Source organism: Podarcis bocagei (assembly GCF_964188305.1).
Source record: "Podarcis bocagei genome assembly, chromosome: 15".
Taxonomy (NCBI): Eukaryota; Metazoa; Chordata; class Lepidosauria; order Squamata; family Lacertidae; genus Podarcis; species Podarcis bocagei.
The window spans coordinates 5,233,492-5,305,580 of record NC_138141.1 but is presented as its reverse complement, the minus strand read 5'-3'; the positions used below and the strand labels follow the sequence as shown (position 1 = coordinate 5,305,580).

General features: G+C 42.8%; 2 long non-coding RNA genes across 4 annotated transcripts in view; both read right to left on the bottom strand.

Annotated features, from left to right (window-relative positions):
- The window catches only part of LOC308574266, a 2,253-nt gene extending 1,191 nt beyond the window's left edge, over window positions 1-1,062 (bottom strand). The window contains exon 1 of the long non-coding RNA XR_014002417.1: window positions 717-1,062. This is a non-coding gene — a long non-coding RNA (uncharacterized lncRNA). The remainder of the gene's footprint in view (window positions 1-716) is intronic.
- A 20,002-nt stretch (window positions 1,063-21,064) lies between these two features.
- Window positions 21,065-47,477, bottom strand: LOC308574259. Of its 3 annotated transcripts, none has more exons than XR_014002398.1 (4): window positions 47,326-47,477; window positions 45,317-45,370; window positions 41,755-41,880; window positions 21,065-22,195 (listed from the first exon to the last, which is right to left on the bottom strand). It is a non-coding gene; the product is annotated as an uncharacterized lncRNA (long non-coding RNA). The 3 variants fall into 3 exon arrangements; XR_014002399.1 differs by having other exon boundaries at window positions 21,065-22,191; XR_014002400.1 differs by lacking the exon at window positions 21,065-22,195 and adding an exon at window positions 38,046-39,705.
- Window positions 47,478-72,089: the final 24,612 nt, after the last annotated feature.

Here is a 72,089-nt window from a genome sequence, read left to right as displayed (position 1 = left end):
CAAAGATTGGATACAAAATGTGGAAATAAACACCCCCGCTGCCAGTTCCAAAGGCATGAGAGAGCACGATTTGAAATAAACCAGGGGTCAGCAACCTTTTTTAGCTGTGGGCCGGTCCACCATCGCTCAGACCATGTGGTTGGCTGGAGTATATTTTGAAAAAGAAGAAAAAATGAACAAATTCCTATGCACAGAAATAACCCAGAGATGCATTTTAAATAAAAGGACACATTATACTCATGTAAAAACACGCTGATTCCCGGACTGTCCGCAGTCTGGATTGAGAAGGCAATTGGGCCGCATCCAGCCCCCAGGCCTTAGGTTGCCTACCCCTGGTTAAGGTCATATTGAATCCCTTCAGGCATTCAAAGATGGCGATCATATTATCAGTTGGAGAGTTGACAGGGTTTTTTGTTTTGTTGGACCCACTTTTTCTGTTGAATTGATATTACCATGCTCCATTTGGGAGGGTTTTGCTTGTGATGCAATTTTAATGGTTTTGTCTTTTTTCATAATTACGTGTTTTATTCCTTTAACACTTATGGTGGGACCTTATAATGAAGACTGGGCAAGAAATCTTATAGGTAGATGGATCAATAGTCAGTCTAGCAAAACCAAATGTGTGTTTGAATGGGGAACATGATGGATAAGAGCAATCCAAACTATAGGAAGCTGCTGTAATATATGACGGGGTAAATGATGCTGCTGTAACTTACCTCTGTTTCAAACTCCATTGAGGAATGGGGCTACCGCTGGCCAGGCCAACTTGAGCCTGACGGAGAGAAAAGAACCATTACACCACTCATTTTGTGAGTGTATCTTCCACTGGGTTACCAGGTCATGTGCCTGAGCTGAGCAGAGTTTGGAATAGGGGCAAGTTCCCCCCTCCCCATTTCCATCTTCACTTTCCCAGAGCACCTCTTTTGGGGGACTTACCCAAGCCTTGGCTGACCCAGGACAGAGGACTGACACCAGTGTCTCTCCAGCTGAGCAGAGATGAGGGACCTCTGTTGCTCAACCACAGGTGCACCTTTTCCAAACTGCTCATCTTGGCAGTTCTCGGGTTTGGAATGCTCCCTTAGTTTTTATTTGCATTAATTTATTAGAAAAAAATTAATTCCACTATTAATTGCAAGTGCTTCCAGGCGGTGATACAATAAACTTTGGTAATAAACTTAGCTTGCATTCTCCATATTCTTCCAACCCCTTTCCGAGGACTGGTAGAATGTGTAAAGTGGGAAGCCTCACACTGCTCCCGTACGTGATATGTGGCTTTCTACCTGTTGAACAAGTACCCTAATGATATCCCCAGGAGCCAGAATGTGAGTTAGTGAGGCCCATGCCTTTATATATGATGGCAGAGCTGGGAGTACAAGCAAATGAGTCAAGTGTAGTGAAGCATATTTCTCATTAAATAGAGCAACTGGAAACAAAGCTCATGGAAAGGTGAGCTCATTTATCAAATCACATGTGGATGACACAGGCGCTATGTTTTATTACCTCCAGGGCTCGAGGTAATATCAAACAGTTTTTGCTGGGTAATGCCAAGGATTCATAATGTTGTTTTTGGAGGCGCTTCATATATTGCGCTGAATGGGTGCATCATTGCCAGTTGGTTTGCTCTAGGAAAAACAAAAGCAAAAATGAGCTTCAGGGGAAGCTCAGTGTTAGAACACATAGCTTGCATGCAAAAGGAAATGGTCCAGACCTTGGCATCTCTAGGTAGAGCTAGGAAAGACTTCTGCTGAAACCATGGAAAGTCACCAACAATCCATGCATGTCAGGGATGCAGAGCTTGTAGTCCTCCGTATGTTGTTGGGCTACAACTCCCACCATTCCTGACCATTGGCGATGCTGGCTGGAGTTCAAGATTATTGTAAGGGCCACTGTTTTTCTTCCATGGTATAGACAGGAAGCAAAATCTCTTCCTGTGACCCCATTGCTGCTGACTTACTTGCTTCTTCCTCTTGCTCCTGACTTACTTGCAAAAGTGCTTCTTGTCTCCTTGGCACAGTACTCTTCCTAGAATATCTTAGTGCTTCTTCCTCTTTCCTGAGCATCAAGACCATCTAGCAATGGTGCCATGCTAGAGGGAGAAGAATTGCCTTTGTTAATAAGTTGGTGCATTTCTTCCCCATTGCAGCATTGTGTTGTGATGAGTGGTGTCTCTTGTTCTTCAGAGATTGTTGCCCGAAGAACAGAGGCAGCATCACAACACCGCAACAGGAGAGGAAATGCTGTCTTTCTAAGGAGCAACAAACAACATTTCCTCTCCTCCAAATCACAATGGGAAGGAAGGAGACCACTGTTTCTGTAGTTGATAGAGAATATGAATTGTGTGTGTATCTGTGTGTGTGTGTGCTGTATGTAGAATAACAGAATTGTAGAGTTGGAAGAGACCTCAAAGGTCATCTAGTTCAACTGTCTGCAGGGCAGGAATCACATCTAAAGAATCCCTGACAGATGGCCAGATGGAAGTTTAAAAACCTTCAGTTTGTGGGTTGTGTGTTCTGTATGGCAAATATGTATGTGTGATGCATATCTGTGTGTGGTCTATATGTGTGAATGCATGGTGAGTATGCTGCGTGGTCCATATGTGTGGTCTGTATGTAGCTTTGTATGCTGTGTTTCTGGCGAGTGTATATGTGTGCTTTGGCCGTAGCTGGTGTGTGGCCCTGAGAGAGTTGGTGGACTGTGAACATGGCCCAAAATTGTAACCACTGGTGATGCAGACAACATTAAGCTATATATACCAATGGCCTCGTTTGTTATGTGGCAGCTTCCAATTCATTTGTTTTTTGAAGTTGATTTTCAGCTTGTTGAGCACTGTCAGAGACCTCATCAGCCATGTCTGAAGTCTCATTACTTAATTTTTCAAAAGCTACTTCAAAATGGTGATGTATGAGAAAAGATCAGAATGAAAACAGCCCATATTAGTAAAAATGTGTGAGAGTGCATGCTTAGAATCCTTGTGCTGCAGAGGCCAGTTCAGCAATTATTGGAAGCCTGGGGCTGTATCCAATTAAGCTATACTCAGAGTACACTTATTAAAATGAAGGAATCTAAGATAGCCATATCCATTAACTTCAGTGAGTCTGCTCTGAGTAGGATTAGCATTGGATACAACCCTTGGAGTCTTCTCTCTGCTGAGACACCCAAAAAACACAATAATGAATCCTGAACAATTGTGTGGAAGCCATTGCATGTAAATCTCTATGTGCAAATGCTTTCCCTGTACGCCTGTGAATTGTTGATTAGATACAGGCTGCTGGGCAGGTTTCTGATGGTATCTAGCATGCAAGGACACGTCGCAGCGTAATAGTTTAACCTGAAGGGTTAAAAAGAGCAGAAGCATTACTTTTGAAATTCAAAAGTCTCTATTTTTGTTGAGAAGAGAGAAGCAGAGCCATTGTCCACAAGAATATCAAGCCACGGCAGTAATATGTGGTTGAATAAAACTTTCTTTTTGAACTGTTTATTTTCTTCATCTAAAAGAGTTAAAAAAGAAAGAAAGAAAATGTGTGCCATTTGAATAGTAAATATGTTTGGGGGTTTAGATGTTCAAGGGGTGTGTGTGTGTGTGTTTTCAAGTAATCAGTACAATGCAGGCTTAAGGTGAGCAAATATTTTGCTCCTATTGTTTTATGTTTGCTGCTGACTTTATTTCAGAAGACTTAAGAAGTCCTCACTTTGCAGCTTGGCGGGTTCTGATTGTATCCAGTAGTGAGGCTCAAAGAGGCTTTATATAATTCAGGAGCAGGGCAGAGAAAAGAGGAAAAAACCCAACTGCCATGTGAATAAAATGTCAAAGTATCTCTTCTCACGAAGCTATCGGTGTGCTGGTCTTGAACACGTAAGCTCGGCTGGATAGAGAGTAAATGATTTTTTACAGATAATGTGCTTTTATGATCTAACAAAGGAAGAAGAATTGCCTCTGAAGAAAAATGTCCTTTTTGTCTTCCTTTTGTGCCCTTGAAGGGTTTTCTCTCTTTTTTTCCTGGAATCCATCAGAGGATAAAGAACTGGGTGTCAAACAGGAGAGGGAGGGAGGGGATAAGAGTAAGAATACTAAAAATATAAAAGGGACCAACTGGCCTTCTAGAAAATCCCTTCTACAGCATCAGGCCTGGGAGGTGGCTCTCAACTGCTGCTGTTGTGTGGAAGTCCAAAGCACTACCGTCCCTTCTTGTCATGTGTGATTCTATAGAATAAAACTATTTATTTTTTGGCTTCCCCTCTGGCTTCTCCCAAGAGAACTTAATTCATTCCGGAGGTCCGTTCTTAACCCAAAACTGTTCTTAACCTGAGGTATGCTTTTGCTAATGGGGCCTCTTGCTGCTACTGCGATTTCCGTTCTCATCCTGGGGCAAAGTTTGCAACCTGCGGTACTATTTCTGGGCTAGCGGAGTCTGTAACCTGAAGCATATGTAACCTGAAGGGTCTGTAACCCCAGGGTACCACTGTACATAGGAATGCAATACTGCAAAAAGAAGAATTACCAAGGGTGATATGTGTATTGTGCTTTTAAACCGGGGCAGGCAAACAAAGGCCCGGGGGCCGGATCCGGCCCAATCGCCTTCTGAATCTGGCCAGCGGACAGTCCGGGAATCAGCGTGTTTTTACATGAGCAGAATGTGTCCTTTTATTTAAAATGCATCTCTGGGTTATTTGTGGGACCTGCCTAGTGTTTTTACATGAGTAGAATGTGTGCCTGTATTTAAAATGCATCTCTGGGTCATTTATGGGGCATAGGAATGTGTTCCTTTCCCCCCCAAAAATATAGTCTGCCCCCCCCCAAGGTCTGAGGGACAGTGGACCGGCCCCCGGCTGAAAAAGGTTGCTGACCCCTGGCATAGGCTGTTTTATTTAATAGCTATGGTTGAAAGCCATTGTACATATTAGGGGTGGAAAGGTGGCAAAGCTGAGATAGTAGAATTCTGGACAGTACGTCTTCAAAACTACAGGTATACTTGGTCAGCATATGTTTTGAATGCAAGCCCCAAGCGTTGGGGGAAAGTAGCTCGGCTTAATTTCTGAGCCAGTCACCCCCTCTCAGTCTTAGTCTACATCGTGATAGGAATGCTCACATTTGCTGCTGTCCGCTCCTTGGCTGACGGGTTAGGACGTAATGACAAAAGGGCTCTGTTGTTGCATGTTCCTCAAGGAGGTTAGATTGGTCTCAGCTAGGGCCAGGGCCTTTTCAGCACTGGCCCCGACGTGGTGAAACGCTCTGTCACAAGAGACTAGGGCCCTGCGGGACATCTTTCCACAGGGCCTGCAAGACAGAGCTGTTCTGCCTGGCCTTTGGTTTGGACTTGGTCTGACCCTTTTGTTTCCCTCCCCTTATGGTCTTGATTTATCAGCTATTCTAAAACAAGGCTGCATTTTAAATTGCATTTTTTTTCTCTCCCCCCCCCTTTCCCCCATTATGTTTTTACTGTGATTTTATTAGTGTTAGCCGCCCTGAGCCCGGCTCTGGCCGGGGAGGGCGGGGTATAAATTAAATATTGTTGTTTGTTGTAAAAGTATGTGCTTCTGAAATATTTTGGCACAGGCGCACCAAGTTCCACCCAATGTGGGGGGGGGCGTTGCACAAGCATGTGACATGCGTGTGATGCACACATGTGATATCGCATGCATTGGGGGGAGGCTGCAAGGCCTAGGGAGGCCCACCACCATCATGGGAAGGCCTGGGGAGGCCGGCTTCCACTGCAGGAAAGTCCACAATCCGTTCTATCATCATTTTTAAAAGAGATTAATAATTTTGGCACCCCTCAAGTCTGCTGGGATCTCCTCTCTCTCCCAGATTTTTCTGATGAGCTTGTGAAGTTGTTGTGTAAGTTCAGTTCCTCCCACTTTGAAGACTTTGTTGTTTTTCATTGGGTCAATAGCTGCACACAACTCTCCCAGATTTGGAGATACGGCATGCTCATCTCTATAATTTGTTTTTTGCAGAATTTGTGAGAGGACTGCATTTATGAAGCCACCCCATAACACGAGTTCTTTGGGTAGGTCATAAGAGAAATATAAATATATTTATCCCACATCAAAACACAACAACAAATGTATTCTTAAAACAAGAAACTGAAACATTATTAAATCACAAAAAGCCCATCCCAGTATAAAACTGAGAGGCCCTTGCAGTAAAAGTTATTTAAAAGGCCTTCATAAATAGAAAGGTCATTATTATTATTACATTTACCCCAAACTCCAAGCGGTTAGAGACTTCAGCATAGAGCTCAGGTTTAGTTTCCTTTATTACTTTCTCATTCCTTTATTACTTTTAGCTTTCTGTTCCTTTCATCGCTTTGCCCTTGCTTCTGCTTTGTGTTGCTTTTTTCTTGTCCTCTACTCTGGGTTAATGAGCACTCACACTTTATATGTGGGCGCCCTTTGCAGGATTGCGTGCGGGGCTACAGTTCCCAGGGAACTTAATAGTAGAAGGGGGCTGGCTTCTTTCTCAGTGTTAATTTTTGGAGGTTCACACCCAGCCTCAGTAATCAAGTTTCTTGCTGGGAGGTGGGGCCAGCCCCATTTATAATAAGGGGTGGAGCCGACAATAGCCAGACGGTCAGCTCTGGAGATTCACCCTCCCTACCCTCCCTTTGTTTAATGTTTCTTGTTGCAGGTTAACTTTTTCTTCCTGATTAGTGGGTGCTACTACGGTGACTTTGCCTTCTTTCTCTCTTTTTTGTTTTTATTTTTGTTTAGTTTGCTTTCTATTGTAAAGTACTGTACTATGAAAAGTGTTAACAAAATCTTTCTTTTTTAAAAAATAGCTGCAAGCCACATGATGCCAAAGCACATTCTGCACTCATTCATATGGCAGATGTGAAGGCAATAGCTAGGTAGGCACTGGAACACACAATGACAAAGCATTGGTCCATGTAGCTCAGTTCTGTCTACACTGGGGCGGCAGTAATTCCACAGGGTTTTCCAGCCCTACATGGAGAGAGCAGAGATTGATCAGGGACTATTTGTATGCTACAAATATGCTACACATTCGCACTACTACTGAGCTACATCGCTCGTGTGCTTTTGAAAAGAGAAACACCACATCTCAATTTCTTTTCCTTGGTGTTTTCTTCCCACGTCTTTGTGGCAAAAGGATGGACCACCGGGAAGCTCTTGCACATCTTTTGAGACGGGGAATAGTCAGTGTGCTTTAAGTAACAAGTGGCATTTCTTTCATGTATGCCATTCAGATTGTCAAGAACATTCATGCACAAAATATACAGTAAAGATCTTAGAAGTATTCCCATTTCCCCCTCCCCTTTGAAAGTTCATTGTGCTCTGGGAGAAGGGGGTGTTTAGGCATTATTATTTGAGAATTGGCACCTGTGTGCTCCATCTTAATATGCATTTCTCATTTTAATCAAACCTCTGTAAACATCAACCCCTTGAAAATAATAATCAGCATCAAAAGATGCATTGGCAGGCACATACAAGATGAATCAAAATGCTTTTCTTTCTCCAATGCTAATCTTTTCCTAATTAGTCTCTATTAATATTATGCTGCATACAGCACTGCTCTTTTGTGTGTGTGTGTGTGTGTCTTAACTACCTTGTCAGTAACAAAAAAATCAAATTGCAAATGAATGAGATCTGTGTACAGCCTAATAATTTAAGCCTCCAATTTCAATCTCACTGTGTGTGTTTTTTCTCTCCCTCTAGTCCTTGCAATTATTTGAGAACTAGGCAGATTTCTGTCTTGCCTTGTCTGTCCTTCTGGAGGAGGGGTATAATGTGATGGTTGAGATTGGACATTTTGTTATGGTGAGCCAAAATCCTGAGAAACAGTTGGAGAATTTCTCTTCTCCTGGACATATTTGGTGAAATGGGACACAGCAATTTCTCTGCTAACAAGTAGGGTGTGCAAATTTGAGAGGCCGTTTGTGCACAGGTCTAGTTAATTCTGCTTGACACAAATTACTTTTGTTCATGGAAGTGCAGAGTGGTGTGGGGAGAAAGCTCCACAGGATTCAGCAAAGGAACTTCAAATTCTGTGGGAGAGTCCATTTGAAGTGGAACCTGTTACTGTCTCTAAGGCAAATTAGGTGCCACCATGCAGAATAGGCACCGCAAACAGGCAGTCTAGGATGTGCTATGATTCTGTAGGAGGGGAGAAAACAGACTAGCACTGATGCCTCATCACCCTCCCGAAATTGGAAGGTCGCTGTGCGAAGTGAGGAGCCTTGTCGGGGCTGATGAGAACAAGAATGAGGCAAGGGAGCTAGCATCCCCTTTACCTCTGCCTTCCTTTCCAGTTTTTTTTTTTTTTTAATTTTAAAACCTTTATTTTTATTCCAACAACTTAAAAACACATATACATCGTTCACTAAAACAACATCATCAAAGAAGGTAAAAAAAAGAAAAAGAAAATTAAATAGATCCAAAATCAAATTCCATATTGTTCAGGTACTAAGTCCTTATACACATCTGTTACATTGTTAGACTTCCCACCACCACAACGTGAGCTGTAATTCAGTAATATATTCGGCAGTGTCTTTTGTTAACCAATATTACTACCTCACAGTTTTTATATTATACCTACTGTGATTTTGATATTTCCTAAAATCGTCTCCATGTATGAGAGGAATTTGTTCCAATCGTTAATAAATTTGGTGTTTTTCTGTTGCCTGATTTTCAGTGTCATTATTGCTAAATCAATATACTCAATTAGTTTGGTTTGCCATTCTCTGATTGTTGGGACGTTGGGTGTTTTCCAATTCTGTGCCAACAGTATCCTAGCGGATACTGTTGCGTACTGAAATAGGGTTTGGTCGTCTTTCTTGATTTCATCCCCGACCATTCCCAAAAGGAATGCCTCGGGCTTTTTAGGGAAGGTATACTTTAGAATCTTTTTTAATTCATCATAAACTGAGGCCCAGAATTTCTTTACCACCTCACAGGTCCACCACATATGATGGAAGTCTCCCTCCTTCTTCTTACATTTCCAACAGGTCTTGTCTCCGGTTTTATACATTTTAGCTAATTTTGTTGGTGTGATGTACCAACGGTACATCATCTTTTCCATATTTTCTCGGAGACCGACACAGGCTGAGAATTTCATATCCTTATTCCATAGTTTTGTCCATCTTTCGTATTCTAGGGGGTATCCTAAGTCTATGGCCCATTTAATCATAACCTCTTTGACCTCCTCATCCATAGTGTCCCAGTCTAGTAGTTGGTTGTACATTTTGGTTAAGAGTTTTGACTTCCCTTCTATTATTTCTAGTTGGAACTTAGATTTATTCTTGCTCATTCCGACTTTTTTGTGCTCATTCCATAGGGCATTGATTTGGTGGAATTGAAACCATCCCGTTAATTTATCTTTTAACTCTTCGTAGGGCCTGATTTCCCATCCTTTATCAGACTTTCTCAGAAGATCAGCGTATGTCCACCTTTTGCCTTCCATGTTTAATTTCTTAATTGCTAGGATATCAATGGGTGATAGCCACCATGGGGTGTCCTTTTCTACCAATCTCTTACATCTATTCCATACTTCCAGCAGCGCCCCTCTTATAATGTGGTTGGAGAATCCTGCATGCACTCTCCCTTTATCCTGCCATAAGTATGCATGCCACCCAAACCTAGCATCAAAGCCCTCCAAATCCAATAGGTCGGTGTTATCTAGGGTTATCCATTCTTTAGTCCAACAGAGACACGAGGCCTCGTAATACAGTTGTAAATTCGGGACCGCAAACCCTCCTCTATCTCTTCTGTCGGTGAGCAGTTTATATTTAATTCTGGCCCTTTTGCCCTGCCAGATAAACCTAGACAAGGTTCTCTGCCATTCCTTAAACATTGTTGTGCCCCTTACTACTGGAATATTTTGGAATAGAAATATCATTTTTGGGAGAATATTCATTTTGATAGCAGCCATTCTCCCTTCCCAGGAGAGTTGCAGTCTGCTCCAACTATCTAGATCTTTTTTGCACTCTCTCCAAGTTCTATTATAATTGTCTTCCACCAGATTTATATTTTTTGTGGAGACCCAAATACCCAAGTATTTAACCTTTTTCGACGTCTTTATCCCAGATTCGACCTCAATTTTGTTTTTTGATTGTTCATCTACATTTTTTATCAGCATCTTTGTTTTAGCTTTGTTTAGTTTGAACCCAGATGACCTTCCAAATTCCTCCATTAATTCGATAACTGTGTTTATCCCTTTTGTGGGGTCTTCTATTGAAATTACTAGATCGTCGGCGTAAGCCTTTACTTTATATTCTTTTTTACCAATTTTGATCCCTCTTATTTCTGGTGTTTCTCTTATTTTCTTCAGTATAACTTCCAGGACTATAACAAATAATAGAGGTGACAGAGGGCACCCCTGCCTTGTGCCTTTTGTAATCTTAAACGAATTCGTCAAGTTACTATTAATAATTAGTCTTGCTCTTTGGTCTGAGTAGATTGCCCTTATGCCTTCTAGGAATGGCCCACTTATTCCTACCTTCTCCATACATTTTATGAGAAAGTGCCAAGATACATTATCAAAGGCCTTTTCGGCATCTATAAAAATTAAAGCAGCAGGGATATCAATCCTGAGATCCAGATATTCAATTATATTAACTACATGTCTTACGTTATCCTTTATCTGCCTGCCAGGCAGGAATCCGGCTTGATCTTTATGGATCGCTCTATTCAAATATCTCTTTAGTCTATTCGCCATTATTCCTGCAAAGATCTTGTAATCATTATTAAGCAGTGAAATTGGTCTGTAGTTTTTTACATCAAGTATATCTGAATCTGCTTTAGGTATTACTGTGATATAGGCCTCTCTCCATGAATCAGGCATTTCCCCTCCTTGCAAGATGTTATTAATTACATTACTAAGTATCGGGGCCAAATATTCCTCTAAGGTTTTATAGTACTTTTGAGAGAGGCCATCTGGGCCTGGAGCCTTCCCGGGTTTCATTTTTTTGATAGCTTCTCTGACCTCTTCCACCGTTATTGGTTCATTTAGAAGTGCCTTTTCCTCCTCTAACAGCTGTTCCCCTCCATTCCTTTCCAAATATCTTTCTATCTCATTTATGTCTTCATTCTCCTTTTTTCTGTACAAGGTTTCATAGTACTGGAGGAACTTTTGATTTATCTCACTGGGGTCTTCTATTGTTTGGTCTTCCCATTTAATTTTGTTAATCACCCTTTGTTTTTCCCTTTTTCTCAGTTGCCACGCTAGCAGCTTACCTGTCTTATTTGCCGACTCAAAGTACTTTTGTTTCATCGTTTTTATTCCCCATTCTATCTCTTGATTTAACAGTGTTGCGTATTGGGTTTGTAATAGTTTGCAGACGTGTTTGGTTCTCTCATCCCCAGGATTTATTATTAATTTCCCCTCTGCTTCTTTTAATTGTTTGACTATTTCTTCCTTCTTTGCTTCCCTCAGGTTTTTTCTATATTTATTCTGTTGAATCAGGAAGCCTCTGAGTAGTGCCTTACTTGCCTCCCAGACCACTTCAATTTTAGTTCCTTTATTCAAATTTAGGTCAAAATACTCTTTCAAGATATTCTTTGCCTTACCAATGGTCTCATCTTGCTCCAGCAAGTAATCGTTCATTCTCCATCTATATAGTCCTATAGGTTTGCACTTTATTTCCAAAAAAATTGGGTTGTGGTCCGAGAGGGTTCTAGGTTCTATTTCGCATTTCACCGATCTTATCGAGAGCTCTCTAGAGACCCAGATCTGGTCTATTCTACCCCAGCTCTGGTGTACCCCTGAGAAATGCGTGAACTGTTTTCCTGTTGGGTTTTTGAACCTCCAGATGTCAATCAGATCTAAATTTTCTTGGAGATCGTGGAAGGTTTTTGGGAGCTTCCCCTGCTTCCCTTTCCTTCTTTTTTCGCTTCTATCTATCCCGGGTTCAGGGACTCCATTCAAATCTCCCAGTAAGATTAATTTATCATTTTCTAATTCTAGTAGTATTTGTTCCAATTTTTTAAAAAACTCAGTTTTATTTGTATTGGGAGCATAAACTGATACTACGTTAATTTTTTCCCCTTGGTGGGTGATTTGGATCCCTAAGATCCTTTCCTCCTCATCCTTACAGATTATTTTGGGTTCCAATTTTTCTTTAACATAAGTCACCAACCCTCTTTTTTTATTCACCTCTGAGTTAATAAACTCCAGTCCCAGCCTTTTATTCACCAATATATGTTTGTGTTTTTTAGCTACATAGGTCTCTTGGCAACACATCACGTCACATTTTTTATTCCTCAAGACTTTCTCTATTTTATTCCTTTTTAGTTTCTCATTTAGCCCGTTAACATTCCAAGTTAGAAAGGTTAATGACATTATTAAAATAAAATATCAAGTTTATATCTGACTTTCAGTTACTTGTTTCTTCCTCCTCCTCTGTTTCCTCCTCTTCCACCACGCCTTCCTCCCCCTCCATCTCCCCATCTCCCCCTCCCTCCCCCCCTCGCAACCTCGGTTTCCCCCCACCCCCGCCTCCCCCATCTCCAACTTCCTGCCTCTCTGCTGTTCTATCCTCCTTTTTACCAAGCTCCCTCTCATATCTCCTCAGAAATTTTTCCACCTCTAATGGGCTAGTCAGCTTAAATCTCTTGTCTTTGAAGAAAAAGGCAATTCCTTCGGGGAATTCCCATCTAAATTGAATATTATTCCTTCTCAAGACTCCTGTTATGTGTCTATATCCCTCCCTCTTACGTAACAGTCTGACTGGTATCTCTTTAAGGACAATTATTGGTCTACCGCCTATTATTAATTTTTTATGATAGCTCGTTTTGAGTATCAGATTCCTCATTCCCATTGAGTTAAACACTACTAAGCAGTCTCCAAGGGGCTTCTTAGTCTTGTTCTGGTATGTTCTCATTTTAATTCTAAAGGCGTTTTCTATCGTATATGCGACCTCCTCTTCTTTCACCTCTAACCACTTAGCCAATTCCTTAATTATTTTCTCCTTAATATTCTCTTTCATCTCTTCCTCTATACCTCTGAATTTTAAATGCATTTGCCTCTGTCGCATTTCCGTCATTGCAATATTGTCCCAGATCTGCTCCTGCGTCTTATTTACTTCTCGTATCTCCTCCTTTACTTTTTCTGTCTCCCTTTTCTGTTCTCTCATATCTTTCTGTATTTTTTTATTGGATTCCTCAAAAGTCTTTGCTTTGACCGCTAACTCTTGAACTTTATTCGAGAGCTCCCCTATTGCTCCCTCTATTCTCCTATCTATCCTCTCTTGCATTTCCTCTAATTTATTCTCTATGTTGTTTTCATTCTGTTTAAGCTCCTCCTTAATTTTTAACCACAGAAAATCTAAGTCTTTAATTTCTTCCTGTCTAGATACTTTCCTTTCGCCTGGAGTCCCCCCTCCCCTTTCCCCGTTCTTCCCTTGCATTTTGCTCCTGGTTACCAGTTATGCTTATGCTTTTTGGAGCTAGTTCTCTCCCTTTAAGGGCTCACAATCTCCTTATTACCGCTCCGTTAGTCCTTTCCAAGTAATTGTACCAGATGTGTGGTCCAAAGCAACCACTCTGTACCAGTCCACTTTCCGTTCTCTCTGCCCAGGGTGTTGGGGGTATCACCCCTTATAGTTAAATTATAATCAGTCTTAAATTAGGTAGCGCTGAGGTCAAGACCAGGGTGAGATTCCGAAGCTTTCCGAGTGGGGGGAACAGTTCTGGTCTGTAGTTTGAGTTCGTTGTCCTAATTAATGTTTCCGACTATATTGAGGGGCTTTTTCCAATCTCTTTCCATTTAACGTATTGTCAGAAAAAGTCGTATTAAATACCAGTCCACTTATCAGATTATTCAGGGGATAATTGGTTACTTGATTGTTAGCTGAGGGAGGGGGGGAGGGAGAGGGGGGCGGTTGGGTGCGTAGCTGTATAGAATTTACAGATTAAGTGTAAAAAGCAGGTGGGGGGGCTTGACTGTAACTATAAAGAGACAAAACCAAGCGGTGAGTAAGTGGGGGGGGAGAGCGGAGGGTGGGGGGGGAAGGGTGAGCACCAAATAGTAAACAGTAGACAATATACAGTAAAAGTAAACAATAAGCAATAGACAATAAGTAACTTAAACCACTAAAACCTAGGGCAGGTAGGCTAATTTGCTACAAATACTTATCTGTCTTTAACGTCTTTCATAAAGCGCTCTGCTATATTGTCACCGCCAAGGAGTCTTATAAGTCCTTAATAAAAAGTCATTACAAATTCCCTAAAGCGTGTCCGCAGAAAACAATCTTAATAGCGTCTTCTCTCTGTTCCATCTATGTTCCTCCTGTCCTCTCAGGGTCTTTCCCAACAGCGTTTGCTGCTGTATGGGCTTAATAGGCTACACTTGAGAGTCACGGGAAACTTAAATAGAAGTCCTTGGCGATAACCCAACATAAAAGCAGACGTAGGCCCGTGCCAAATTCCCAACAAATAGATATCCAGCTCAGACAAACAGTTTTAAATCCATTTGTATATAAGAATTCTTTTAGTTTGGCCGAAAATATCCCTCCTCGTTCCGCACGCACACAGTTCGGTCGTTCCGAGTTACTCCCCTTTCTTAACTGCCCGCGATTCCAAAACCTGCGCCATTTTCGCTCTGTGTCGGGTGGAGTCCATACCTAAAATCTGTTACAACCCGGACTCACCCATCTATAGTCGTTATCTTTGGCGTTATCCCAAATCCATTCACGGTGGGGATTCCTTTTTTAAGCCTTTAGAGGTTCGTCGCCTTTCTCGGTGGAAGCTTGAGGCATCGTAGCTCGGAGGCGAGGCTCTCCCTTGTTACGCACACAACCCCATTCTGCGCTCCCTCTCCACAAAGGGAGGGGAGGCCACAGAGGTGAAGCGTCGCTCCTGCGCTGCCGGGAAACCTTCCCCCAGGGGTACCCCCCCTGGGCTTTAGCTTTTTGAGGGGCGCAGTTAAAGGAACATTGGGAGAGGATTTCTAGTTGCTCTGTTCTAACACTGGGAAGAGAATTGCAATGTTCCCACCTGAACAAGCAATCTTTTCACCCTTGAACTACAGCAGCTTTGCGATGCTTGGGGAGTGTGGGGGGTGGGGTGGGGAGTTCCAATGCACAACCCCCACCCCACCCCCCACACACTACAATCCTGGTCTCTCTAGCTATACATGTAAGACTTTACCAGTTTATTTCAGGTGGTCACGCTTCTGCTTTCTGACAGTTCCTTTGTTTTCCCCAGCCATTTGTTGGGGGGATATGAGCTGACCTTTGATCTCAATAGAAATGTTTGCTTCACTTGGTGAAGAGTACTTGCAAGGCTCTGTAGCCTGTCAAAGACATGTCAGCAAATTGTACACTAAGATGGTTGCTCCTCTGCAAGCAATAATAATAATTTTCTTTTTTTAAAAAAAAAAGTTTTCTGAGGGTTAAAATGCTTCTTGGAAGAGAATGCTCTGTACTTGGATCAGAGCAACACTGGACATTATAGTATCCTGATCCATCACAGGCAGGTGATAGTGACGCACAGGGGAGGTCAATAGTTCCTGGCAGTCAGAAAAGAAAAGCAGGCAGAATCTGCTAATTAGATAGGGACCTAGGTATGGATTTCAGTACCACAATTCATGATCCTGCAGTTGAGGCAGAATATAGGGTTTCAGTGGCACCCCAGAGCAACTGGAATATCTTTATATCCTGGGCTAGGCATTCATTGACTGGAAGCTTCATGTCCTGAATGCTGCATCTAGGAAGTTAAAGGACTTCTTCTGCAGTCACTGGCTTCTTCTGGGCCTCAATGTTTCAAGCTGAGGGGGCTCCTGATCCTTTGAGGAGTTTGTAGACCAATAATCAAAGTCTGGCAGCAAAGGTGTTTCCTTTGTGCTCAGGGGAGAAGATGTGGGCTCCTGTGCCTACAGCTCTACATAAAGTCATAATGGGGTGGATACATCTCCTCCTCAGGGATGCCATCTCTGGAATAATCTGCCTCCAAGAATTCATGGTCTGGAGCCTTGGCATCTAATCTCAAGTTTCAAAAGCATCACTCCTCTGATCACCTATGGTAGTCAGAGGGAAGGTGGTTGTTTTAATCCAATGCCATGGTCTTCCCAGCTGGCCTATGTTTCAAACAGGATGCAGTATTAGATAGCCCCTTGTTTTGATCCAGCAGGGCACTTCTGATGTTCTTGTGTAGTGCTGGTTTCCTCATGGAGTACGTATTTCCCTGACATGTGTAGTGCAATGCTATGCATTTTTGCTCAGATGTAATCCTATTCCCAGGTAATTGTGGATAGGATTGCAATTTCAGCCAGCTAATTTATTAACCTTGGACTAAGTCCAGCTGAAATGCATGAGACTGACATCCATCAAGACATTTCACGGGCTGAGGCAAAGGACAAGATGACACCCCCTTTCATTTATTTCTCTGCTGTTTATATTGCTAGACACCTTAAAAAGCAAATTCTCTAGGTATAAACACAGCTCTGCTCGCCAATGCCTTGCCACCATCCCTTACTCCTGCGCCCACCAGCCATTTACTCTTGAGAAGGCTGTCTCATTCTGCCTAATAGTGGGAATGGCCCTGCATCCTAGTATCCATCCATGGAATTAATCTATTTCTTCTCTTCTGCTTACTGGTCTCCTTTCTTATCTTTCTCCCAATACTATTTGACTGCTATTGCATTAGGATCTACTCCAGTATCATTGAACTTTGGTATCTGAGGGTTACTTTTTTTTGTTCAAAAAACCATGGTTTGACTTCAAATGCCCACAAGGGTTTGCTTATTCTCTCTACAGTACTGGCTTTTTTTTCTTTTTCTTTTTTTTAAGGAGCAAGAGAGAGAATTGTTTCAAAGTGAAAGCTTTGTTTATTCAGTGCAAGTGGAATGGCTGCAAATGGTGCCCTTTTTGCTTTTGATAAACACAGAGGTTTATCAAACACAAAGCAAGATGTAACTGCAGTATGACTCATGCCTTTCAGCCATTTCACATTTTACATCCTTGATGTTACCATTTTTCTTGTCACTCTCATGCAAAGAATACAGGAAAAGAAATGCTAAGTGTCCTTGCTTTGCATTTCTCAAGTGCCTTTCAGCCATAGATCTGGAAGCATTTCTTATGACTTAAGAAAAAGAGCCTTATCATAGTCCCTTGATATATTCCCTGTGTGCATGGGCGTAACCAGGATTTTTGTTAGGGGGTCAGGACTTGGGGGGCAGGACTTTTGGTAGGGGGGCAGAATTGAAGTGGCCAGTTCCTTAAGTATTTCTATTGTTTTACTTGATCTGGGGGGCACTCCAGCTCAGCCCTTGGCTACACTCATGCCTGTGTGGGAGACATACAGATTCAGACAGGGGAGGTTTAGAGCCTTTTCTGGAGTCCTAAAACAAGTCGTTAACACTTCCAAGTAGATCTGGGCCATATTTTTGTGGAGTTCAGTTCTCAGCTTGACATTTGCACATTCTATTGTGCAAAACATCACACACACACACACATACACACACACCAAACATACAAACACACTCCATGTTTTGGGCATTAATGACAGCTCTGATAAAGAAATGCAGAAGTTCCCAAATGCTGTTTTTTAAGACTCAACCAAATTGCAATACAGGTCGGGACACAGGTCAGGAAAACACTCAAGCCTTGGAAACAAAGGAATTATGCAGTTTTTGGTCTTGTCTGTTGAAGTTTCAGTATGCAAACAGCCTGTCTGAGGAAGCCATGTACTGTATTCCTCATGTGTTCAAAGCATGCCTGTCTTCCTTGTTCTAATGTAGGAACTGGAACCTTTTTCAGACTGAAGACCCCGTTCCCTTGTGGACATCCTTCTAGGGACTACATGCAAGTGATGGGCAGATCAATAGATGCACATGTTAGCTTTTTGCAGTTGGCTAGTTTTCACTCACATCCTTCTCTGTCTTATATCCAGGCAAGCAAGAGGCATTCCAGAGCTTAAAGATGCATTCCATCCACTTCTAGTGTGTTTCTGTGTTTCATGACTCAGCTCCTAGTTCCTGGCTCAGCCATATAGGTATTCAATGAGACCCATCAGACACACCCACACAAGATGTGAAATGGAGCCATAAGCAGACTTTTAACACATACTATTCAGTAGTACTGTGCACCAACTTTAGGCAAATCCCAGATACCAAACTCATTCAGGTCAGTCCAGAATTTACCCAGAGTGGGCTGTGGCAGACCCAGTTTGCCTCATGGCAGTTTACCCACAGCAATCAAGAGTTACAAAAAAGGGAGGTGGTCACAGAAGCATATGAGGGGTGAGAACCAGAAGCAACTAGTTGGTGATGAGAAGGGATTGAACACATAGGGCTGTGCAAGTCCTCTAATTCAGTTTGAAACCTGGATCTGGCCCAGATTGTGTCAGGTCTGGTGCTAATCGTCTGAGGTCATGTCAGTCTCGATCCAAAGCATTAAGTTGGGTGCCTGTGTGCACAGCCCTACTGTCAGCTCTATGTATGAAAGGTCTCAGATAATTTCCATAATGTCTGAGTCGCTGAGAATTTGGCTCTCTATAGGTACCAACGCTGAACTAGATCAGCTCCCATGAGGACACAGATTTTAGTGCTCAGGCAAATGTATCTGATGATAAGCTGCTTCTCTCCTCTCCTCTTTTCTTTTCCAGAAAGAAGTTTCTCGTTATCACTGAGAGGGATGAGCACAAGAACAGCCCAGCTAGGTCTGACCAAAAACCTGTCTAGTCTAGCACCGTGTTCTCACAATTGCCAACTCAGCTGCATATGGGAAGCACACAAGCACAACCTGCGTGCAATATAGTCATGCCTCGGGTTACAGATGCTTCAGGTTGCATGTTTTCGGGTTGCGCACCGTGCCAAACTCGGAAGTACCGGAATGGGTTACTTCTGGGTTTCAGCACTCGCGCATGCGCAAAACCACTAAATCACACTTTGTGCATGCTCAGAAGCACTGAATCGCAACCCATGCATGTACAGATGCGGCGCTGCAGGTTGCGAATGCTGCGGGTTGCGAGTGTGCCTCCTGCACGGATCATGTTCACAACCCGAGCATCCACTGAAGTGCCTTCCTGCTTGCAGGTAGTATAGCTTGGATGTACTACAGCCATCATGATCCTTGATAGCCTCATCCTTCATGAATTAGTCTAATCCCCTTTTAAAGGTGTGGTGGTGGCCAACTTGTGAAAACATGAAATAACTGGTGAATTCTGATTATCATTTGCCAACTGGAAGCATAATATATGATTTTTTAAAAAAATAAAAAACCCCAAAATAGCATGTGAGTTCATTGCATTCTTGGTGAAGTTGTTGTGAATTTGGATGCTTGAACACAGGGCTTTTTTCCCAGCCAGGTGGGTGCCATTGCCATTCTAAGAGAATGTGGGAGGCGTTCGTGGTGAGTTCTGGCACCTCTTTTTCTAGAAAAAATAGCACTGCTTGAACTACATGTAAGTAAAGTCCCCAGCAATGCCTTTCATTTCAAACAGTGCTGTAAATCCATTTATTTTGTGTAACTGATTCCAAGGAGAATAGTGTCATCTTGAAGTATTGTGAAGAGCCTGTGAAACATGTCTCATCTGTAGCAGTTTGCTTGTCAGCTGAGAATGAAATAATAATTCCTCACCATCAGACACCATACAGTTAAAGCTAGAAAGATTGATTAGGTTGTTGTCCCGTCCGTCCCCCCCCCCCCGAGTTTTAAGTCCCTAGATTATTTTTGTTAACAACAAAGAAAGTTTGAAGTCACTTGTCTTTGTCTTAATTACTTATACTATTAGTCTGCAGTTAGAATAGTTACTTAGGTAGTGTCACCTCTTCCCAATTGTGGACATAGTGTTAGGTTTTACGTTTTATCTACAACTGTATCCTCTCTCAATCAATCCTTTCCATTTATACTTCAGCACCTGGGGTATTATCATCCTTTCATTGCTGCCTTTCTACCTACCTAGGTTTATCATAATTCCCTCATTGCTGATTGTGTGCTGAGGCTATAGTAGTCACTCACTGCACTGCCTTTACCAAATCACAATTTTCACTTGCTTAAATTTGCAGTTCTGTGCTGTGAGATTGTCATAGTTTAGTCCAATATGTTAGGAGGAAAAACATTGTGAAACTTCTCAAACGCCTCTTTTCCCAAAGTGTCTAAAGTTGAGGTCAGGGGACAAATGACCCTCCTCCCCCCCCCCGAAAGGCCCTGCTTCTAACAAACCCGATGGAGATTGCATTCAGCCCATCTAACAGAACGTTCTAGCGAAGAAGTTGCCCTTCTAACTGCACGGGAATTGATGATCTGTAAGGAAATCCCACCAGCTGGGAGAACATTTCATTGCATGCATCCTTCCCACACAATCAGCACCCCACTGCTGCTCACAGCAAAGTTCCTGTTCTGTGAAGGGAAAATTCGCATTTAGCCCAACTTACATGGGTCGTTTTAGGTACAACTTCCTAACCCCATAGAAAGTACTTGTGGATCAGTGCTTCCAACACAGCAGGGTAATATTAAAAGAGCATCTAATTCATCTCAATTAGTAGCTGATCTGATGAACACCCTCTAGAGCAACAAAAACAAGTCTCAAACTAGATGTAATGTTATCCATATCTTTGAAATTGTGTTTGGGAGTATTGAATTTTTTTCCTTTATCATTTTTTTATTATTCTCCTCTGGCTTTAAAATCTCACAGCAGCCTCATGTACTCTTTCCCCAATTTTGATTGGGCCCGCAGGGCTGGGGAGGGTTTTAAAACTCTTTTTGCTAGTCCACTTTCCTGTTGAAAGTTATCCAGCCATAGCTGTCAACGTTTCCCTTTTTTTAAGGGAAATTCCCTTATTCCAAATGGGATTCCTCGCAAAAAAAAGGAAAAAGTTGACAGCTATGTGTTCAGCCCAAAAAGTAGCGAGCCCTCAAGGCTGTGATTTGCTGCTGTGATGGATAGCAGAGCCAGACTAGAGTGAGGCAGTCCTGCAAAAATTCCAGCAGAGTGGCTACAAAGTCAGCTAGCTATGGAGGAAGGAGGAGCAGCAATTTGGGAGGGAGAATAAAAGGGAGAGGGTTGGATAGGGCTTGCTTTGAGATGTTAGACAGGGTTCAGGTTAAGGGATAGGGCTTGATTTGAGATAGGAGACAGGAAGTAGGATAATAATAATAATAATAATAATAATAATAATAATAATAATTTATTTATTTATACCCTGCCCATCTGGCTGGGTTTCCCCAGCCACTCTGGGCGGCTTCCAACAAGATATTAAAACACAATAGTCCTTCAGATATTAAAAGCTTCCCTAAACAGGGCTGCCTTCAGATGTCTCCTAAAAGTCTGGTACAGTGGACGCTCGGGTTACGAACGTGATCTGTGTGGGATGCGATTTAGCGCTTCTGCGCATGCGCGACCACCGAAACCCGGAAGTAACCCATTCCGATACTTCCAGGTTTTGGCAGTCCGTAACCTGAAAAAACGCAACCTGAAGCGCCTGTAACCCGAGGTACGACTGTAATTGTTTTTTCCTTTGACATCTGATGGGAGGGCGTTCCACTGGGCGGGTGCCACTACCAAGAAGGCCCTCTGCCTGGTTCCTTGTAACCTCGCAGGGAGGGAACCGCCAGAAGCCCCTCGGCGTTGGACCTCAGTGTTTGTCTGAGAGAGTTGTTTAGAATTTGAGTGGAACATCTGTTCTAAGGAGAATATAGCTATAGGAAGGAGCCTCATAGCTTAGGTATTAAGACTTGAGGGTTGAGGGTCTGGGGAAGGTATACAGACAGGACTTTCCTGGAGGGCTGAGTCTGAGCCGGGAGAGGTAGGAGCTGTGGGAAGACAGACTCCCTGGATCTCGTACTAGCCAGGAGGGGAGAGTTCTTCCAAGAGAAGACGACTCCCAAACCAGTAACAAGGGGTGAGGTGATCCCCTGGGTGTGTTATACCAATTGGGATACCTCAGGAGTGGGATTGTTAAGAGAGGGGGGAACAGGCGGAAAGTGCCCCTCACTCATGAACCAAAGAGTTAAACTGTGAAGGAAAATTAATGAAAGAGAATTAACGAAACAACAACAGTGGAGAATAAAAATCCTCCAGCCATAACAGACTGGTTGAGAAAAATCTGATAGCAAAAATCTGATAGCAAGTAGTAGTCGAGCAGACAAATTTATTGCAAGTTGGGCTTTATTTCTCCAACCCTGGAATGAAAACGTAACATTATTTATTTATTTATTTATTTATTCTCTCTAGTGTATGTTTTTCTTCTTACAAAGATGTACTCCTTGCTGTCTGCCTCTTGTAACGTTTCTCTGCCTGCCTGGGACAAAAATTGAAAACTTAATAAATATTATATACAAAAATAAATAAAATAAAATAAAATAAATACTCACTGACCTGCCTTTCAAATAAGTGGAAATGAAGCAGCTAGTTGCCATGGTGAAATTATGATGACACTGTCACTCTGTAGTGGCAGTGCTGAAGTCATAAGTCAGATTCAAGGGGGAATTTCCCCCCCAAGGCTCAGCCTATCAGTTAACAGTGACCTAAGATTTTCCAGTAAAACATGAAATGGTGCACACACTACATTTTGCAACCTGGCGAGGCTGCAGCTGGTGGATGGCTGTCAGAAGAGTTTGCGTTCAGGCTAGTTGATGCCGTGAGGCTACGCTGGCTGAGATGGATGCAAACTGGTTTGGAAGCCTTGTTTGTTAACAGGCAGCCAAACAGAGAGAAATCTGGGAGGACGCTGTGGGATGGTGGCCATCCCACTCACCTGTTTGCCTTTGCCTTACAGGGATGTCCAGAGCCGGTGAGGTTTTTCCCAAGTCCAGCCTTCAAAGTCATGAAAAGAACCGCAAGACATCCCTATTTACATCAGAGAAATGAACTTGAAATACTGGCAGTGAGCAATGGACAAGGCCGTGGCCAGACCTGAGAGAAGGAGCTTTGAAGGGAGACTGCAGGCAGACATCTGCTGCATTGCAAGTGATGGGGCAGTGGGGAGAGAGAAGAAAAAGAGGGAGGAAACATTAGGCCATTGGAAGTGCTATGAAGACGCTTTGAACAGGAATGACTTCCCCTCAGGGATTCTGGGAACTGTAGGTGGTTAAGGGGACAGAGAGTTGTTAGGCGGGTTAGGGTTAGGGTTGGGAGTAGGGTAGGGGTAGGGTTAGGGTTAGGGAACGGGGGTCTCCTAACAACTCTTGGCACCCTTTTCAACCTATAGCTCCCAGATTCTTTGGGGGAAGAAGCCATGAGTGTTTAAAGCGGCTTCATAGCGCTTTAAATGGTGTGGATGTGGCCCTGGCCTCCCTCACCCCACTGTCTCTTATTATTGAGGAATCGAAAGGATTTCCCCATTCAAATCTCTCGGAAACAGGAAGAAAAAAGACTTTGTATCTCATGCCACTTTGAAATGTCTTAACTTGAAATGCCAATAAAGGTATTTGTATTGTATTGTATTGTATTGTATTGTATTGTATTGTATTGTATTGTATTGTATTGTATTGTTTTTTGTTTTGTATTATGATTAACATGGGAAGTGGGATGGTAAAATGTTAATGAGGCGCACTTCCGGGGGCGGCGCGAAACTGTAATGGCGGTCCTCTTCGGGCTCTGAAGAGGGGCTCCGCGGAAAAGGGTCGTTCGCTGCGGCATAGCGACGACCCATCAAGATAAACCACGGGTAGAGTGAGCCCGTGGCCGTGGGACTCGGCGGGCACCAGAAGCTGCTCCGAAAGCACAGAAGGGACCCCGTAAGGAGACCCGGAGTGAAGGAGGGGTAGCGGTGCTGTGAGTTCATCGCTCTTTCCGCGGAAGCGAAGCCGCGCGGCTGTTACAGATGAGCGCTGATCCTTCTTCCTAAAATCAACGCTAAACTGCAAGCAACATACCCGTGAGTAAAGGGGTTTAAAATTTGGCAAAGAAATTCGGTTAATTTGGCTGAAAGCGGGAGACGAGAAAAGGGAAGTCCGTCTTCCGACATTGCTGACAAGATCAAAGCAAAGCTTTTAGAAACGGAAGCATCTGAAACGGGACTTTGGGAAGCTTAAACTTTTTCGTGCTATAAAATTTGCCTTTTTTATTGAGCTCAAGGTGGAAATGGACATTGACTAAAAGAAGCAGCAGATGGTGACTTTCCTCCTATCTTTTGTTTTCTTTGGGCTGTATTTTTAAAGAGCCAGATTGTCGGGCTGCCAGAGAGAGAGACTGTGTCAAACTGCGGAAACAGTTGCAAACTGTGCTAGAAAGTAATTGTTACATTTGAGCAGAAAAGACTGATTGGGATACTGTTACAAGCACCTTTCGTGAAACTTTGTCGATTTATAAAAGGTGCTTTGGGAGATCTTGAATTTATGAAGGGACTTTTGGATTAACGAATTTATTGTTTTGAAGCAATTTGGAACTTCAATGGCGGATTACTTCCTTCCTTGTCTTTGAAATCGGGTGGCACTCCCCCTACAGGGCTTTTGGATTACAAAATCCTGGGAACTGACTTTTGTTTTGAATTCCATCTCACTGGCGGTTTACTCCTGAATTTGTCTTTCCCATGGAACAATAGACAATTTGACCTTGAACATTGACAGATGTGTAATGAGTGGTGCAGGGAGAACAAGAGCGTCTAAAGCAAAGGAATCTAAAGAGGCTAAGGAAAAAGAAAAGGAAAAGGAAAGAAGACCAGCACAATTTGTACAAACAACATTGACCCAAGGACGCCGCTCGTCGGTTCCAGCTGTACTGGTGTCTCATAGAGAACAAGGGGAAATAACTGAGAAGTCCACTGAGGAAGATATGGCAGCAGGTGGGTCAGACACATTATTAAAACAAATATTGGAGCAACTATCAAGTTTAAATCAGAAGGTGGACGATCAGTCTGTGAAGATAGATAAAGCAACTTCCTCGATTCAAAAACTGACTGACCAAGTTTCCCAGCACACGCAAGCCATAGAGAAATTGCAAGGAGCAACAGCGGAAAATCGAGAATTAGCTGGAGAAGCAATCCAGAAAGTGGGAGTCCTACAAAAAGAGGTTGAAGAAATAAAAGGAGAAGTTAGGCCCCTGCACAAACAGGTGGGTGAACAACAAGTCTATCTGTCAATGGTGGAACTGAAAAATCGTGAGAGCAACATCAAATTGAGAGGTATTCCAGAACTCGAGCAAGGAGATTTGATTGGATACTTAACACAGGAATTCTCGAAGTTCTGGGGTTTAAAGGAAGACACGGATTTTAAGATTGTCTCGGCATATAGATTGGGAAGACTGGTAAGGAAAGACAGATCCAGAGACTGCTTGATAATTTTAAGAACAAAGGAAGAGAGAGACAAGATCCTAGGCCTTCACTTCAAAAAAGCAATTGAAATACAAGACAAAAGAGTGGAAATTTACAGAGATATCCCGAGGCAGCTGCTGGACCTTAGAGCCACCTATACAGAATTAGCAAAATTGCTGAGACACAACGCAATCCCCTATAGGTGGGAGTTTCCACAGGGACTATCCTTCACCTACAAAGAAAGGAAGGTTAAAATAAGAACACCTGAAGATAACCAAAGGTTCCTTCACGACCACGGAGAAGATCTCCAAAAAGGAGCGGATTGGTTTCCAGTTTTACCAGCACCAGCACCGCCCGGAAGTGGGCCAACGCCTATACCTTCGGGATCTGAACAAAAGGAAGACACCCCATCTTAAGAACATCTTAAATAGAACAGGATGTCTCTGCAGCTACTTAGTTGGAACATAAATGGCGGGAATTCTCCGGAAAAAAGGAGAAGGATATTTCATATCCTAAAAAAAGAACAATTGGATGTAATATGTTTGCAAGAAACACATGTGACTAGGCTCCACAGGAAAGTATTAATTAATAAAAGACTTGGCCAAGAATTTATCTCATCAGACAAAGTTAAAAAAAGAGGTGTTGTAATTTATGCAAAGGAGAACCTGTCGCCAAAATTTTTATTTAAAGATGATCATGGAAGAATCCTCGCAATTGAAATTCAAACACAAGGGGAAAAGATTTTGATATTAGGAATCTACGCGCCAAATGATGGAAAATCAGAATTCTACAAGAAGCTGCATGAGACAATGATGGACTATTTGGACTATGCTAATATTATTGTGATGGGAGATATGAATGGGGTGGTGTCTACAAATATGGACAAATCCCAAAATCAAAACTTAACAACAGACGGCAGACTCCCTAAAACTTTCTTTGAAATGACAGACAATATGGACTTGATCGACATTTGGAGGACAAAGAACCCCTTGGGTAAAGAAGGAACTTTCTTTTCCGAGGCCCACTTGTCATGGACACGAATCGACCAAATTTGGATATCTAGAGGGCTGGCTCCGAAAACGAGAAAAGTGGAAATCTGCCCAAAAACCTGCTCCGACCACAATGCCATAAAAATGGAACTGAGACTTTTCCCAACTGGATCCTTCAGATGGAGAATGAATGACACCTTATTAAGAGATCAAGAGATTGTGAAGAAGGCCCAAAAAACACTAAAGGACTACTTTGAAATAAATTTGAACACTACGGTGGAGAAAAGAACAATCTGGGACGCAAGTAAAGCTGTAATGAGAGGGTTTCTGATTCAACAGAATTCGATAAAAAGAAAATATTGGAATGGAAAAAAAGAAAAAATATTAGAGAAAATAAGTGAAGGAGAGAAAAAATTGAGAATCAAACCGAAATCTAAAGAGGTGCTAAGAGAGATCAAATTTCATCAAGCACAATATTCGAAACTGATCAATCAAGAGATTGAGTGGAAAATTAAACAAATGAAGCAGAGATCATTTGAATCAGCAAATAAATGTGGAAAGTTGCTGGCTTGGCAGCTGAAAAAAAGACAAAAGTTAAATACGGTTACAAATCTGGAGATTCAAGGAAAAATAGTTCAGAAACCAGAAGAAATAAGAAAGTGCTTCCACAGATATTTCAAAGAGCTCTACGCACAGGGGCCTCAGAAAGAACCGGAAATGGACCAATTTTTGGAAATAAATGGACTACCTAAAATAAGTCAAGATAAAAGATCAATTCTTAACAGCAAAATAACTCAACAGGAAATTGAAGGTGCCATCCAAAACATGCAGCTGGGCAAATCTCCAGGCCCGGATGGACTTACCTCCAAATATTACAAAACTTTGAAGGATTTCTTGATACAACCGTTGTTGGAGGTTTGTAACCAGATCATGGAGGGGAGGAAGGCACCGGAAACGTGGAAAGAAGCATTTATCACATTGATTCCCAAGTCAGAAAGGGAAAAGACTCAGCTCAAGAACTACCGTCCCATCTCACTCCTGAATGTGGATTACAAAATTTTTGCAGACATTTTAGCAAGTAGACTTAAAAATGTGTTAAATGAAGTAATTCACAAGGACCAAGCAGGCTTTCTCCCTGGTAGACACATGTCGGACAATACCAGGAACATTATTGATATTTTGGAGCTGTTGCGAATTAGAAATACAAGGGCTGCTTTAATCTTTATTGATGCGGAGAAAGCATTTGACAACATTTCTTGGATGTTTATGAAGAAGAACTTGAAAGGGATGGGAGTGGGACGGGGGTTTGAAAATGGACTAGAAGCAATCTATTCAGAACAAAAAGCTAAACTGATAGTGAACAATGTGGTATCGGAGGAACTTCGAATTGAAAAAGGGACACGACAGGGGTGCCCTTTATCCCCTCTGCTATTTATTTCTGTTCTGGAGGTATTGCTGAATATGATTAGGGAGGACCAGCTGGTGCAAGGTATAGAGGTCGGAGCGAAACAATACAAACTGAAAGCCTTTGCAGATGACCTAGTCTTGACAGTACAGGAGCCAGTATCTAGTACAAAAAGAGTTTTGGAACTTATTTTGGAGTTTGGTCGGGTGGCGGGATTTAAGTTAAACAAACAAAAAACTAAGGTTTTGGTCAAAAATCTGACACCTACAGAGATAGAGGAGTATCAGAAAGAGACAGAGCTAAGTGTGGCTAAAAAAGTGAAATACCTGGGGGTATACTTGTCCACTAAAAATTTAAACCTTTTTAAAGATAACTATGAAAAATGTTGGTTGGAAATTAAAAAAGACTTGGATATTTGGTCAAGATTGAAACTTACCTTGTCAGGCCGAATCGCAGCTATAAAGATGTGTGTTTTGCCTAAAATGCTATTTTTATTTCAGACCCTTCAGGTCGTGGACAGAATGGAATGTTTTGGAAAATGGCAGAAGGATATTTCTAAGTTTGTCTGGCAGGGCAAAAAGCCCCGAATAAAATTTAAAATACTAACCGACTCAAAAGAAAGAGGGGGGTTTGCCCTGCCGGACCTAAGGTTGTACTATGAAGCTGCAGCCTTCTGCTGGTTGAAGGATTGGTTCTTGTTGGAAAACACCGATGTCCTAGATCTGGAAGGGTTTGATAATGTGTATGGTTGGCATGCATACTTGTGGTATGACAAGGCGAAGGTCCATAAATTGTTTAAAAATCATATTGTCAGAAAATCAATTTTTGCCGTCTGGACGAAGTACAAGGATTTATTAGAAAGCAAGACCCCGAGGTGGCTATCACCTGTGGAAGCCAAGATTTCTAAAAAAAAGCCCAATATGGAGGCCTACTGGCCAAAGTATTGGGAACTGATTGAAAGAGTTGGAGATAACTGGAAGCTCCAAAGCCAGGACAAATTAAAAGGTAAGGTGCGAGATTGGTTACATTATGCTCAAATTCAAGAGGTATTTAAAATGGACAGAAAAGTGGGTTTCCAGTTGGAGAAATCGAAACTGGAGACGGAGTTGCTAGAACCAAAGACTAAGGTACTTTCGAGGATGTATGACTTGCTGCTTAAATGGAACACACAGGATGAGACAGTTAAATCTGCTATGATAAAATGGGCACAGGATGTGGGACACAACATTATGTCTGAAGACTGGGAAAGGTTATGGAACACCGGTATGAAATTCACGGCATGTAGTGCCTTGAAAGAGAACATTATGAAAATGGTATACCGGTGGTACATGACTCCAGTCAAGCTGGCTAAAATATATCATCTCTCTGATAATAAGTGTTGGAAATGCAAGGAGGCAGAAGGGACATTCTTTCACCTCTGGTGGACCTGCCCGAAAGTAAAGGCCTTTTGGGAAATCATACATAATGAGCTGAAAAAGGTATTTAGATATACCTTCTCTAAGAAACCAGAGGCCTTTCTCTTGGGCATGGTGGACCGGAAGGTGCCAAAGAAGGACAGAACCTTGTTTATGTATGCAACCACAGCAGCTAGGATTCTCATCGCTAAGTTCTGGAAAACACCAGATTTACCCACACTGGAGGACTGGCAGACGCAGTTGATGGACTATATGGAGTTGGCAGAAATGACTGGCAGAATCCGAGATCTGAGCGAAGAAACTATGGAGGAGGACTGGAAAAAATTTAAGGACTATTTGCAAAAACATTATAAGTTGTTTGAATGTTAAGATAGCGCACGATTAAGAAATGTTATGTTTCCGCAATCTATTTTAAGAAATGATAAAGTAAGTATTGATAGAAAAAACGAGAAATATTTGAAACAAATTATTATGTTTATTAAGAATGTCAAAACTAAATTACAATTTTTTGAAATTGGTAACATAATATATTTAAAGGTATAATAAGATGGGAAACAAGATAACAAATTGCTGAACTGGCTAGAACAATGAATGCAATGCTGAGAGGATGCGAGGAGGTCCAAAAGTGAATTGCTGAAAGATGTTAAGGAAAGTTTCATAACATTTTTTCTTGTTTTTATTTTTCTTTATATATATATATATAAAAAATGTTTCTTGTATGTTGCCATGTAAACAAATTTGTTAATTTATGAAAAGAAACGCAATAAAAAATCTATATAAAAAAAAAAAAATGTTAATGAGGCGGACGTGATACTTCTGTAAACTGGCACGCCCCTTCTTGTGGACGTGGAAGGAGGGACTTGCGGCCGGACAGGTGACTTTACAAGCTGTGTTTTTCCTGATGAAGATGTGCCTGATCTTGGGTTACCAGACTTGCAAGTGTGTATAATAAAAAGGTTTCCTAATTCACCCATTTTGTCCAGATCACTCTATTTAAAAGGATTCAGAGACCTTAAGTCAAAGGAACCAGTTTATTTATCTCTCACAAAGGCCAAAATAAATAAATAATACCAATCCCTCAACTGCCCAAACAAACAGTCTTGCAGCACTGTAAAAATTAACAGATTTGGGGGGAACTTTTTTAAAATGGGAGGGTCAGGGGGCCTTGGTGGGTGCCAAGGAGGGTTTCTGAGGGTGACACGTGTCACAAGGGGGGGCTCCTCAGTCATCATTTCTTTATTAATAAATGCCCCCCCCCTTGAGGCCTTGTTTTTCCAGCCCTGTCTATGTATGGTCTCCTGTGATGTCACAAACAGACATAGCAGCTGAGGGGAAAGAGGCAGTTTCTTATTCTAGAATTTCAAACACAGGAGGGCAGGAGGGGGGCATTTTTTCAGCCCAGGGGCTGCATTTCCCTCCACACAACACTAGTTACATGTACAAACGAACAGAGCAATGAAAGCAAGCCTTATCTTTGCACAGGAAGCTGTTCAAGGAATGACATGCCAAGAGAAAGCATCAAACCCAATTAAACCTATTAAGAAATAGGTTGTCCAACCCCCTGGAATGCAGGAAACCCAGCTGAAATTTAGGAAACGTTTGTACTTCTGCATGTGTTTATAGTATCCATATTGCTTTTCAGAATACTCGAAATGGGGGGGGACCTCAGCTGCACACCCACCTCCCTTCATTTTTGGGGGGGGTCTCTCTTCCTCCCCCACCTGCCCAGCAGCTTCCCTGCCTGCTATCTCCCCCTCCATCATCCCACTGGCATTGCACCCTCCCCCCAGCCCCCCCAGCTTGCTGTGCCCCAAGGCGTTTTGCACTCACCTGAACCCTTGCAGGGAAAGGGGTGGGCACAATGGGAAGTGGCGGGGTGACCGGGCTGCTTAAACCACACCCCTTTTCCAATGAAAGCGGCATGGGGGGTCAGTATCCAGCACCCCCTTCTCTGCTTCTCTTGAACTCTTTGACTTTAACCCCTAGAGGTCTTCTAACATATAAACAAATTATAAAAATGCATTGAAGAAACAAATCACACCATCTAACTTTGCTACCGTGCAAGAAACAGAGATAGTTTCTGAGCATTTTTATATATTTATTCTTTATACCTCAGTTTCCACAAGCACACAACATTCTGATTTCCTTCCGGCTGTGCTCTACTTCCTGAGCCAGATCACCATGGAAACCACACTGCCTACCATCATTTCCATGGGAATTTGACTGGCACAGGAAAAGGAGTATAGCCAGAAGAAACTCAGTCTTGTTGGCTGTGATTCACAACCAGTAAAGTGTGTTTTTTTTAAAAGTGTAAAAAAAATAGAGGCCCTATGTTTGACCACCTCAGCCAGAAAGTAGATTTAGAAAGTTAATTCAACTCCCCTCCCCCTCAAATTCTTAGAAGACAATGACGATGATGGTGATTGTGATAATAATCTGCTGAATTTCCCTCTCCAGGTTTAAAGGGGGTGTGATGGTCCCACAGCAATGAAGAGGGAAATTTGACTCACCAAATACTAAAGTGTCATGACTTTTGTGGCCAGTTCTTCAGCATCAAAATAAGGAGGGAGGTCTCAGGGGACAAAGCAAATCTCCACGCCTCTCTAAATGGCCCTCAGCACTCTCCCTCGGCCCCACCCTTCCTGGGTCACACACCCAGGCCATACCCTCCCATACACTGCTTTGCACCCTCCTGGAATGTTTCTTGCCTGGCTGGAACGCGTCCTCTGATAAAGCTCTTGCTTTCCGGGAGAGAATGGTGAAATTTACGTTTGTTGCTCTACGCACTTTTGCCTTTGGATCCTGCCCACCAGTAACGATAGTGTGCCTTATAGCATGGACGTGTTGGGTGAAATTTACTACAGCATCAAAACCAGTGCATTTTCTCAGGGAACACTTGAGCACAGAACACATTCAATAAAAGCACACGGCAAAATCACATTGTCTAATGAAATGCCTTCATGCACTATTCCTGGGTTTTCTAGAGGCATCCGCCTGACCACTGATGGAAATAGAATGCTAGACAAATAGACCTTGGTCTGATCCAGCAGAGCTCTTGTTATCCTTTGTATGTTGACATTCCAAGTCCAAGGCTCAGATCTCTGCTATTGAGAGTGAACAACAAAGAGACACATTGTGGATGCTGCAAGGTGTGAAAAGGTGAGGAAATGAAAGTGGACAGTAGAGAACTGAAAGGGTCAAGGAGGATAACATTACCTGCTGGGTCTTTTATGAAGTGGAGGCTATTTCATCCCTTCCTACTGTATGTTCTAGCCCATGTGTTTGCTAAAACAATAAGCACAAGACTTTCTGTGTAGTTCGTAATACAGACTTTTTCAGATCAGGGGAGCTGCAGAGTCATGCATAAGTGTTTATAAAGACACATACACACACAGCTTGTGTACATTCCCATCATTTAGTAGAGGAGAGTGCCAAATGGAGACATCTGTGATGTGCATTGTCTTGCTGTTACATGCATCTGACCTTTACACCCCAGAGTTTACTTATGAAAACATGGGAGAATGAATGCAGGGATGGAGCAATGATGGAACTCCCAGAATGTTATACTACAACACTAAGCTCAGTGATTAATATGAATGAACTGTTGTATATGCTGTAAAGTTTGCTACTATTTCTATTCATTCCTATGAAAATGTAAGAAAAGTCCTGCTGGATCAGACAGAGGGCACATTTACTACAGTATGCTCTTTCTCACAGTGGCCAAACTATAGGAAGCCTGCAAGTAGAATCTGAGGGCAGGGACTGACAAACCGGTTGATTTCTGTTTCTCTCGGTTTCTCATTTTTCTAGTCTTAAATTCAGTTCTCCACATTTTGACATTGGTTTGTGAATATTTATTTTAAATGTCATTAAAAACTCACCAGCATTTAAATGTGAATTTCCCCTAGTATGCAATTTTCAAATGAAAATTTGACTGAAATTCACATAATGTATGAATGTGAATGTTATTGTGCGGTTGCAGTTAGCATTTGAAAACATATGGCATGTAGCAGGAGAGATTGGGCGCTATAGGGGAGCAATTAGTATGTGACAGCATCTCTTAGACTGTCTGCAAGCTAATTAATTCAATTTTATATTAACCTTATTCATTGACTTAGCCAACTAGGAAAAATAAACTTAGATTGGCCAAAAGGGGGGGGGGGTAAATTCTCAGCTTTCAATCCTGACATTCTGATGTCAAATTTTGTGAGCAAATGTTGACCGCAAATCCAAATTTGAAAATCTTCTGTCATTTGGCATTTTGTGAAATGTCGTTGCAGACATTGTTCTACATTTTCCACGGGAGTAAGGATTGTGGGTGCCGTCCAGCAGTGACTGCTGATGGAAAGAATCATGCATTAGAACAGGGAGAGGAAGCTACTGGTGGTCCTCTCCTCCTGCCTGTAGGGCCTCATCCCACGCCCCAAAATATGTTCCAAGGGAAAATCTTCAGAATAAGTTTTTTTTTCCTGAGGGGAGGGGGGGAGGGTAATCACCTACAATTTGTCTCCTCTCTGTTCTGCTAATCGATTCAGCAGACTGTCACTAAGGAGACTGGTCCTTCAGGGCAAATAGGGCATCGCCCCACCAAACACATTCTGTCCTCAGCCTCCACCTGCCTGTGTTCTTGCTTACAGGTGGTTCAGAGGGCTGTGGTCCTAGCTGTCACTGTCCTCCTCAGTCTCACTATTGCCTTTGTAGAACTTTGAAAGGAAGACAATAGGAACAAAACTAGAAATAATTGGCTCTGGGTGTCATTGGATCTCGCTCCACCTACTGCTCAACTCCTGGCCTTACGCCAGGGGTACCCAAAGTTTTTTCAAAGAGGGCCAAGGCCAGATTTGGTGAAGTGAACATGCATGAGGGCTGACCAAAGTTGTTGAGCTTTTTTTATAAGATTGAAGGGTTTTTTTAGGATTTAAGTTGTTAAGCTTTTTCAAGGATTTTACCTGCCACAGGAGCTGGATTAAACTGACCGGCAGGCCAGATTAGACCCCCAAAACGGACTTTGGACATGCCTGCCTTATACCATACCAGTCCAAATGGGTACCAGCCACAACTGAGCAGCCACCGTTGAATGCAGCCGGCTGTTTTATATAAACCTTCTTTAAAATAGAGCATGTTAATAGATCTGGTTTTTGTTGTCTGTTTACTCTTTTCCCCTCCTATTGCATTCATGTATATTTATGTGACACTCCGAAATAGCCAAGAGCACTTTAATCAGTGGATTATCTGCAACCTAATCAGTGAAAATACTAATCAGGAAGTGCAGAAAATGTCCCCACCCAGTGCAGCACAGGAAATGTTTTCTGATGTTTCTGATTCCCAAACAAGAATTAGGCATTTATTCTTTTAAACTGCTTTTTAATTGTGCTTGTTGTTGTTGTTATAAATTTTTAAACTGTTTTAATGTGGGGGTTTTTTGGGGGGGTTATTTGGCTGTTTCTGTTTATATTTTGATTATGTATTTTGTGCTTTATATTGTAATTTTATCTTTTGAACCTCCCTGAGACCTGCAGGTATAGGGCGGTATATAAATTTAATAAATAATGATGATGATGATTTTATTTGTTTGTTTGTTTTGCAGGGTTTTCTGGGGGTGTGATGATTCTTTAGATTGTGCCCAGTAGGATTTAAAAAAACAAAACAAAAAAAAAGAAAAATCTGCATAGCATGACCAATAGATGTTTGATGAGACTCAATAATGATCATTGCCTTAAAGAGATTTGGGGGGGGGGGGGAAGCAAGCAAAATGTTGGTTTCCATTGTGTTGTGTGTTTTGATTACACCCAATAGAAAGGGGGTGGGGAATTAGTGGCCCCCCAGAAGTGGGTGGGTGGGTTACAACTTCAGCCCCTGTCAGCCTGACCACTGGTAAAGGGATGATTGGAGTTGCAGTCCAGCAACATCTGGAACATCACAGGTTCCCTGCCTCTGCTTTAAAAGCGTTAACTGGTTAGGAATATAAGACGAGCCCTGCTATATCAAGCCAAAATGCTGCATCTGGATGCCTCTGAGGGCCAGCACGCAGAGCCCTAGTGCAACAGCCACTCTCTCCACTTCCCAGCAACTGACATGGATTGTCTCCCTCAGAGATCCTCCTGAAAAAGTTTCCTGGAAAAATGTAAGATCTAAAATACAAAAACTTCAAGTCTGCTCTTGCATAATTGCCCACATTTATTTTAAGAACTTAAGAACCGGATGCCTATGTGAAGCATGGAAGCCGGACCTGAGTGCAATAGCACTCTTCTCTCTTAATTTCACAGGAACTGATATTCAGAGGTGTATACTCTCCAACAGTGGAGGTAAAACATGGTCATCATGGCCAGTAAACATTGATAGCCTTATCCACTATGATTCTTTCTAATCTGTTGTTAAAGCCATCTAAGTTGGTCCATACCTTGTGGAAGTAAATTCCACCTTTTACCTATGTACTCTGTCAAGAAGGGCTCTCTCTTGTCTTTCCTGACTCTTCCAACATTCATCTTCATTGGATGCCTCTGAGTTCTAATATTGGGACAGAAGGAGAAAAACTTATTCCTATCCACTTGTTGATTGCCTTGTGCCATCCAAATAATCATGCGGAAGCATGGCTGCACCTGTTTAAGGCTGCCAAGCGTCCCTCAGCCGTTGCTGTTAGCTGCAGCTACAGCCTCCCCATTCACTGAATGCCTAGTCATGCAGGACTGAGGGTGAATGTTTGGTTCTCATTCCTAAATCCATCTGTGGAAGGAAGCATTGTTTTTAGTGCTCTGTGTTATCATGGGATCAGGAGAAATAACTGGTTCCATCTGGGTCTGTGGTTTCACCATATATCATCACTAGCAGGTTCAAGCAAGGATTCATAGAATCATAGAATCATAGAGTTGGAAGAGACCACAAGGGCCATCGAGTCCAACCCCCTGCCAAGCAGGAAACACCATCAGAGCACTCCTGACATATGGTTGTCAAGCCTCTGCTTAAAGACCTCCAAAGAAGGAGAGTCCACCACACTCCTTAGCAGCAAATTCCACTGTCGAACAGCTCTTACTGTCAGGAAGTTCTTCCTAATGTTTAGGTGGAATCTTCTTTCTTGTAGTTTGGATCCATTGCTCCGTGTCCGCTTCTCTGGAGCAGCAGAAAACAACCTTTCTCCCTCCTCTATGTGACATCCTTTTATATATTTGAACATGGCTATCATATCACCCCATTCAAGTGAAGCAGAAGCACAACCCACACTGGTGAGCACCCTGGAGCACTGGGGTGGTGTTTCATCTTGGAGGGACCTGAGGGAGAGATGCTCCCACTTAGGCCCTGATGCTGTCATTGACCCCAGTGTACACAAGACCAGGGCTGATGCTGCTGATGAATGTGTGGGAAATGAATCAAAGAACAGTTATATTAGTGATTTAAGAGTTGTCACGATGGTTGGATCTATGGCTGGGGAGAAATTTAGAAATCTACTCTTCCCCGAACAATATGCAAACCATAATGCTGCTATCCTTTGAAATTCACATTTCTTCAAAACATTGTGATGCAGTTCCCCTTTAAAAAAAAAAGTGTACACAAAAATCCATATATAATAGTGAGGAAAGTACATTAACATGAATAAGTCACTGCAAATGGCATACCTAAATTCATGGTATTAGGGGAAATTGTTTGCAGAAATGTGAATATTGTGGGAAATGTGCATTAAAATGCTAATGAATTCTGGATTTCCCAGAATAATAATTTTGATGATCTTCATCCTATCTCTACAATATGAAATTCATGAAATGTGGTTAGAGAAGAAAATCATGTTTGAGAAGGCAAAGGTCAATAAGTGCTATCCAGCAAAAGCCCTGCTACAAATATTGTATATTTATCATAGTATATATTTTTATAGGGGTGCATGGGGTGTTAGGGGAGGGATAGTTCCTCTGGTGTGAGACACGTTGTGCTCCTTCTGGGATAGTTTGTCCACCTTTGGTTCCCACCCTGCACTCAGCTTCCACCTGTGGCTCCTAAAAACTGTCAGCAGCCACACCCTGGCAAATGGCTTTGACTGGCCGGTTAAACCAGGTGAGGGTAGTTGATGGGTCTCAAACCCTTGGTGAATTAGGGACTTCCCATGCATGTGAAGACAGGCACCAGCAGGTTGAGGAGATGAGACCAATAATGGGTCCAATGGTCAAGAAGGTGGTTTCTGCAGGTGCTGTAGAGGGAAGTGAGGGGCAGATGGGGACCATCAACCTGGGAGTGTAGCCCATCTAGGAGAAGGGAAACTCTGATCCTAAACCTCCACTGCCCTTGCAGAATATCTTCAGGAGAAAAAAGGCTAAGGAGTAAACTCTACACAAGTCCTGAGTCCCTAAGATGGTGGGGTGGTGCCTTGTATGCCTCCTTCAGGCAACTCCTGCAGCCAGTATTATGCCAAGTGTATTGCTCTGCTTTCCTTTGGAGCACATCAGTGAGGCCAAGGGGTCTTGTCCTCTGGTCAGCCTAGGACGCTGCCCAGGGAGGTCGCTTCAGTCCTGCTAACCCAGAGGTTTGACTTCGCCAGAAGCCACACTCCATTGTCGCTCAAGAGAGATGGATGTCAGATGCAGGTCAGCACAAAAGACGCAGGGCTCCATTGTCAGTGAAGTTAACTCTTTGTTCAAGGAAATGACATACAACTTGGGAACACTTCCCAGTAGGTCTTGCACCTATGGAGCAGTTGGCAGGGCTGGAGATCCCTGCCTTCCACCCCTCTTCCGGATGTTTCCCAAACAGTCTCAAACTGTGTCTGCCCATTTCTGACCTCTGCTCTGCTCTGCTCTCCTCATTACTCTGCACGTTCTTGGAGAAGGGGGGGGGGGCTTGTCACAGCAGGAGAGGGAGGCTCCCAGCGTCCGAACTGCTCCCTGAACTGCTCCAGGTTCTTCCTGCTCACTAAACCCTGTTGCCCCTTCAGCATCTAGCCCCTCTTCCCAATCTCCTCCCTCTGACCTCCTCCCAGTGTCCCACCACCAATCCTCTGACTCTGAGCCTTCCTCCTCTGGGGTTTCCCTTGGCCAGTGCCTCCCACCTCTCCTCTTTTTCCATGGATGCCAACAGCAATATTTTCTCACAATAAAAACAAAACAGTATTTAGGCAAAATTATTTATTCGAAGGTCACACACACGCCACTAGCCATTTACAAACCCTTCAGAAATGCATGGTTTGCATTTGGTATCTGTATACCAGTTTTATTTTGGTTTTCTTAAGCATAAAGGAGTGATTGCATACAAAATAAATAATTGCATAGCATAAATAAAATCCATTGTATAAATAATAATAGTGCACATCACTTTTTCCATTCACATATAAATCTTTCAATAGACTTATTTTTAACCTACAACATGAGGGTATGTTTGAATATACAAATATGCCAAGTATCGGTTATCTATAGGAACATAGAAAGCTGCCTTATACCGAGTTAAACCATCATCTAGCTCAGTATTTGTCTACACTGACTGGTAGTGGCTCTCCTGGAGATGCTAGGGATTGAACTTGAAGCCATCTGCATGCAAAACAAATGAGCTATCAATAAGAATGAATGAAGCTCACACAGTATGTTATATGACCATGTTCTCCTCTATGCCATTGGCCACAATCTGTGATGCCTGTACATTTTAAGATCAACCTTGTATTTCATAGATATTACACAGTGGAACCTTGGTTGTCGAATGTAATCCATTCCAGAAAACCGTTCAACTTCCAAAATGTTCGACGACTGAGGTGTGATGGGCGGTCAGCAAATTCCATTGAGAAAATGGAGAAGCACACATTGATTATTGTATTTTAGTGTTTTGTTGGAAGCCGCCCAGAGTGGCTGGGGAAACCCAGCCAGATGGGCGGGGTATAAATTATTATTATTATTATTACTACTATTATTATTATTATTAGAAGCCATTAGACTTCCAAGGCGCGTTCCAAATTGGAAGCATTCACCTCCGGGTTTTCGGCATTCGGGTTCCTAAGCATTTGGCTTCCGAGCTTCTCGAAAACCAAAGTTCCACTGTGTATGCACACACACACACACACACACACACACACTACAAGCAAACTCGAAATGGCTTAAAGCACGATTACCAAAATTCACCCACTGAAAGAAATGCTACTTCCTGTTTATAAAAACAGCAACTGAACAAACAAACAAACAAACAGAGAATAAATAAATAAAATTTAAGCAACAATTAAAAGTGCTAGGTATCCAGGATGGACCTTGGTAATATGGTATCCTGTGTGAGGCCAAAATTTGAAGTGGGGGGCCCAGCGCAAAGCCACCTTCCCAAAGCTGTGCAAGGGAGGAGGGAGGAGTTAAGCTTTGGGAAGCAGGCATGAAACTCTGGCAGGGTCCTAGAGCCCTCTTCTCCTTCTCCTTCTTCTCCTTCTCCTTCTTCTCAAAGCTGGCCAAGAACTAACTAGGCTTTGGGAAGGACGTAGGAAGGTGCCCTTGCCCCCTGCATGGGGGAACCGGTCACATTGCCCTAAAACCTCTGTAGGTGTAGGGTGATCAAATAAGTAAATAAAGCCAAAATACAATTCCATATTCTTTGGAGAAGATGCACTGAACTTTTGGTCTTCTTCATGAAATTTGGCTCAGTGAAAATGTATAACAAAGCATTTGAAAAACTTTCTTTGTCTCATTGCTTTGCTTCTGTTTTCAACCACTTGCCGTCATGCAGTCTCTTCAGAAATATTTTTAGATTTTCCAATAGTTGCTTGGGGCTTCCTTTTGAAGTTTTACAATTCAGGTCACTTTCCTTTTATTAAAAAAATATAAAAGAAAACTGGTGTTGAAAGATGTGGTGTTCCAAAGTTGTAGATCAGGTGTGAATTGGAGTCCGTAATATCAACTACCTATCTGCTCTTACAACAATTTTTTCATTTGATGAGTGTGATTAACATAGCTATTATGCATGCACACAGAGACATTAAATAATTGCTTGTTTTGTAATCAAAAAATCACTGTTAATTGATTTTTATCATCAAGTAATAATACTCTTTAGTGAGTGTGGTCTCCGCAACCAGAAGTTCATTTAGATGGGGTACAGTGATAAGGCAATCACACGCTCAGAAGATGGGTCAGTGAATGAGCATAAAAATTTAATTGCAACTAGTAGAAATTAACTTCAGCATGGCTTATTTTCAAAGATGGAAATTGAAATAAATATACTGCGAGTATTTACTTGACTGGGAAAGCCACTGTCTCTCAACCTTTCACCTTTTTGCATGCAGGTGCTAATTCTGCTTCTTAATGCCCAAGTGTCTTACTGCATTGTGATGCTCATTTAGGCCTAAGTCACATCCACACCATACAATGAAAGCAACACCATATATCCCATGCATCCCAGCATGAAATGAACAGTTCCACAGAAGAAGAAGAAGAAGAAGAAGAAGAAGAAGAAGAAGAAGAAGAAGAAGAAGAAGAGGAGGAGGAGGAGGAGGAGGAGGAGGAGTTTGGATTTGATATCCCGCCTTTCACTCCCCTTCAGGAGTCTCAAAGCGGCTAACATTCTCCTTTCCCTTCCTCCCCCACAACAAACACTCTGTGAGGTGAGTGGGGCTGAGAGACTTCACAGAAGTGTGACTGGCCCAAGGTCACCCAGCAGCTGCATGTGAAGGAGCGGAGACACGAACCCGGTTTCCCAGATTACGTGACTACTGCTCTTAACCACTACACCACACAGGGCAAAGTAATCGCGTTGGTATGTATGGGGTAAGGTGAATCATCAAGTAAGCTGGCCCTGAGGTGCCAAGACCTTTATGTAATAATAGTAACGTCTTGAACTTGGCCCGGTAACAAATCAACAACCAGAGGAGATCTCTGAGCAGAGGTCTTCTACGATGGCAAGGTTTCAGTCCTGCTCAGCTGCTATAAAGCATTCAGCAGGAACTGCAGTTTTCAGATCCAGAGCAAAAGCACATTACAAAAACCCAGTTCTGAAGTCACCGGTGCCTGAACTACTGTGGTCAAGCTTCCCCAGTCCAGGTAAAGGGCCAGTGAACTCTCCCTGATACTGGTTCTCTTCTCCCACTTTTCCAAGTGTCAGAGTTTTTGTTTGTGAGGAGGGGGTTGTCTAATGGCAGGGATGAATCCCATTATGAGCTGGGTATAAGCTCATATTGGGTTGAACATTTTTGGAACTGTGGGAGCTCGGATTTCAAACTCTTCAAGTTTTGAATTTGGCCCCATCACTGCTCCTAAATAGAATGGAGCCAATCAGTTAGCTTTGATCCATTTACTATGCTCAGGATTAACTAACACCTGCTTTGCATCACTGAAGATAAGACAGCTCTTTGTGAGCAAGCTATCTATGCTTCATAACTCAAAATTGCAGCAATATAATGTGTGTGGATGATCATAGCTGTGGCTCTGGATTTGTCATACTAAAATAGCAATAATCCACTGGGGACTTAGCTAAGCTGGTAAAGAAAAAGTGATTTATAGGCGTTGTATATGTGATATACACTGTGCCACCAGATGGCGACGTGGAGACCAGTTTTTCTCTACCTGTTTTCCCTATTTGAATTTACAGTGCTTTAAACTGAAACGCTTCTTTGATGTGTCTAGATCCAGCCTAAGGGTCACCAATTTCTGCCACTAAGCCAAAAACTAGTAACAACTCTATACATCAGATGCAGCCAGTATAGTGCTCTCCTGTTGTTTCTGGACTCCATTTCCCATCATCTCTGACCATTGGACATGCTGGCTGGGGCTGATGGTCCAACCACATTGACTACCCCTCCTATAACCACTGAGTTATGCCTAATGTGAGTATTTAAGAGCAAAATGAAACAGATCTACTTACATTCTGTGAATGCCACCTCTTGGCAAGTTCATGAAGGCTGCTTCTAAGATTATGATATTCGTGGAACTGTGGCACAGAATCCATGGAATTATTAAATGTCTTCAAATCTTTCTTTTCACACTGTTTCTGAAATGAGAGGATTGTTTTAAGGTCACCTGTCAGATTAAACACACCATTGTTAAATATGGCAGCACTACAGCATAGCTGTGGAATTCAGGGCCTTTTCTGGTTCAAATCCCATTCATTTCCGTAGGGCTTTTACCTGAGAAACTCCAAATGATCATAGGTAGCAGTGGACGAGAGGCAGGTAGGGCTGTGCCCCCCAAACAAGGAGCTTGCCCCCCATCCCCTCCCATTTCTGAACTCCTGTCATCAACTTACGCTATTATTTTTCTTTCTCTCCCACAGAGAAATATACTTTATCTGTTCTGTGCCAACAAAGACTTCTTTTTTTCTGGTGCCACCACTGCAGATGAGTCATGTCATCCATTTTCACAACTAGTATTTCCTCTCACAGTCATCTCCATCCCACCCACCCCCATGATCCAGATTTAAAAGGCTTCCAGAATGTTCAACCTTAAATAATGGGCCTCTTTTTCTACTCCAAAGGTGACCAGACCACATGTCACATGTTAAATGCAGTCCGCCAAGCCAGAGGGGCGGGACTCACTCACCTTTCTTGCTCAGCTGATCAGCCACCAGCTGGGGAATGCAAGAAATATTGGTGTTCCTTTGCTGCTAAGAAGCTTATTAGGTACATCAGTTTGGGATGAACTGGGAGCACTGGTGGATTCTTTAAGCTTTCCCCAGTGCTCCTAATCCAGGCAGTACTATGGCTCCTGTGCTGCCAATCTTTTGCACCTTAACAACATGGAGGGAAGGCAGCACTTCCACTCACGCCCAATTTTGCCACCCACAAATAGCATGGGGAAACTGCTCGAACCCCAATTTTATCTGACTAGAGATGCAGATCCTGAACAAACACTGACCACAGGAGGGAATTCATCCTGACCTACACAGCTAAGTAGCCCTCACCATGATAACAAAATGGAATGACTCTGTCCTGTGTTTTCAATGTAGTCATAAGCAACTATCCCATCAGCATAAGGGTTTACCCTTGTATAATGGGACTTCTTCATCCTCCACAATATGCCCTATGCTCTCCCCAAACCTGCTTCAGAGCAGATTTAGAGGGGCATGGAGGGAAAGGGGTCTTGTTTTGCAGGTGCAAATCCTTGTGTTGATTGGACCATTACTTAGCGCTATATTGGATATAAGACAGGGTCATGACACAACTATGATATCAAAACAAAGATTCTAAGATACTAGCAGAAAGACTACCTAGAGCTTATCTACGTGTTCATTCTTGAATATAACTGCTGCAAATACAGCACAACACTTAAAACAGTGTGCACTCCCTTAGATATCAAAATACTAGATGCTAATTCTGAGAGATCAACATGCTCTGGACTTATAAAATCCCAATAATTAGATCAGACACTTATTAACAATGTGACATTCTCAAGCACAGTAACATTCATGATCCCCAATTAAATCCTGATACCAGCAGTCTGCTTCACTTATCAATGTTAATACATCAATGATATCCCCACTGTTGCATTGTAAGTTTTTTTAATATTTAAAAAAAGATGTAAGTCCAATTCTTCGCACATACTTCCTGTAAAGTGATCCACACGTTGTAGATTTCAGGTGACTATTTTAATTGAGATGTGGAGCTTGTGTTGCTCTCATCTCCCTGTCTATTTGGTCCTTCTGGTTAGGCTGATGGTAGGGAGACTCCAACAACATATTGAGAGCCAAAGGTTCCCCATGCCCATGTTACAGCACATACCAGTGGGAGAAATTGTCTCTGGACAACTTATAACATGTGGTTTGAAACCAGAAAGTCAGTCAAGTCAAAGTTATGCATATAGCGTGTTCTCCTTCATGGAGAGCACGTGTTGTGGTGGGGGCTAACAAGACACCCACTGTTGCTGGGTGGGGAAAGAGGGTTGGCTACCATTATGATTGAGTTCTGCTTGTTGCTGGGGAGATTTATATGTTGCCATTTTGTGATTGACAACCATAGCCTTTATATGCCCTGTGTGCAACGTTGAGCTTCCTCTTTTCACTACGCGCACTGAATACCCGTCCACCCTCCCTAATTTTAGGGTTGTTCGCTTGACCTTGCTATACCTGTCATGGGGTCGTCTGCTTTGGGGCAGGGGCCCGGTAGGAATTTTGTCCATTTGGCTGATTGGCTGGTGCCATTTGGTTTTTGCCTAATGCGTAGCAAATCGTCACAACTTGTAAGGTTGCGGTTAGGCATTGGTTTTATGAATTGGTTGGTGGAGGGGTATGGATTGGCTGTGCCTGCCCCTCCAAATGCTGCTGCTGCAAGGGTATTCCATTAAAGGAATCTAGGGGCTCGCCATGCTTTTGTCTGAACCCCCGTCAAGGGGTTAGGACCACACATGAGCCCCTGGGAGCATTTGGGGAGAGGTGAGGGCATGGTACCCAACTCCATCTTTCTCCCCAAAATGTTTTCCCTTTCTGACTTTGCATGCGTGCAAATGTCAGTCTGTTTTCATGCGGGGTCAGATAGTCACAACCAATGCCTAAGCAACCACACACGTTTCTTGTATTTTAATAAAGTTGTGGCCAAAATTATGCCAAAAGCCTTAAACAAAAATTATGTGTCAATTGTGTGTTATTTGTGGGGTGGCTTGGGGACCTCAACACACAACTAATTTACAATGATATTAGTATGACTTAACTTTAGCTGGAACGTGTCTCAGCTCAACATCAATTATTTTCAGAGGCAGTTTACTATCTCAGAACAACCCTATTTCAAAAATAATGAATTACTGTTATTTCAGGGCATCCAAATGCCACAGTACTATGCAGGGCTTTTTTTTCAGCTGGAACTCAGTTCCGGCACCTCTCAGGTGGGTGCCATTGCCATTCTAAGAGAACGAGGGAGACATTCATGGTGAGGAGTTCCAGCACCTCTTTTTTAAAAAAAATAGAAATATAGCACTGGTACATTCAACAAGGGCTGGCCCAAGACATTTTGGCACCTGAGGCAAAGTGCAAAATGGTGTCACCCTCCTCACCAGGGAAGAAGGGGTGAGTGAAGATCTACGGTATGTCAGGAACAAGAGAGGAAGAAAGATCTCCATCCAGACCTACTGCTTCTGTGGATCCTGCTACTGTCTCACCTGGCCTCTTGGGTGGGCAGGCCCTGCACGCCACATACAAGTACTTGTCCCAGAAATACCAATATATCAGAGGATAGCTCAATCGGAAGAGCACAAGGCTCTTTATCTCAGGGTCAGAGGTTGGAGTCCCACGTTAGGCAAACGATTCCTGCTTGGCAGGGGGTTGGACTAGATGTAAAAGGCGAAAGATTTATACGATCTGAAGAGAAACCAGACTAGATGACCCTTGTGGTCTCTTCCAACTCTACCATTCTATGATTTTATCTGGTATGCTAATACTTCCACAAATTTTTCAAAGAATTTTTTCCCCAAAAAAATCAAGAACATTTTTATTTTCTTACCGGGTTTTGTTTTTCTGGAATATCTACCAGTGGTGTTGAGAGGTCTTTATTCTTCTGAAAATAAAAATGACAAAGCATAGTTAGGTAACAAAAGTTAGAGTAAATATTAGACATAACTGGATCCTTCCAGCTTTTTTCTTCAAGGGTATTTTTCCATAACAGCTGTAGGGGGTGACTCTTTCAGGAAAGCAGTATCTCCTCTCACTGAATGTTCAGCTTTCATTACAAAACATAAATCTGGAAACCTCTTACTTGTGACTTCACTCACTTCTTGGTAGTTATGCACAGTATCGCCCTTCAGGTAACTTTAAACACATTAGGTGACCTATATGCTATGTTCCAACTATTCTGCAATGATCTCCTACCTTAGTCCCTTGACTACAGAAGTTCTGGCTACTAGTTTGTGATGCATTAAGATAGTCTGATATAGTTGTTCATGCATTTATCTCTGTAAGTGCATTCATTAATTGTTCTTATTTCCCCATGGCTTTTTAAAAAGGGAACTCTAGTGGCTGCAACTTCACAGTATCCCATTAGGTTTTTGAATGCTCATCAGAAGGAAATGTAAATTTCCACTTATTTAATTCTATACAGTAGAACCTTTACTTACAACTGCCTCCACTCGTGGGTGTTCCAAGTTGCGACCGTGGCAAACCCGGAAGTAACCGGCGGGTGTGCTGCTGTTCACGCATGCGCAGGAGTGACAATCGCCATTCACGCACGCACAGGAGTGGCGATCGCCGTTCGCACATGCACAGAAGTGGGCAATCGCTGGCCCCGCCTGTGCACCACGGCGCCTCTCCCAGCGACCCATTTCGCCATAAGGACGGGCCTCCGGAACGGATTGTGGTCATGAGTAGAGGTTCCATTGTACATAAATCTTAGATTAGGGTTCAGAAACCTGTGACTGTTCCAGTGTTGCTGGACACCAACTCCCAACAGCCACAAGAAGAGGGCCATAGATTCACTATTGCTGTCTTAGATTGGCTGCATCAACAGAAATATAGTGTCCAGATCAAGGGAAGTAACACTACCAATATTCCCACTCTATTCTGCCTTGGCCAGACCACACCTGGAATCCTGTGTCCAGTTCTGGCCACCACAATTTAAGAAGGATGTTGACAAGGTGGAAAGTGTGCAGAGGAGGGCAACCAAGATGATCAAGGGTCTGGAAACCAGGCCTTATGAGGAGTGCTTGAAGGAACTGGGTATGTTTAGTCTGGAAAAGAGGAGACTGAGAGCACATGTGATAGCCATCTTCAAATATCTTAAGGGCTGTTGCATGGAAGAGGAAGCAAGCTTGTTTTCCCCTGCTCTGGGAGGTAGGACTTGAACCGATGGCTTCAAGTTACAAGAAATGAGATTCCAACTAAACATTCGAAAAAACTTTCTGACTGTAAGAGCTGTTTGACAGCAAAACAGACTCCCACGAGAGGTGGTGGACTCTCCTTCCTTGGAGGTTTTCAAGCAGAGGTTGGATGGCCGCCTGTCATGGATGCTTGAGCTGAGATTCCTGCATTGCAGGGGTTGGACTAGATGACCCTTTGGGTCCTGTCCAACTCTACAATTCTATGATTCTATTATTGTTTTCTTTACCATTCCCTCACCCTTGAATTGCAGCCGATGTATAGTATAAAAGTAAAGGATAATGGGCCCTATTCAACCCAAGGAATGGACCCAATAAGCCATGTCTATTAATTTCATTGTATATACTCTGAATAGAACTAGCATTGGATGGAACGCTTCATATTCTCTCATATATATATATATATATATATATATATATATATATATATATTCTAAAATTTTGATTTTCCCCCTTTGCTGTAAGAAACAAAATACAAAATGTGGTTCAGTATTACATATACATATAAATTTGCACTGCAGTCCTATCACTCAGAAGTAAGTCTCACTGTGTTCAGTAGGCCTTACTCCCAGGAAAGTGTACATAGGATTGCAGCCTCAAGTCAGACAAAGTCAACCAGGTTCTGTATATAGTTATAACATACCACTTGATCCATTGCGTGACGCAAGTATTTCTGAGTTTCAATAAGGGCAGCTAATAATTTTCCCGTTGGCCGGCAACTGGCATACACTCCAAAGCAAAGCAAAATCAAACAGCTGGAGTGCATTGTGGTGAGAGTAGCGTGCTTCGGTTTTCTTCTGCTGAAGCTAACAAAACTTTTGATGCTCACCCTTTTTATATACAAAGGATGCTAAAGGAAATGATTAATATCTACCACAAAATCGGGTAGACCAAACCAAGGTTGGGACTGCTGGAAATTACCTTGAAGAGTGCAGACTTTTCACTCTTTATCTGATGTTGAGGTGCATGCAGCTTTGAAATAAGAGCCATCTTAATCATTGAATATATATACAGATATGGGCACACTTTCTACCAAAATAAGCACATGCATAAAGCCCACCATCATCCAAGAATTGAGACTGAATCTTTGAAACTAGAAAGTACCTTTTTTAGAATCATGTCCTTAGCTAATGAGACAGAAAGGTACTTTTTGTTTAATCATGTCCTTAAATAACCTAATTAATTAATTAATTAATTAATTAGGGGAGGAGCTTAAATGTGATATCTGAAAGTATGGGCTCAGTGTCAATGACAGTTTATATTTGATCCCTAAGGGTTGAGGGCTGCTGCTACTTCTTAATAAGGGCTTTGCATCATTTTTTATTAAATTTCATTTAGTCAGTTTATATACTGCTTAATTACAGATGTCTCTCAGCTGCGTGTAGAAACTCAAAGCAATGAAAATAAAATGAATTAAGACTATAAAATCAGAATTCAGTTAAAAGCATGCTGCAATGAAGAAGAATAAGTCTTCAGTAGAAGCCAGAGGTTCGATAGGGCAGGGACGGGGCTTGTCGGACGGCAAATGGAAGGGATTTCCATAAAATTGGACACACACAAACACAATTTTGAATGCATGGCTCCTGTGGAAGCCAAGTCATGCATCCAAGCCCTGGGAGTTACCTAACAGTGAGTCCCACAAAGATCTCAGTGATCTGGCAGAGACTTCAGGGATCAGGCAGTACTTGAGCTATCCTGGACTCAAGCAGTTAAGTGCCTTGTAAATTAATACCAGAACCTTGGAATGCATTTGGCAGTGCATTTGTCTCATAGATATGTGTACTGGGGATATGAAACATGCTCATGGTGCTTGGTCTTGTAATGGCCATTTGTAATCATGCATATATAGCACAGAGATACCACCGTAGCCACTATAAGCTTCACCAACAGTTCCCTAAGCAGCTGCAGGTCCCAGATTTCTTTGGAAAAGCTATAATGGTATTTTAACTTCTGTCTGTTTTAAAGTGGGGTTGTATTCCCACCCCCCATTTTTCCTGTTTTCTCTTTTGTAAATGGTTTTGAGGGTTGTTGTTTTTTTATAATCAAGTAGTGTTTAAATTTTACGAAATGAAATAAATAAATGGAAGTTGTGGAGTTTACAACTTGGAAAATCATACTGCCTGAATTTTCATCATCATAAAAATTTAGCTATCTGCTACCGGTTGCAGCTTTAGACAGCAAGCTTCACGAGAAAATGAGTGAGTGATAGGAATCAGGCAGTGTATGGAGCATGTGCTGTTCTTTGCGTCCCTTCCAGCTCTATGAGTCTATGATTCTATTATTGTTTTCTTTACCATTCCCTCACCCTTGAATTGCAGTCGATGTATAGTATAAAAGTAAAGGATAATGGGCCCTATTCAACCCAAGGAATGGACCCAATAAGCCATGTCTATTAATTTCATTGTATATACTCTGAATAGAACTAGCATTGGATAGAACGCTTCATATTCTCTCATATATATATATATATATATATATATATATATATATATATATGCTTTCGTAGATTTTCACGGGTACAGGAATGCAGGTTTTGGTGTCTTCGGGTGTCTTCCCGTGTAAGAGTTGGGGTGTCTAGGCGACGTTTCGACGAGGTCTCACTCGTCATCTTCAGGCTGGTGCTTTCGGCTTCTTGTTACTGGAACAGAGCAGGATCTCAGTGTTTGAGTTCCTATAAATACTGTTGAGGGGGTGTGGTGTATAGCCTCCAACGTTCTGGGCAGAGAGGAAGTTCCCAGGTTAGTGTGTCTTTTCTTCTTTTGTTCATTAATTAAAAGATATCCCTCAAGTAATTAATGAACAAAAGAAGAAAAGACACACTAACCTGGGAACTTCCTCTCTGCCCAGAACGTTGGAGGCTATACACCACACCCCCTCAACAGTATTTATAGGAACTCAAACACTGAGATCCTGCTCTGTTCCAGTAACAAGAAGCCGAAAGCACCAGCCTGAAGATGACGAGTGAGACCTCGTCGAAACGTCGCCTAGACACCCCAACTCTTACACGGGAAGACACCCGAAGACACCAAAACCTGCATATATATATATATATATATATTCTAAAATATGCTCATGGTGCTTGGTCTTGTAATGGCCATTTGTAATCATGCATATATAGCACAGAGATACCACCGTAGCCACTATAAGCTTAACCAACAGTTCCCTAAGCAGCTGCAGGTCCCAGATTTCTTTGGAAAAGCTATGGTGGTATTTTAACTTCTGTTTGTTTTAAAGTGGGGTTGTATTCCCCCCCCCCATTTTTCCTGTTTTCTCTTTTGTAAATTGTTTTGAGGGTTGTTGTTGTTTTTTACAATCAAGTAGTGTTTAAATTTTACGAAATGAAATAAATAAATGGAAGTTGTGGAGTTTACAACTTGGAAAATCATACTGCCTGAATTTTCATCGTCATAAAAATTTAGCTATCTGCTACCGGTTGCAGCTTTAGACAGCAAGCTTCACGAGAAAATGAGTGAGTGATAGGAATCAGGCAGTGTATGGAGCATGTGCTGTTCTTACTAATTATGTAAACCTATTTAGGACAATCTACCGTATTTTTCTGTGTATAAGACTGTTTCAAAACACAGACGCACACCCAGTGGTTGAAGGAGAGAAGGAAGGAAGTGCAACGTGGAGGACTCTGACCTGCAGTGATCCCTAATTTGCTATCGCAAAGAAGACTCAACACTCCAGCAGTTGGGAGAAAATGTTATATTTATTTAAACATAACACAGAATATGCAGCTGAATGGTGTTCGCTGAAGACTTACATCAAAAGACAGCATATGGCTGTCAGGTTCATGCAAAGTATGGTTTTATCTGGACTTGACTGTATTCCAGGACATATTATTGACTGCCCCATTGTGCATTGTTTATATCTGTCTGCAGTAACCATTTCTCCGTTTTCTTTTGTTATGGACAAAATGTATCTCTCATACATGACAGATGGCCATCCAACCTCGGCTTTAAAACTTCCAAGGAACAAGAGCCCACCACATCTTGTGGGAGTCTGTTCCACTGGCAAACAGCTCTTACTGTCAGAAAGTTCTTCCTGATGTTTAGTTGGAATCTCCTTTTCTCTGGAGCAGGAGAAAAAAAGCTTGCTGCCTCATAATATTTGTAGACTTGCTTCCAACTTGGTCTTTTGTATCTTAGTTCATCTTTTATGTTTGTTAACAATATGTATTAACTTGTAAATTGTTAGGTGCCTTGGCCATTTTAAATTTTAACATTTTATGGAATGGTTGAAATTTTAAAAAGGAAAAAGAAAAACAGGAATGACAATTTGATACTGGCCTGAGTTCCCACCATTGCCAAATCTCCTTTTTACATGTACATGCACACACACTTCTAAACATAACTTCTAATTAGAACATGACCGAGAATGGTTAAAACTGCAGATCTGTGATCAAAGTTAGTAACACTCCCAACAAAATGTCTGATGAGGTTAGAGTAGCATGAGATAAAGCTAAGCTAAATCATCTTGTGCAGAATATATGATCATGGTGTATCTTAGATAACAATTGCTAAATATAATACAGATTAACTGGAAGGGTTGCAATAATTTTTAAATGTTTATTAATCTCTTTCCTGTACCACAAAGTGCTTCGTGAGTGCCCAAATCTATGTTAAGCAACGCTGTCACAACACTGACCTTTGTGTGTAGACTAGGGGTGGAAAAGAAATATGATCCAGCTTGAATTTAAAGGTAAATCTACCTAACTTACTTTCCAAAACAATGCACGAACTAAAACACAGCCATCCTTTCATGCTTCTCTGATGTTTGCAATGCAGTTCTCTGGGTAGGGTAAGTAAAGTGTACACACAATACATGTACATACAAATGCATATATTTGGTAAAGAATGTATAAAATGCATTATGTTAGAGGACATTGCTATACTAAAAATTCACACTGAGGACTCTTTTAAAATATGGACATGTGGAGAGCTGAGCTTAAAATTGGGAAAATGGTAAACTGAGAGAAAGTGAAACTGACAGATTCACCTATCTGTAGTGTGGATTAGATATTGATTTCATGGGCCCATGCAAAGTAACTCCTCCCCCTCCATAGAAGGCATTCATTTCTATTATAATTGGAAAACCTTTACTTTCACTACTGATTGCCTTTGTGCATCGGCCTGGAAAGCTCTGTTGGTTAGAACGTGGTGCTGATAACGCCAAGGTTGCTGGTGGGACTAATGATCCCCAGAGTCCCTTCCAACTCTGCAGTTCTATGATTCTATTCATCTATGTATGACCCATGGCTTATGATGTTAACAGCACAAAGAACCCTGCACTTACACTTCTTTCCACACTGAAAGTGTTTCTTCTAATTAGTACACTCTGAACGAACTCATTAGCTACAACATTAAGATCAATTTCCTGAGATTTCCATTTCTGTGTTTGAGGCATGCTTGTCCCACGCTTAACCCTACAGATGTATTTATTCTGCAAAGGCATGAGAATGACCTTTCTGATGTACAAGAGGAAACAGGCCTGGCCAGATAAACTTTGTCAATTCTGGTAGCAGCTCACACAGATGTTTCTTTCCTTGCTCAGCGCTTGGAAGATCAACCACATCCTGATTCAAGAGCTGCAAGTTCTTTCCACTCCCTTGCAATATCCAACAACATGTCATGATGAAATTGTACTCAAATAGTTTCCAAGTCAGTTTTGTGAAAACTTAGAATATATGTGCTGTCATCCTCTCCTACAGCAAACTTTTCTGTTTTGCTCGTGGGAGAAGCAACTGTATAAACTGATGCCGATATTATCAGTGATTTCATAGAAGATTTTCCTGTCGAAAGCTTTAGGAGACTCAAACTGGTGAGGACCAGGGGCATAGCATGGGGGGGCAGGGAGGCCATGGCCCCTGGTGCACAATTTTTGAACAGGTGAGCCAGTTGACCCCCTGCAGGCGACCCCCAGAGCAGCGCAGCTGGGTGGATTCCTGCCACAGCCTGAACAAGCTATATTTAATATGTCCAGTTGCCCAAATATAAGCAGTAATAACTGAAGCATGAAGCAAGAAGCAAACCTCAACAGGTTTCGTGCATATCCATCCCCCAGGACCTCCTCTCTCCTCAGATGGCACATTCTCAACTCATTTGGGCTTCTATAAGAAGAAACTACAATTATAAGGTACACACAGAGCTACAGTTCCCAGCACCTTGAACAAACTATGGTTGCCATTATTCTTCTGTGCCGTGAACTGGCAGGACTGTGAGGAGGAGAAAAGGGATTGCAGCAAGGAGTGTAACTGGGACTGGGGCACACTGGGGCAAGCTGGGGATGGAAAAGGAGAGGTTGATGGAGACAATGCTCACAGGATGACGGAGGATAGCAAGGGGGTGGGAACCAGAGCAGCAGAACCCATCAGCAGAGCCAGAGGGACCCCTGTCTCCCCAAACACAGCAGAGCTCTGAGGCTTAAGGAGCAGTTGGACATTCTAGGAGGCTAAGTCAAGCAAGGACCCACAACTCAGCCCACTAGCTGGCCAGGTGGGGCTTTTGCTAGTTCTGGGAGGTGGTTCGTGATTCCTCTGCTGGAGTAGGCTCAGAACAGGTGAGGATCACATGCCTCATCAAGCCCAGATGCTGCAATCAGCATGTAAGGCATAAAAGGGAAGCAGACCTGAGATGCTGTGTCTACTGAACTTCCACTGCTGGTTGGACCACAGCTTGGATGTTCCAGCAAGCTCTTTGGGACGGTGATTGTGCAGGATTGACCTCCAGATGTCCTGATCCCTGGGTTGGCTGCAGAGGCAGGAACCTGGCTGGACTTTGGACTTGTTGGCCTGCCAAACTATGTGCTAGCATCTGCCATAGGCTTGTGTGCACCAGTGGGACTTGCTGCCAGTTACCCCATGGTTCATGGGGAAGCTATGTGTTTTGGTTTTTTACTTTTAGCTTTTATAGGACACTGTTGTTTTGATGGGTAGCTAATTTATTTTCCCTTTCTGAAGGGATCATTCTTTATTGTAGTCATCACCACAACTTCATTATACATTGACTTTAACATCTGCAAAATTAGGCTGAACTGAAAACAGAAATCAATTGCTGCACACGGTGACCTGTTTCAAGTAGTTCTTGAAGCGGGCAGTGGCAAAGAACAGAGAAGTGACTGTAATCAAAGAAATGAGAAGAAAACAAGGTACTTTCAGAAAACAAAGTACCTCATTAAATTCAGATTTTTCTCTGTGTTCGCATCATTTATTGATAATCCTCTCTTCATTCTGCTCACTTGGGAGGGGGAAGTAATTTATTTATTTATTTCTCAGATACCCTCCTCATTATTTTGCTATTGCATCCAGGGTTATTAAACACTTCATGAGGAGGACGTGATGGGCTAGGTCACAAAAGGGCATCCATCAACTGATGGATGCAACATCAAACAATAGCATGCTTGGATTAGTGGATCATCATAGCCTTAACAGCACAAACAGAATTTTCACAGCACCCATTGGGTAGGGATGGGGGAGAAATGTGTTTGGGTCACATTTTAATGAGGACTTACATAATTTGCATTATAACATTTATTTGTTTGTTTGTTTTATTTATTTGTTTGTTTTATTTGTTTATTGATTGATTGATTGATTGATTTTACATACCACTCTTCAGCAGAAGATATTAAGCAGGAATGCACATAAAATGTGTAAATAAACTGAAATATGCGTTTTGAATTTTTGTGCAGCCATTTATTTATTTTAAAAAGTAACAATCGCACAGTGATGTGTCAGTGGGTTGAATTCAAGACATTATGGCCAAGTTCTTTATCAGATTGTCCCGCAACAGGTGGCTTGAAAGAGAATATGGTCACTGCTTGGGACCTTGGCAGAGTTGACCTTAGTTCAAAGGTTGTTTGTGTGTCATTTTGCCAACATTTCATCAGCATCAAGGAGAAGTCCTCCTTGCCATTTTGCTGATTTTCAGAGATTTCTGTGAGAGGAAATGTTTCCCTATTCATGAAATGTTGGGTTTTCTGTGACTAGGATTGTATCCATCAGTGTGTAGTTAAATATGTTTTGATTTGGCTGCAATCATGGGTGAGCCCTAGGAGCCCAGTGCGCTGGTAGAGGTGATGTCTTCCCCTGGCCTGCGCTGGTAGCGAAAGTCCGTCCTGCACCTTTGCAGCTGCCCCAGACCACAATCACCACTTCCCTCCAGCAGCTGCTAAGAGGGCCATCTGAATAATGAGGTGAATAGGGGCAAGGTAAATAGGTTGCCTTTTTCCCTCGTTGCTCAAACGGCGTTTTTTCATTTCTCTCTGCAATCTGGGCACAGAAACTGTATTTTCTATGTATAGCACCCATTTTGGGGGCCCTCACTTCCTTATCATTTGGTGTGTTGCAGTGAGAATCGGCTTGTATTCTGAAGAATACAAGGGAACTTCGAAGGAACTCAAAGACAGTGGTAAATTAAGAATGGAAGGTCACATCTAGTTGATATGGACAGCAGACCAAGTTAAAATTGCAACTGTGCTTAAAGTTCCCTGTTGCCATAGCATTGTTTAATGAAGATGGGAGCATGTTTCTGTAAACAACGAAATGTCCACATGCGCTGATCATGCCCCAAGTAGCTTATGCAGTGTTCATGTGAGCTTCATATCTTTGCATTGTGCACAGAATCTTGGAGTGTAAACTCTCTGTGTCTCTTTCTTGCTTAAGCTTAAAATGAAGTTTTTTCTATGTTTCAACCAGTGCTTTTTTCTGGGGGAATGCAGGATACCGTTTTGTGAATCTTTGTATTTTTGTTCATTTACTGTATTTATTTTTCCCGATTTGACCTATAAAATGGTGATTTTCTTGAGTCAAAACATTTTTTTAGAAAAAAGCACTGGTTTCAACCCCTGGCAGGAATTTTATTGACTTTTGAGTTACCCCAAGAACACTACATTACCAGTTGCTGTAAACCACAGGAGGGGAGAATGCTCCTGCTCAAGATTTCCCCACAGGCATCTGAATGGCCACAGTGTGAACAGCACGCTGGATTAGGTGGGTCACTGGTCTGCTACAGGGAGCTCATCTTTTGTTTGTCCTCAGTAAATTTATGTCAAAGCAGAACACCATCGTGTTACTCTAATGCATAATAATGGACTGGTGTCACTCTAGGAAAGAGGGGCAGGGGGACTTAACCCGAGAGACAGAAACCTAGGGCATTGGCAGCTCACAGTTTTGAGGTTTGGGGTTTGTGGTATGAAACAGCCCTTGAAGTAGAAAGAGCAGCTTCCTCCTCCTTAGTTTCAGTTTTGCTCTTGTAGGTCTTAGCAGGGAGGAGGCTGGGGACAGAGCTAAAATTAGTTGTCTGTCAAGGATGATGATGATGTGGGGCGGTGATCGATTCACAGATTGACTCACAGAACTGATTCAAGTTATTTCACATACTTTTTTTCCAGGAGAACTCTGATGGTTTCTGAGATGATCCAAGGTGAGATTGAAGGAGTCCATCTCTACCCAGGACTGCCTTGCAATTAGCTGGAGGTAAGGATGTCACAAGGCACTGATTTCCATTCTGCCCTGTATTCGTTACATGCAGCACTGCTTCCATTCCACTGGAGTTCATATTCTGCCATGTTATTTGTCACACTGTCTGTTGTGGCAAAACTGCATAACTTACATACTTTACATAATTAATTACATAAATTAAAGGTAAAGGGACCCCTGACCATTAGGTCCAGTTGTGGATGACTCTGGGGTTGCGGTGCTCATCTTGCTTTATTGGCCGAGGGAGTGGGCATACAGCTTCTGGGTCATGTGGCCAGCATGACTAAGCCGCTTCTGGTGAACCAGAGCAGCGCACAGAAATGCCGTTTACCTTCCCGCAGGAGCGGTACCTATTTATCTACTTGAACTGTGTAGTTTCGAACTGCTAGGTTGGCAGGAGCAGGGACCAAACAAGAGGAGATCACCCTGTCGCAGGGATTCGAACTGCCGACCTTCTGATCAGCAAGCCCTAGGCTCTGTGGTTTAACCCACAGTGCCACCTGCGTCCTAATTACATAAATTACATTGCTGTAATGTTATTCTTTTCCATTCATCTCATTGCAAAGGAAAGACAATGCAAATACAGGGGAGGGGAAGATATCCGATTACTTATTGTATGCAAACCAAGAGCAACAAGAACAGTGAATATGGATTTGCTGGACTGATTTCTACTTGGGGCATGAGATTAATAAGCAAACATGGCCATTTCTGCTCACATTTCCACTTTCAATGGAATTCTGACATCACTCCTCCCAGGTACAATAAATGAGAACACTATGTAAATGGGATAAGATGGGCATTTTTATATGGATTGCAATGACACCTGGGTCATGTGAGCTAGGACTAAGTCCTTGGAAAGAGCTGGTAGCATTTTCTTTTCCATCCTAGTTACAAGGCTGTATTATTGGTGTGTATTTGCATGTGGTTTTCACTATCCTAATTCTCCATCTGTTTGCATAAGTGTGTTTAACTCAGGCCTTTACATGCAAGCTTAACAAAGTTGTTATGTGTCTTAATTTTCTGTTTATGGCTTCATAGTCAATTTTCCACCACTTCAAACAGCAAACAATAAGGCAGAGCTCCTAATAAAGCCACATACTTCAATGCCTTGTTTTCTCGCCCCCCCCTTTTTTTTTTTTACCTCCAAGGACAGCCTGATCACTCGGACAATGGATGCTTCTGAGTTATTTTACTGGTGGTGAAGAGAGATTAATTAAATCACTCTTCTCAAAGCTGGAACTCACTCAGGGAACATTTCCATGTTTCTCTCCCCTCTTTTTCTTCACCATCTACTCCCTTTGATATATCTGGCAAGGAAATAAGTGTGCCTGGTAGAAAATGTGGGAAGTGAGACAGAAACTTTACTTTCTGGTTTTATTGTTGTGAACGGAGCACTTCATTCTTCAGATGTAAATCAAAAGAGGGTCGGAAAGGAAGAACAGAGACAACACTTGCTGCTTAATCCACCTTGATCTAAAGAATGCAGGGGGGTTGTGAGAGAGATACTTTGATTGCAAGTGAATATACCTTTAGAGACACTCAAGAGTTTCATGGTTCTACATTTTATTCTGTTTTACAATCAGAGTGAGATCTGAAGGGCCTGTCAATGGCATGCACCTGAAACTGAGCAGCTAGTCCCTCCACAATAGAAGGGGGATGGTGCTATTTTAGGGTCCCAAATTTGGCATGGCTCTCCTGTCTCATTCCTAGCTTTATGGTTATTCCAGAGCAACCTAACAGACAGGTCAGGCAGGTTCAACAGGCATTGCAGTATGCAATCTACTGGTAGATCACAGGGTGTTTCTGGTAGATCCTGGTTGATCTCTGGCCCCTCAGCGATCTCCTTACAAAAAAAGCAAAAAAGAAACACACACACCCAACTTTGGCTTCCTAAAAAAAGCTCTACAACTTTGGGTAGATCACTGCCAGTCTTTTTACGACAATGAGTAGATCACTACTGGTTTTTTAATCCTGTGAGTAGATCGCAGATTATTGGGAGTTGGATGTCCCTGAAACAGGTTATTTTGTCACAGCCAAGCAAATAGGATGGAAAGGATTACAATATAATTAGGCTGAAAAAGAGAGCAATATAATGAGGCTGCATACACACCATACATTTCAAGCACATGGCCTCCCCCAGGAATCCTGGGAACTCTAATTTGATAAGGGTGCTGTGAGTTGTAGCTCTGGGAAGGGCAGGATTCTTTGGAGGAAGCCAAGTGCTTTAAAATGTGCTTTACATGTACTCACTTGGTACCTAAAGGGTCTCAAAGTGGCTTACATTTTAAAACAAACTTATTAGCCAAAAAAGAGAGAGAAAAAAATCATATAAAACACTGACACTTTCATACAACACATAAAAACAACAACCCCGCTCCCAAATGACAACATAAGCAGCTTTGATGACCCACTGTCAGTAGAACATCTGAACATCTCTCAAAGGAAGGACCTGGAAAAGGATCCCAGATGAAGGTCTAAGGGTCCGGATAGATCCCTATGTTACAGACGTTACTGGGGTCCTGAGCCATAAAAGGTTTCAAAGGTCAAAGTCAGCACTCTGTGGTGTGTACGCTACTCTGGGCTCTCATCATCTGTGGTGTATACACTGTCATTATCCGTGTAAACAAAAACTGATCACCTCTAAGTCCCTGCCCACCTGTCAAGAGGGACTCCTCACCCTCAACAAACTATAGTTCCCAGAATTATTTGAGGGAAAGAAGGTCAATGTCTGCCTATGCTGTTTGTCAAAAATTGCCTTTACATTCTCAAACAGCCTTATATGTATGGCCGTATAGTAAGAAAGGGGAGGGGGAGATAATCTGTAGCTCTAGACCCACCCACCCCCCAATATTCTTATTTCAGTGTATTTATATTATGTGTTTGTGTGTGTCCAATTTGCTACCTTGGCTAGTGTTTTGTTTATATTGTCCCCCATGAAGTGCTGGCTTCCACAGACACAAGATGTTGCCTTGGCCTGACTTCACTCCCTCTTTCCCCCTCCAATGCAAATGGTCATGTTTATTAATGAGACAACGCTTGGGCAGACACCATATCTGCAGAAGCCATGCCTTTCTGGGTTATCTCCTACATTACATGAACGATGAGCAGGATATGGGCATCTGTCTTGTTCCTGAGGGGAAGGGTCAGAAGCTGCTGAAATTACAAGACAGCTCCCTCTGGCCCAACATGGCATCAACTCTGCCATTAGCCAGATATGTTAGTGTGCCATTTCGTGTTCCAACTGAACATATGGACAGTCTAATCAAAACACACACTGTATCTATGAAAGTTAGATGGCAGTCTCATGTTGAGTTTGATTCAAGACCCTTCCATTGTAATAGGAAGTGACAAGTCACATTGGCTATCTGCGGGAAAAGAGCCACAGAGGTCTTAGTTTTGCCTGTCATCTAATGTTTACGTCTACTGGCTGGTTTGCTTCCACTGAAAATAGGGAGGGAAGGGCTTACAGAGAAAGAGCAAAGATGCCTGTCTAGCTAGGTCACAGTTCTGATTTCCACCCACACCCAGAAGAAAGAGGTAAAGCACATTTACTTACTTGTTTATTATATTTATGAGTTGCTTTTAAATTTTAGTTATTTTTATTAAGATCAGGGGAAGAAACGTCAGGCCTGGGGGGGGGGGGAATGTAGCCCTCCAAGCCTCTTTATGTGGCCCTATGCTGTGGCACTACAACACATTAAAGTAGGTACCAGGTGATTCTCCTTAAGGAAAATAATCCACAAAAAGGGGCCACCACTAAGAAGGTTGCCTCTCTCATTGCCACCACCTGTGCTTCAGAATAAGGTGGAACTCAGAGAAGTGTCAATGTAGATCAGGCTTCCTCAACCTCGGCCCTCCAGATGTTTTGAGACTACAATTCCCATCATCCCTCACCACTGGTCCTGCTAGCTAGGGATCATGGGAGTTGTAGGCCAAAAACATCTGGAGAGCTGAGATTGAGGAAGCCTGCTGTAGATGACCTTAAGGTAGTGGTGGTGATTTTCCAGCTGGCAGACTCAAATGTTGCCATTTTGGGCAAACCACATCCATCTGTAAAGGGCCTGATATCAGCTGCAGGAATGTTGGGATGTGGAATTTCAAGCCACAAAAAAAAACCTGAAAATGAATTAGGGTGCACTCTGTATGTGCTCTGGATTTTCCCTCTGCATCAAAGAAAGTCAGTGCTTTATTGAATTGAATTTGGTGCCTTTGTCTGTCACCCTGCACAGCACCAGGAAAGGGGTGCCCAAAATTTAAAAAGTACCAACCTTCATTTCCACCCCAACTTGAACTCAGGATGTGGGGCGTGGGGTGGCTTCCTTTGCATGCCCTGCTTCAATACCAGCCAGGGGTGCAAAGAAACTTTTTAAAAAGCACATGAGGCCGGCTGCAAAGGAAACAAAAGTTTCTTTTCAGGCCACACCTGAAAAGAAAGAAAGGATTGGAAGTGCATTCTGACACTGAGTGACCTGATGTCATTGTGGCATCTGTCCAAGTGGCTTGTGAAGCCTGGGCAACTCAAGATCTGGACTACCTGTCAGATCCTGTTCCCCACTCCTGTTGTAAAGCCCAGGTAGATACAGGGATATATACAATATCTTTATTCCCAGCCCATGAAAAGCCTTACATGTTACAAATAGAACTTTGAACTGAGTCTGAATAAGAATTAGAAGCCAGACTGGGAAGGACCAGCATAATGGTTTCAAAATGTCTGGTATGAGTTAACAATATGGGATAAAACATATGGAGTAAAATAGGGTCAAAGGTTGATTAACATTAAGGAAGGAAATTTGCAACACAAAGGCAAGTACTATATCACAACCTCCTCCAACTGCCTTGGTAAGGATGAGCTTGGCACAGCTCAAGCCAGAAGCTAACTGCCTCTGTCCCAACTGGCCACACCTTTTGGTATTGAGGAAAGCTCACCTGAATCACCACACACACACACACAGGGTGGAATCCAGTAAAACCCCAAAGGAGCTTCTGTGAGCCAGTGTGGTGTAGTGGTTAAGAGCGGTAGACTTGTAATCTGGGGAACCAGGTTTGTGTCTCTGCTCCTCCACATGCAGCTGCTGGGCGACCTTGGGCCAGTCACACTTCTCTGAAGTCTCTCAGCCCCACTCACCTCACAGAGTGTTTGTTGTGGGGGAGGAAGGGAAAGGAGATTGTTAGCCTCCTTAAAGGGAGTGAAAGGTGGGATATCAAATCCAAACTCTTCTTCTTTCCTCAGCCAAAGCCTTTCCTGTAGGGTTGCCATGTCTCCTCTTTTTCCAGGACATGCCCTCTTTTTCATGGGTATGTGAAATGAGAGTCATCATAGAGATCCATAGTTAAAAGCAGAAGTCAGCAAATGTGTCCTCTTTTTTGCTTTTCAAAATATGGCAACCCTACAAGGCTTAGTGACAAGTGTGGGGAAACCCCTCCCATACTAAGTAGTGCCTTGGGTTGCTCATCTGTCAGACATCTGCTTTTCTAGTACTGTGAATGGGAGGATACGTCAAATGAACAGATAAAGCAAACGAGCCACCGCATACAAGAATGCCATAGTTCTCTGTAAAGAACAAGTGTTCAAATTATATCAGGTTCTCCCATAGTTATGTGTACATCTGAATCAGAAGGAACCTAGTCCACATTAATTCAATCCCATGGTTTTTCATACATACCATTAAGCTGTCAGGCAAACCATAAAGCTATGGGGACATTTAAGAACAGAAGCACAGCTCACTGGATCAGGCCAGTAGCCCTTCTAGTCAAAGGAACTAGGACACTGTCTAGCATCATGCTTTCACAGTGGCCAAGCAGGTGCCCATGGGAACCCCACAAGCAGGACCTGAGAACAACAGCACTCTCCCCTATAATTTGCCCTATAGTTGTGAGAGTTCTGATCATTTTCTATCCATTTTTTTATCAGATATATTGCATCTGCAATGTAGCATCAGCTGGGGTGCTAAATATCCATGGCCATCAAAAACTTCCAAGGATTCCTTCCTTCCATGCTCTTTCTTATTCTTTAAATAAATAACAGGAATGTCATTATGTTTCTATTTAATTAGGGGCGTGGGTGGTGCTGTGGTCTAAACCACTGAGCCTCTTGGGCTTGCTGATCAGAAGGTCGGCAGTTCGAATCCTGGTGACAGGGTGAGCTCCTGTTGCTTGGTCCCAGCTCCTGCCAACCCAGCAGTTCGAAAGCACATCAAAGTAGATAAATAGGTACCGCTCCGGCGGTGCTGCTCTGATTTAGCCAGAAGCGGCTTAGTCATGCTGGCCACATGACCCGGAAAACTGTCTGCAGACAAATGCCGGTTCCCTCGGCCTATAAAGCAAGATGAGCGCCGCAACCCCAGAGTCGTCCATGACCGGACTTAACTGTCAGGGCTCCTTTACCTTTACTTTTTTCTGTTTAATTATTCACATTTAATAGTAATAATAGCAGCTATATTAATTTGATTTTATGAGGCTCAGTTTATAGTCAAGAAAAAATAGTATGCTTACCTTTTTACAAATAATAAGTAATGCATTTCTTTTATCAACAACAACAAATCACTCCTTTTCTTTCAGAGGGGGAAAATGTTTCCTAGGAGATTTCCTTTGGAGTTAGAAACATTTCATGCCATTGAAAAGCTATTCTTTCAGTTGAAAGAGGAGTAGGGTGGGGAGAGGGAAAAGAAAAAACAATCTATTCTCCAGAGACTAATAGGCAAAGACGTGTTTTTAATTAGCATATGGAGTGATACACACACACACCTCTCACTGAAAAAACCAAGTCAAACCAATTAACACCCTTACATTCTACATATGAATGTCAACTCCACCCCCTGAGGTGCAACCCGGAGATGATTTTTTTCTTTGAGTGTTAATAAAAGTTACCATATTGGTAGATATACACTAGAAATGAGCCCCTGTTTACTTAATCTGCATATTTAATTTAATCATTTTAAGGTAAAAAACAACAACTCAACAGCAACAAATGTACCTTATGCTAAGATTCTGTTTACAATATGTTTCTCAACTGTTTACAGAGCAGTCACCTTGCATTAAAGCAACTTGTTTTTATTTGAAAACTCCAGCAGGTTTCAGGTTGCTCTTAGAACCACAAGATCATGGAGCCATAGGTCGCATCCACTCCTTGCATTTAAAGCACATGACTTCCCACAAATAATCCTGAGGACTGTAGTTTGCCCCTAAGAGCAGGGGCAGATTTAGAGCTGTGCAACCAGTACTTAAGCAGTGGGTGCTGAACCGAGGGGATGCTCCCTCAAAGCCCAGTAAGCGAGGCGCTGGGCTTTGGGAATGAGGCATGGGGCTCTGACAGGGTCCCAGAATTGTCCCACCTCCTTCCCCAAGCTTAGTTTGCACTTTTCCAGCTTTGGGAAGGAGGTGGAAGGGCTCTAGGGCCCTGCCCAGAATCCTGACGCCTCCTTCCTGAAGCTGGGCACCTCCTTACATTAAAGGAAGGCATTGGGAAGGCAGCTCAAGGGCTGGCAGAGGTGTGGCGGACCTAAGTTCACCACTGCTAACAGAGCTACAGAGCTTTGCTATGCAAAGCATATGCAAAACCCTTTACCAAAACCCACCTTTGGGCAGAGAGTGGGAAAGCCTGTGTAACTCACAAGCAGGAAGGGGGCTAAAGGAAGGGGTGGTGGTTTTTTTCCAGGGACATGCAGGGGTGGGTGAGTCTATATTAGTAATGTGGTGTTTCCTATGACTGTGCTTTGACATTTGATTTTGAGTTCTCTGTGTCCGTGCTATTGCTTTAATAAGGCCTGTGCATAAACTCCTCATCATCTCTGGTTCCCCTCATCCAGATGTGCACAGTTTTTCTATGTCCTGCTTTAAATATGGTGCCCATAAGTGACCACATTTCTTCAGTCCTTTGCAATTTTCCACTTTCTCTTTTCCAGCGTAGAATCTCAAGGTATTGCTAACAAAATTAAGGTACAATGCAGTGAGACTGGGCTAATATTTCTATTCCCAATCTGTGTCATCATGCATTCATTTTATTTGTTGTTTTTCTAATTGTTTTCTTATAAGAACAAAATTCTTATAAGAAATTTCTAACTTTAAAAAAAAAACCCAAAAAGTAACAGCATAAATGTGTACATTTACATTTTTAAAAAATAGACTGCATACATCAAGAGCAGAAAGTAACATCTTCAGCAAGGACAAAAAATTAAGTATCCAGTGGGGAACTGGATGCGACTGGCAGACTGGATCTCTGCCACCCCCTTCCCCTGTTTGACAGGTGGATGTGGGTGTTCACTGGTCAATCACCTGATGTCATAATGACATCAGGTGGCCCATTTTCATAGTTTGAATTAAAACTTTATGGAGAAAGACAGCCACCATGCAAGCCACGGTGATCAGCTGATTGCCAGAACTTGCAAAGCACCATGCATGGGCGCCTGAAAGGCCCCTTCCACCTAGCATGGCATCATATATGATGTCAGGTCTAGGGCTGGGGTACATGGCTTAGCAAAAGCAGCCTGATGGAACAAATAGGGAGGCCCAGGCCATAATTAGGCTCACAGGGCAGAGATTCTTCCTCCTTCTGTTGTAAAAGAAGCGAATTATGGATCAATGATAAATATGCCATTGCTTGTTGAACACATCTGATAGTAAAAGTAAAGCCAAGCCAGTGGCTGAAATTACAAAGATTTTAAATAAATTTATAATTTTTGTCTCTTGTTATACACAATCCCATTCCATTTCTCATTGATTTGCATTTTAAAAAAAAAACTTATCTAAATATATGTGCAAATGTTTTTCCTTTCAAGACATGTTTTAAGTGCATATTTTGATATGTTTTAACAGACAAGAAATGCATCACAATATTGAGAGAAGTGTGAAATCTGAAGGACAGTTAACTTCCAGTCTGCACATGAAGCTGAGAGGTGTGAATCAGGTCTTCTCACATCTGAGTTTTGTAAATATTGAATTCCTCAGGCATCCCTAAACAGGTTAAAGGAAATGTCACTTTCCCCTGCTCCATCCCATGCAGAGTGGCTGGCTATGGCTGGAATCGGAGGGATGGTGTCAGGTGGTCCATGGACAATGCAGGCTGATGGAAAACTTCTTCCATCGTCACCTTTTCCCTCTGCTATACTGCAGAATGGACTACATTCCCATTGTGAAGCCCAAAAGGGTGGGATCCAGAAAATTTTAAATATTTTTTCTTAAGCTTCCAGGAGATATGAGTGCCATGGGCCAGGAATGGCTTCACCTGCTGAGCAGCAGCCTGAAGGAGCAGAAGGCAGAGTGACTCCATCGGCTGCTGATCGGCCTTCTTGCTTCTGATGTGAACCAGCTGGCTCCAGCTTTCTTAAGCGGGGTTTCCAGCCTCAGCCAGCTGCTGGAAACAACATTTGTTGTTCCTGCTTCTTGCTTCTCATGAACTTAGACCCTCAGCTTTCTTGACCCACAGTTCTAAGGTCAGGAGTCTCTCAGTTCACATAGAATCTGAAGTGTGCAGGCACACAAAAGCTCATATCAATAACAAACTTAGTTGGTCTCTAAGGTGCTACTTTTATATGCCTGTTGTCTTTGTCCATGGAGTTTTCTTGGCAGGGATACTGGAGTGGCTTGCTGGTTCCTGCTTCAGGTGGATCACGTTTGGTCAAAACTCTCCACTATGACCTGTTCATCTTGGGTGCCCTGCACGGCATAGTTCATAGCTTCTCTGAGTTATTCAAGCCCCTTCGCCACGGCAAGGCAGTGATCCATGAAGGATCAAACTGACCAAACTGCAGGAGGCAGTGGAAGACAGGAGTGCCTGGCGTGCTCTGGTCCATGGGGTCACAAAGAGTCAGACACGACTAAACGACTAAACAACAACAACAAGGTGCTACTGGAAGGAAATTTTTTATTTTGTTTCGACTACGGCAGACCAACACAGCTACCTACCTGTAACTGAGATACTCCTGACCTTAGAACTGGACTGAACTTTGCATATGGACTCTGCCTCCAGGCAAGTATGCCCCTGGTTGCCTGACTTCTCCCTCCACTGAGCTCAGCACAGGACAACAATGAGCTTGTCACATGTACATACAAAGACGTATGGCTTGATCCTATCAATGTTTATTCGTGTTTACTCAGAAGCAGGGGTGCTGGTTATAAGGGGAAGAAGGGGCTTTAGCCCCCTCAAAAATTTGGTGCAGGGGGCTGAGGACACTCCCCCCCCAATATTGGTGGGGCCACCACCTCCCACCGCTGCGTAAGCGCTTGCATGCCAGGTGGGAGTGGGGCATGCAGAGGGTGAACATCACCTTCTGTGCGCCAGTCCCCCCTCCCCCGCTGCTGGGTGAACACTCGGCAGCCAGGCAGGGGCAGGATGCACACCCTATCCCCTCCCCCGCTGCCAGGTAAGCTGAGTGAGGCCCATGCAGCGCTGTCAGTGCTGGACTTACCTATAAGCTAAAAAAGCTATAGCTTAGGGCCCCACTCTCTTGGGGGCCCCAAAAAAATTAAAGGAAAAAAACAAGTGGATGTACATTTCCAAAATATAAGATAAACTGCTTCTTAATTGTATTTCAGTTCAACAATTACTTTGATAAAATACATATTTTGTTATGTGCAAATGGCTTTAGATACCTATAAGGTCCATAAATTACCATAGAGCATATATTCAACACAAAAGACAGCGAGAATTTGTTGTTGACAAAGGACACCTGGACCTGATGGGGGGCAATTTCTCAGTCCTCCGTGAGTAGTGTAGGTAAAAACAAACCAAACAACAATCTGCTAGCAATAACCAAACAGCAGGAAATGAGAATGAAGTGACTGGCAAAGAGCAAACTGGATTTGTAAAGCTCCTTATAGTTCCCAGTGCTAATTTGCTTCACCATGCAAGCCTGCAGAGTGGAAGTGATGTCTCCCTCCACCCCACACACTTGTACCCAGCACAGCTGAATAGACCCTGTCTTTAAATTCCCAATCTAAGTCTATGAATTGAAATTCATCATGGCTGCCTAGGACCAGACTTTTAAGATGCAGCTCTAAACAAAGTCCTGTCTTACTTCTTGAGATTTCTTTGCATGCAAGCCTTTTAAGGCCTGGGCTACTTCAGAGAGTTTTGTGAACGTGAATATTCCACCCACAGCTGTATCAATTACTATGCTCTAAAGGAGGAACCCATGCAGGCACGCTTCTCTGTTGCTCTAATTATCTGGAAGACTCCTAGGGTGAAGCCTTTGTTCCTCTTCCTCTCTTCTTTTCAAATTAAAACTATTTTCCAAATCTTCTATTATTAGCTTATGGCCACAGGGAAGCCTTCTTTAGCTATGTACTATTCTATTCTATTCTATTCTATTCTATTCTATTCTATTCTATTCTATTCTTCATTCATTCCCAAAACACAGGACCAAGCACACCACAAGCAAGCTCATAGAAGAATATATGTAACTCTGACAGCTACCCCCTAACAATGGGTTGCTGCTGCTCTTCCCAAGGGGTTGTATTTCCAGCTGGTCCAGAGGCTGCAGCTGATGCACAATGCTGCAGCCTAGTAGTGCCCCTTATTGGGCACATATCTTGCCACTGCAGTACTAAGGAATCTGCATTTGCATAGATAGCCCTAAGCAACACTGGACCAGGTTACCCGAAAGACCAACATTCTCACCATTTCCTGGTATTAACACATGGAATCTAATTTGTCTCACATTAGCCTGGTGTTTATCAGTGTTTATCACATGGAGGTGGGCTTTTTCACTGGTGACACCAGCATTACAGATTGCATGCCCTGCTGAAGTGCAAAAGGCCCCATCTACATTGGCATTCCACCAGCTTTTTAAAAATTGTGTTTTTTAAAGATTTTCTTGAAAACACACTTGTTTACAGCAGTATACCTTTGATCTCTTAACCTGTTTTACTAAAACTGTGTGTTGCAAGGAGGTTATTTTTTTGTGTAATTCAATTATGTATGTTTATAATGGGATTTCTTTTGCTTTGTATTTTAATTATGGATTTTATATTTCAGTGCTTGTGTCACTGGATTTTATACACGTAAACCACTTAGGAGCCTACCTTGGCACTAGGTGGCACATTAAGAATAAGAATATACTCTCCATTGACCATCATTTCACTTGCCCAATCACAGGACCATTATGTCACTGAATCTAGAAAACAATAGGCTTATTCTTTCTCCTGGCCATGTTTAAGTTTGCACCTTGTATAGTCCTCTTCTGCTATTACATCTAAATAGTCGGAATGTTCTGTAACCTGCCATTTAATAATATGACTCTGTCACACCAGGGGCATAGTGTGGGGAGTGTCTGGTGAGTGATGGCTCTGGGTGCATGGTTTTTGAGGGGGTGCGAACCAGGCACACAGCCCCAGGCACCCCCAGCGCAGCCTGGCTCTCCTCTCTGCCTGCCAAGGGCCACGTCCATTGGCCAGCTGGGCTCCCCCCTGCGCAGGCAGGCAGACAGCTTAGTGCTGCTCCACTTTGCTCTGGTGAGGTTGGGTTGCTCTGGTGGCATTGGTTGTGAGGGCTGGGCTGGCACACGCACACACCCTGCCCAGCATACATGCCCCAGGCACTGGCAACCACTGGTACATTGCTGGTCAGAGCTCCCATGCTCCCAAGGCAATTGTCAGAACTTCTCATGAACGGAAAGATCAGAAGTGTTTCAAGCAGGGGGAACCTTAGTCCCTCCAGATGTTGTTGGAGTCCTGCTCCCATCAGCCCCAGCCAGCTTGCTTGTCTACCTGCTCAGCTGTGCCTCGGTCTGAGGAAACATTGTGAATAAGGTGGCCCACAGGCTGCCTGTCTAAAAGCTTCAGATTTTTCTGCTGTGAAACTTCATAGGGTGTATTTGCTGTTGCTGCAGCAAATACTGTTCAAAGTTTCACAATGGTAAACTGAAATTCCTAATGGTATTTGTCACCACTGCAAAGCAAGTGTGGGCACTCTCAGAGGCCTCCTCAACCACCATGCCTCACTCTGAGGGAAAATGCATTGTAGGGTGAGATGACCCAGATGATATGGAATGACTGCATTACCACTAGTAAAAGAGCACCAGAATCAGAGGCTGCAACTCTGCTTGCTTTAAAGCGGTATAATGCCTGACCCTGATGTAAAGACTTGATTACCTTTTTGCTGATTTTTAGCATACACATAACTATGAATGTGGGACGCGGGTGGCGCTGTGGGTTAAACCACAGAGCTTAGGACTTGCCGATCAGAAGGTCGGCGGTTCGAATCCCCGCAACGGGGTGAGCTCCCGTTGCTCGATCCCAGCTCCTGCCAACCTAGTAGTTTGAAAGCACGTCAGTGCAAGTAGATAAATAGGTACCGCTCTGGTGGGAAGGTAAACGGCGTTTCCGTGCGCTGCTCTGGTTCGCCAGAAGCGGCTTAGTCATGCTGGCCACATGACCCGGAAACTGTATGCCAGCTCCCTCGGCCAATAAAGTGAGATGAGCGCCACAACCCCAGAGTTGGTCACGACTGGACCTAATGGTCAGGGGCCCCGTTACCTTTACCTTAACTATGAATGTAAATCTGGGGTGGGAAACCACAGGGTCAGGAATAGAATGCAGCCCTACAGGCCTCTGTATCCGTTCCTCAGGAATCCCCCTGAGCCATGTCCCCTCCCCAGACTACACTCTTCACTTGACCTGCCCCACATCCTGCCCACTGCTTTCATCCCGCATTGCTGGCCTGAGTGGAAGAGGGTTGAAACCTCAGACTTTTCTGCAGCTGAAATACAGTATAGCCTGTTGTACCAAGTTCAGAGTTGTCCCCATTGGTCTGTCATGCTTGCCTCCAGCCAGACAACCAGAGCTGGTATGTGACCCCTGGAAGGTTTTCCAAATGGCTGAAAAATGTTTCCCCGCCCTTGACGTTAAAGATTCAAACTCTCTTCACAATAATAATCCTTCATCTAGAGATAGGAACTAGATGACTCTAGGCAGACAATGTGTGTATGCTTGTGTCTGTGTATACATGCAGCCTACACCCACTCCCATTTTAAGGTTGCTTCATAATTTCCTGGCATTACCTTTAGGTAGCAACTTTGTGCTTTGATTTCTAATTCGTTGGGTCTGGAGTGCACAAAATGTGGGATGAAGAGGACTTGTATTTCAAATAATGAGGAAACAAGCTGTGTCAGGAAGAAAGGAAGCAAAAGGGAAATGAGGGAAAAGGGGCAGGGAAGAGAGAGGGAGAAAGAAAGGAAGGAAGGAAGGAAGGAAGGAAGGAAGGAAGGAAGGAAGGAGGGAAGGAAGGAAGGAAGGAAGGTAGGTGGGAGGAAGCAAAATTAAAGCAGTCTTTCCCCTTGTCAATGTGAAAATGAAGTCTCATTTCCTGGTGGGTATGACAGCATGCTCTTTCCCCTCCTCCCTTCTCTAGCTCACAGGTTTGAGTTTGCATGTGTGTCTCTGTGCGTGTTTCACAGCTTACACTAGCTATCTGCTGGACAGATGTGAATATGAGAAGCTATTATAAGAAACTTTGTTGTTGATGGGGAAAGTGATGCACCATCTCCTGGTACTAAAAGTATAGATTTACTTTTAAAAAAACAAATTTTGGACTGGTGTAACCTCCTTTGTAAACCAAACAGGGAGTTCAGCCACAATAGCTCTTTGCCAACACACCCAAGAGGACTTGAGACCAGAAAGATGGGTAACAGGTTATATTTATTAAAATATAACTAAAAAGGAAACTGCAATCAGAATAATTCAACCAAATTAACCAGAACCAATGAGGTGAATTGATGGGAGGGTTTCAGCTGAACCCCATTGGCCAACATTCACCCCAACACCACTCTGGCTTGGCTATTAGGCAGATCCATTCACCCACCTAGACCAAATGCCAATTAGCCAAACTCAAACAAAAAACCACTCCTGTCCTACAGACAACACACAACAGGTTGAAGTAGGTGACAAAGATGTGATACAGGCCAATTAGTGTCAAAATTCCTACTCAGTCCCCTCAAAGAAGGTAACCAGCAGAGCCCACACTAGAAAGGGGATGGGAGGGAGGGAGGCTTAATGGGAGGAAGATGTGTGTGGTGTGGAGTGAGCTTAAATAGCCGTCTCTCCACTTCTCCCCTCTAGGGCAAATGCCCCATGTGGTTGCCCACATTACGCCTGCAGGAGAGTCCATCTCTCAACATCTTGCAGGGGAGGAGGGAGCAGCAAATGTGTGCCCCTCCCATACAAGGAAGGAATGGAATTATTTTCAAAATGTAAGTTTGTCTTGATTTGATTGATGAAGATTTGAACTCAGAACAACTGGGAGCTCTGATTATAGCTGTACATGAATTTCAGCCTATTTCATTAGGGTGTGCATGCAGAATATTGTGTTTTTGAGAGTCAAATTTTTGATTTGAAAAAAAGCAGGCAGGATGAAGTATCCAAAAGATTATTTACTTCCTTCATCCCACCTTGCTGCAGTCATTTCATATCACTTTGCTCCTGTTTACTTCTCATTCCAACAGCTGTATTAATGTAGTAATTGCCCATGCAGGTACATTGTGTGACCCACGAGAGCAGCAAAATAAGAAGACTGTACCATGGAGATGTGATAAGATCAGGCCAAATCTCTATTGACAGCAGCAGGCAGGGTAAGAGTTGGCATGGCATTGGATCCACCAGCTTTGGGCTACCCCAAACCTGTTCCATGGGAGTCGGCCAATGTTGAACCTTGCCATGGTACAAGCCAAGCAAGCAAGGTCTCACTGGGCAACCAGGATGCCGATTCCTACCAGGCAGATACCTCAAACTTGGGGTGCTGTGGTCAATCCTTCCCTCCGGCCCCTTATGGGGCCCCCCTATACTATGTTGATCCTGCCCAATGCCATTTCCACCCTCATACAAACAACGTTCTTCACTTAACAAGGAAAGTCCATAATTTCACTGAGGGAAAGGTGGAAAAACCCAACCAAGTGCCAAACAGGTTGAGAGAGAAAAATTCCTTTCCAGCCCTGTCAACT